Raw genomic sequence first — 72,089 nt, 5'->3', positions numbered from 1 at the left:
ATCTCTTCCGCATATGCCGCCTGTATCGATTATATAACCTTAGTTAGTACGTTGCGAGCATTAACCGAATATTGAGGACAACAGCTCACCAGACGCTCCCTTTGTGTCTGGCTGCACAAAGGGCTGGAAGGGTCGCTTCCCCTATGGCCAGCTTCCCACACCTCGATGGGAGTCGGCTCGCGACCTAATTGAGCTTCCTACAACACAGAGTTAGTACAATAAATGAATATATGACATCTCAACATATTTGTTAGTTTTCTTACCAGGCGTTTCGCCTTTCACGTGAAGTTGTCGCCACCGAAGGTGTGGTTCGGCATGGTGCCTCGATTGTCCCTGTGACTTTTTGACTTCTGTTGGAAGGCTTCAGAAGCCCATACCCCACACCAAGCTACGTAGGCCTCTGGCCGGTTAGACATCCACGGAACCACCACCTTCATAAAAACAAACATATATCAGTACCTATTCAAATGAAACAAACACAAAGGAAAGGATTGAAATATAACCTTACGATACTCTTCCTCGCGAAGGTATATACTCGAGGCTTGTGGGGGATAGATATCCCCTGGGTCCACTAAAGAAGTAAAAGGCCTCACGAAAGACCCAAGGGCCCAATAATTCGTAAGGTCATTCTTTCGTGGGCCTAGGGAAAGACAACCGACAAAGAAGAGAAGACGTGAGACTGGATTGGAGCAAACCCGGACGGCCCACAACGTCGAACGAATAAATCGCAACAGAGACCCGACTTTCCCGCGCTGAAGCCCCCATGCAGCGGAGCCATGCGAGGATAAGTCGGCGAGGGTTACGTAGGGATAAGCTCAAGAGGTTCACTATCTTTTAGCTACTTGACGTTATCATATCACATGTACTGCCCCACGGTCGAGTATATAAGGCCTAGGGGGCACCCCTTCAGATCGATCGACCCTACTTTACTTAGCCACCCACGTAAACTCTCTGTGCTTTCAACTCAGAGAGTCCTCCTGTAACCATACTCGAACACTCATCAGGACGTAGGGTGTTACACATCTCTAAGCGGCCCGAACCTGCAAATCTTGTCCATTGTCCCTCGTGCGATCGGCACGAACCATTTTGCTACAGTCGTCGACACCGTCCTACTCCTAAAAACACCTTGAGGGGCAACCCCGGGTGTGCGGTCGGACCCAAAACACCGACAGCTGGCGCGCCAGGTAGGGGGTGTGTCGACGATCCAAGCTAGCTTAATGGCCGTCACCTTCCACAGCAAGATCACCATGCGTCCCGGATCTGTATTCTGCTTCGGGACGATTTCATCTATAGCGGATGAAGAGGGAATTCTACACCGCATTGCGGATCTGCCGGAAAAGAAGTTTCCTCCAACAAACTCCGAGAATGCTGGAAAAATGCTACCTCCGGCTCTTCGGAAAAAGATCGTCTCCGGGGAGGCTGGAGCTAGAAGCTCGCTGACCCGGAAGACTCCGCTGTCTACTTCCCCGACGAAAGAGTGGACACGGGTCGCGAGAAAGAAGGAGACCAGGGAGAGGCAAGTCGTTCTTCCCGTTCCTCCGGCCTCAAAGGAGAACGGAAAGAAAGTCGCCACGATAGCAGTACCGTTCTACCCCGACGTCCTCTTCATCGGGAGAGTGGAGTCGCCCGCCGTCTCTGACGACGAACCGACCGCGCCTGGAGAAGAACCACCTCAACGAGAATCCCGCCGACGGAGGAACCGACGCAGGAACGTTCGACGACATCACGCGGCCGGAGAACGGGATCCGGAGCAGCCTGTCTCGCGAGACGAGGTCTCAGAGATAGGGGAAACTCCGGAAGAACGCGTCTTCAGGGAACGAAGGAACTCCCGACGACGTGATCGCCGACGGATTCAGGAGCAAGCCGAGCAAGATGCAAGGCAACGCCGGGAGAATCCGCTCTTCGGGCGCAACCTGAACCCCGACTTCGCCCGAGCTATGAACACGCCGAGCGAGGTCGGAGGCGTTCTAGCTCGGATAGCTGACGGACTTCCTCGGACTCCTGACGCCGAGGGATACCGACGCCTGTTCACTCAGGCAGCCAACCATCTTCTACCGCTCGCTCACCCGCCGAACGATTTGCGACACGCCATCAACAGTCGCCGAGACGCGCGAAGCTCTATCAATGCTTCGCGCGAACGGCGGCATGAGAACGAAATTCGCCGTCGAGAGGAGTATGACCGAGATCATGGCTTCCCGACTCAAAGCCAGGCCACCAGGACTGAGTCGGCGACAGCTTCAACTGGCGGTACCACCCGGGGACGGTCGAGGAACCACCACCACCACCACTCCCCTCCCCGGGACAGACGTCATCCCCGACGACAGGAGGACACGTGCGGAGTATCCGCTCTCACTCCGCGCCTTAGGGCCATCCAATGGCCTCCCAACTTCAAGGTATCCAATGTCGACAAATATGAACCTAAGCAGGATCCAGGGGGTTGGTTAGCCGTCTACACCACCGCTGCTCGGGCTGCCGGAGCATCCGAAGACGTCATGACTGTCGGTGTTTTGGGTCCGACCGCACACCCGGGGTTGCCCCTTAAGGTGTTTTTAGGAGTAGGACGGTGTCAACGACTGTAGCAAAATGGTTCGTGCTGGTCGCACGAGGGACAGTAGACAAGATTTGCAGGTTCGGGCCGCTTAGAAGTGCGTAACACCCTACGTCCTGGTGAGTATATGAGCGTGGTTACAAGAGGGTCCCCCGGATAGAGGACGTAGAGAGTTTATGTGTGTGGCTAAGTAGAACAGGGGCGATCGTTCTGAAGGGGTGCCCCCTAGGTCTTATATATTCGACCGTGGGGCAGTACGCGTGAGTATGATAACAACAAGTAGCTAAAAGATAGTGAACCTCTTGAGTTTATCCCTACGTAACCCTCGCCGACTTATCCTTGCATGGCTCTGTTGCATGGGGGCTTCAGCGCGGGAAAGTCGGGTCTGTTGCGATTCATTCGTTCGACGTTTGTGGGCCGTCTGGGTTTGCACTAATCAGTCTCACGTCTTCTTTTCTTTGTTGGCTGTCCTTCCCTAGGCCCACGAAAGAATGACCTTACGAATTATTGGGCCCCTGGGCCTTTCATGAGGCCTTTTACTTCTTTAGTGGACCCAGGGGATATCTATCCCCCACAATGACCGCGTATCTACCCATCGTCCTTGGGCAAGATGCGCTGCAGTGGCTACGACATCTACCCCGACACTGCATCGACGACTGGGGAGACTTCAGTCGACGTTTCACCGCCAACTTCCAGTCTCTCTCCGACAAGCCAGCGCAACCATGGGACCTCAAATCCATCAAGCGCCGGGGGGATGAGACTCTCCGGTCGTACCTCAAAAGGTTCCAGACCATGAGAAACCGCATCCCCGAGGTCACGGAAGCGGCCATGATCGAGGACTTCTATAGAGGATCCAATGACTCGGCTTTCGTCCGAGCCATACTACAAAAGGCGCCGACTACCTCCGAGGAGCAGTTCCGGGAAGCCGACCTCTACATCACCGCCGACGAGCGGGCCCAGGATCTCATTGGAGGAGCAAAGCCTGCACCGATAGCACCACGACGCGACGCGAACCAGCCACCCGACAAACGCTGGGAGAAGAGGCCTCGTGAAGAAGTACACGCCGCCGGACCACCCGCCTCTCGCGCCCGAGGAGGGCCTCGTGGAGGCGAGCGCACGCTGGACGACATCCTCGACGCCCAGTGCCCGTACCACAAGGACATGCGCCATACTCTCCGTAACTGCCGGGACTTCAAGCACTCCGTCGGGCACGGCCGACCCTTCCAACCTCTACCGCCTCCTCCGCCGAGGGGAGGACCAGATGAACCACGACAGCCCCATCAGCAGGAGGAGGGGGGAGGAGGAGCTTTCCCACGCGTTGACAGGGAGGTCAACGTCATCTTCGGTGGACATGGGTCGCAGGAGAACAAAAGACAACAAAAGCTCAACGACCGCCAGATACTGGTGGCGACCACCGGACCGCTCGCCCCATACCGGTGGTCGGAGCACCCGATCACTTTCACTCGGGAGGATCAATGGCTCAACTTCGACCATCCAGGCAAGTACCCACTCCTCGTCGATCCGGTGATCCGAGAGAGCCGGGTAAAGAAGGTGTTAGTGGACGGGGGGAGCAGCATCAACGTCACCTTCCCCCGTACGCTCCAAGGCTTGGGAGTTCATCTCAAAGAGCTCCACAAGTCAGACACTCCTTTCTTCGGCATCGTGCCGACGGAAGGGGAATACCCGCTGGGCCACATCTACATGCCGGTCACCTTCGGGACTCCGGAGAACTACAGAACCGAGTTCCTGAGGTTCGAGGTGGCGAACTTCGACTGCGGGTACAACGCCATCATCGGGAGGCCGGGGCTGGCCAAATTCATGGCCATTCCGCACTATACATACATGATACTGAAGATGCCAGGACCGCAAGGAATCATAACTGTGCGCGCCGACTTCCAAGGCGCCGCAGAATGTTTCCGAGTGGCCATCCAAGCAGCCCTCACCACCAAGCCGTCAACGGTTCCTTCTACGCCGGCGAACTCTAAGCCTGAGGAAGACCTCGCCGTACCGGCAAACGAAGCTCAGGCCGTGACCTCTATGCGGCCGACTGAAGAAACCAAGCGGATCAACCTGGGGTTTGCTGATGAGCGCAAGACAGCCATCATCAGCTCCAGTTTGAATGACAAATAGGAAAGCGCGCTCGTTCAGTTCCTGCAAGATAACCGAGACGTATTCGCATGGCAACCTGCGGATATGCCGGGAGTCCCAAGAGAACTGGCCGAGCACAAATTGAAGGTCTATCCTCAGGCGAGGCCGATTCGGCAAAAGCTGCGTCGTTTCACGCCCGACAAGAGAGAGGCCATTCGTGCCGAGTTAGCTCGCTTGGTCGCGGCTGGATTTATTAGAGAAGTATTACACCCCGAGTGGTTAGCCAACCCTGTTCTTGTACTCAAAAAGAATAAAGTGGATTGGCGCATGTGCGTCGACTACACTGATCTCAACAAACACTGTCCGAAGGATCCCTTCGGGCTCCCGAGGATAGATCAAGTGGTGGATTCCACCGCTGGATGTTCTGTGCTGTCTTTCTTAGATTGCTGTTCCGGGTATCATCAGATCAGTTTGGCAAAAGAAGACGAGGAAAAAACGGCGTTCATCACCCCGTTTGGTGCTTTCTGTTATACCTCCATGCCGGTCGGCCTCAAAAACGCTGGAGCGACTTATCAGAGAGCCATTCAAACATGCCTAGCCGATCACTGGGGCAAGCGTGTGGAGGCTTACGTTGATGACGTGGTGATCAAAACAGAGAATTCGGAAAACTTCATCGAAGATTTACAGCTGGTTTTCAACAGCTTGAGAAGATATAGATGGAAGCTCAATCCTGAAAAATGCGTTTTCGGGGTACCAGCAGGAAAGTTGCTCGGATTTATCGTCAGCCACCGGGGAATTGAGGCTAATCCAGAAAAGATTGAAGCTATCATGAAGATGGAAGCTCCTCGGTCACAAAAGAAGGTTCAGCGACTCACTGGATGTATGGCAGCTCTGAGCAGATTTATATCCAAACTGGGAGAGAAAGGTTTGCCATTTTACAAGCTACTCAAGAAGGTGGACAAGTTTCAGTGGACTTCAGAAGCACAAGAAGCTTTAGATGCACTGAAAAAATTCTTGACGACACCACCAGTATTGAAACCGCCCCGGCGAGCTACGCCGACTCAACCGGCTGAAGATTTGCTGCTGTATATCTCTGGCACAACTCACGTGGTAAGCACTGCGTTGGTAGTCGAGCGAGTGGAAGAAGGGCATGCCTATCCGGTACAACATACTGTTTACTTCATCAGTGAAGTTCTAGGTCCCTCGAAGAAAAAATATCCTCAGGTTCAGAAGCTATTATATGCAGTACTTCTAACTGCCCGCAAGCTGCGTCACTACTTTGACGACCACAAAGTCATAGTAGTTACTGGTTTTCCAATATGGGACATTCTTCACAACAAGGAAGCCATTGGCCGAATAGCCAAGTGGGCTTGCGAGTTGGGATCCCATGATATCGAGTTCCGACCTCGCACTGCCATCAAAACTCAAGCACTGGTCGATTTCATATCAGAGTGGACAGAACAGCAAGTTCCAGACAATCCAGAAACGACAGAAGTATGGCGAATGTATTTTGATGGCTCGCTGAAGCTGCAGGGAGCAGGAGCAGGGATTCTCTTCACCGCACCTGGAGGCGAACACCTCAAGTATGCTCTCCAGTTGCTATTCCCGGCCTCTAACAACGCAGCCGAGTATGAAGCTTTGATACATGGATTAAACATCGCCATATCACTGGGCGTCAAGAGACTGATGGTATATGGAGATTCTCTGGTAGTCATCAGCCAGATAAACAAGGAATGGGATTGTTCAAGTGCTTCAATGGGAAAATACAGCGCCGCCGTCCGAAAACTGGAAGATAAATTCGAGGGTCTGGAGTTTCATCATATAGAAAGAGATCGGAACACGGCGGCCGATGTACTGTCCAAGCTCGGATCCGGTCGAACTCAGGTCCCGCCCGGGGTCTTCGTGCAAGAAATTCTCCAGCCGAGTATCTCGACGGATCAAATAGAAGAGTGCAACATCATAGATCAACCCGAGTCAGACTCTGACGATTGGAGACAGCCGATTATTAAGTATATAAAGAATGAAGAAGAACCAGATGACAAGAACTCGGCAGAACGCATTGCCAGACAATCAGCTCACTATACACTCATTGGGGAGGTATTATACAGGAGGGGCGCGTCAGGCGTCCTCATGAAGTGCGTTCTCCCGTCCACCGGGAAGCAACTTCTGGAGGAAGTCCATGCAGGGCAGTGTGGAGTACATGCAGCATCCAGAACACTAGTCGGGAAGGTTTTCAGGTCAGGATTCTATTGGCCGACGGCGAAGAACGATGCAGTCGAGTTAGTTCAGAGATGCGAAGCTTGCCAATACCTGTCAAAGCAACAGCACATGCCAGCACAGCAGCTACAGACCATACCAGTAACTTGGCCCTTCGCATGCTGGGGATTGGATATGATTGGACCTTTCAAGAAAGCTCAAGGAGGATATACCCATGTATTGGTGGCAATTGACAAATTCACTAAATGGATAGAGTTCCAGCCCATTGCTTCTTTAACCTCTGCTAAAGCCGTGGAATTCATACAAAGCATAATATTCAGATTCGGGATACCAAACAGTATCATTACTGACTTGGGATCCAACTTCACCAGCTCAGAATTCTTTGACTTCTGCGAGCAAAAGAGCATTCAGATCAAGTACGCATCCGTAGCACATCCAAGAGCCAACGGGCAGGTTGAGCGAGCCAACGGAATGATATTGGAGGCACTCAGGAAAAGGGTCTTCGATAAGAATGAAAAATTCGCGGGAAAATGGATAAGAGAACTGCCTTATGTTGTTTGGAGCCTGAGAACCCAACCTAGCCGGGCCCTGCATGGAAACACTCCTTTCTTCATGGTCTATGGGTCGGAGGCAGTGCTACCTGCTGATCTCAAGTTTGGGGCGCCAAGATTGATCTTCGAAAGCATAGCAGAAGCCGAAGCCACCAGGCTGGAGGATATTGATGTACTTGAGGAAGAACGACTGAATGCAGTAATCCAATCGGCACGATACCAGCAGACTCTAAGGCGCTACCATGACAAAGCTGTGCGGCAACGTTTCTTTTCGATAGGAGACCTCGTCCTCCGCCGAATTCTAACGGGGGAGGGACGGCACAAGTTATCACCCTTATGGGAAGGGCCATTCATAGTAGCAGAGGTCACTCGGCCCGGATCATATCGCCTCACCCAGATGGATGGCACAGAAGTTGGGAACTCCTGGAACATAGAGCACCTCAGAAAGTTTTACCCCTAGCTGTATTTCAAAACAGCTGGAGCGACCATGTATTCTGTAAAATGGAAATACGTCATCAATAAAGAGAGATTTCAAAGAAATTCGGCTCGTTTACGGTTGACTTGCATTCTTACTTAATTCGGGGTGACCACTATGCCCTACAAACGGAGCAATCGACTTAAGTCGGCAACGACTTGAGGCGGTGCAACATGCTCACGCTTACTTAATTCGGGGTGACCACTATGCCCTACAAACGGAGCAATCGACTTAAGTCGGCAACGACTTGAGGCGGTGCAACATGCTCACGCTTACTTAATTCGGGGTGACCACTATGCCCTACAAACGGAGCAATCGACTTAAGTCGGCAACGACTTGAGGCGGTGCAACATGCTCACGCTTACTTAATTCGGGGTGACCACTATGCCCTACAAACGGAGCAATCGACTTAAGTCGGCAACGACTTGAGGCGGTGCAACATGCTCACGCTTACTTAATTCGGGGTGACCACTATGCCCTACAAACGGAGCAATCGACTTAAGTCGGCAACGACTTGAGGCGGTGCAACATGCTCACGCTTACTTAATTCGGGGTGACCACTATGCCCTATAAACGGAGCAATCGACTTAAGTCGGCAACGACTTAAGCCGGTGCAACATGCTCACGCTTACTTAATTCGGGGTGACCACTATGCCCTACAAACGGAGCAATCGACTTAAGTCGGCAACGACTTGAGGCGGTGCAACATGCTCACGCTTACTTAATTCGGGGTGACCACTATGCCCTATAAACGGAGCAATCGACTTAAGTCGGCAACGACTTAAGCCGGTGCAACATGCTCACGCCTACTCAAACCCAGGGCGACCACTATGCCCTACTAACGGAGTTATCGGCTTAAGTCATTGATGGCTTAAGCCGGTATAGCATACTCGCGCTTATGCAATTCAGGGGATGACTTCCATATCCCACAAACAAACTTCATAATTATCGTGCAGCATTACCACAAACTTGCGAACTAATAAATTCTGATACGATAAGAAAGTAATCATGACATTCGAACGATAAGCTGATATCCTCTAAATGAGTACTTGATCATACTAATCGCGCGCTCATGGCACGCAAAATGTTTCTCTATTTTCCAATATCTTTCTCAGGAACGACCGACGAAGAAGGGTGATTCGAAGAATCGGGGGCGGCATGCACGTCGGCCTTTATATCTTCAGGAACTACCACTCCGGGTCTCCTCATCAAGATTCGTCCTGCTCGAATAGCCTTGTCCATGGCTTTATCGCGCTGGGCTTTGAGAGTAGCATCAATCTCTTCGGCAACTTTAGCGGCCAGCTGAGCAGTTTCTAACTCTTGAGCAATGGATTTCTTAGAAGCTCGAAGTCCCTTGATGGTGGCATCCTTCGCTGATACCAATTGCTTGAGGCGGGTCACTTCGTCCGCAGATTCTTGCAGTCGGCGACGCTGATTGTCCAGTTCTTCCATCGTAAAACGGTGGCTCCTCTCCAAGATGGTCAGCGAATTGCTAGAATCTCGATACAATCTATCCAGATTGTCGCGAGAAGTAGCGAGGATACGTTTTTCTTCCTGCAAACAAAAATCCACTCCTTCAGAATCCAAGCAAGTAAAAAGAGCATGATAAGGCGAAGCACGGTTTTGTAAGTTACCTTTTCAGAGTCAAGCTGAGCATGAAGAGAAGAACTCAGAGCGTTGGCGTCATCCAAAGCCGCGGAGACCTGACTCAGTTCAGTCTGGCTCTGAGAATACCTCTCCTCGAAGTCAGCGCACCGTCGAGCCATTTCAGCTTGATCTTGGGAATGTTTTTCCTCAAGAACTGCAATCTGCCGAGTCATTCCTATCAAGAGGTAATCAAACGAAGTGAGGTCAGAAGGTAAAACAATCCACGAGCAAGGGCAAGGAAGAAGAAGAAAGGGCACTAACCAGCATTAGTTGCCTCCAACTCGGATACACGACGATGAAGCAACACCGGATTCCAACGCTCAAGAGATGAAGCCACTTCTGGGATGGAAGCACCCTGCGATTTCAGCTGGCTGGCCAATCCATCCACCAAAGCCTGATAAGAAGAGCGGATGAACATAATGACAACAATTCATGCAACATAAAGATCAAACTAAAGCACAACACAGCACCTGGAGGTTGGAAAAGAGCGAAGGGATCCCCAAGTCAGGAGAAATCAGCTGATAACCAGGTGCCAGACCACCACCCGAAGCAGCTTGCAGCAGACCAGCAGGAACGAGCTCAGTACATTCAACAGAGCCTAACGCCAGACCAGTGGGGATGCTGCCCTCTAAAGCGACCCCCTGATCCGGAGTTTGGGCCACCACCATACCGCCAGAGTGCGGAGGTGAACCCGCATGAACGTCCATGGAAGTGCAGGAAGGAGACCTCGCTCGGACACCCTCGGGGGCTGGGTCAAAATTGGCACTGCCCACTTGAGCCGGATCATCCCCGGCAACACCCTCGGGGGCTGGGCAGTGGCTTACACTCTTCACCCGAGCTAAGCCTTCCCCGGCGACATCCTCGGGGGCTGGGCGCGTGTCAGTACCATTCAAGGGGTCCAAGCTCTCTGCCGTAACCACCTCTAAGGTTGACGGGCCTTCAGCTACTTCCATGGGACCAGGACAATCCAAATCAGCATCCCGACCCTCGAGATCATGCTCTAAGGTCGACGAGGCACGGGATGACCTCAACCCAGGGCACGGCAGCACAAGTCTCTGTTGCATCAACATCCACAGGCTCTGACAACAAATTCTCCGGGACCATATCCTCTAGAGTTTGATCAAAGTTGGCCATGGACAGTTCTTGCAGACCAATAAGGGCAGACAAAGCAGGAGAAGGAACTCCACTACTTCCACCGCTGGCGACGAACTGCCGACCGTTTTTCCGAGTTAAAGGAGCTTCATCTTCTTCCTCTTCATCCTCCACATCGGCAACACAAGCAGCACTCCCACTGGGATCAGCAACAGTTTGGGCACACCCATTGGGATCAGCAACAGTTTGGGCACACCCATTGGGTTCAATGTCAGCAAGGCCAGTTGCAGTCATTTCTTCAGCAGCAGGAGCTAAAGTGCCGGCGTCCTCATCAAAACTGGATACTCGCCGGAGGCGTCTTCTCTTTTTCTTTTGCTCATCAGCAGAAGGCTCGGGCTGACTGGTTCGGCTAGGGCGCCTCGGACGAGTGCTGACAGGTTTCGGGACATCCAAAGTTGTATCAACCTCTGGAAGGGGCACCACTGCCAAGGTACCATCAGGAGCAGCATCGGACGAATCCTCAGCTAATAGATCAAGCATGTCATTTATGTCAGCATCACTGGGGTTCAGAGGCACTTCAAAATAAACCTGCCGTTCATCATCAGGAATCGCCCCGAGCGAAGCAACTAAAGTACTGACTTCCTCAGCAGAGGGTCGCACTCTAAGGCCCAAATTGCTATCAGTCACAGGCGGATTTGACACAAAAAGGGTGAAAGCTTTGGGAGGAGGAAGGTTCCAAGCCGAGTAGGCCACTGGAGCACCAACATTCGAAACTTTACCCCTGAGGATCATTTCAAGTCGGCTTACCAAGTCAACAGAAGGAATTCTCTTATTGGTAACCCGAGTTGAGTCGGCCAGCCCTCGATACAGATATGCTGGATAGGCCATGTCTTTCAGTGGCTGAATGTTCTTGAAAACAAAATCAGTGACCACAGCTTCGGCAGTCAGACCTCTTTCTTTCAGTAATCCGACTTCAGTAAGCAACACGCCTGCTTCGGCAACTTCTTGATCTGTAGGAGACTCAGTCCAACTCGGAGTACGAACGTCTGGCTGTCTTCCCGACCGGGAGGGGAGAGAATTTCCATAATTGTCAACTATAAACCACTCCAGACGCCACCCTTTAATGCTATCTTTGAGGGGAATCTCAAGATACTCGGTCTTCCGCCCACGGCGCATCTCCAAACTAGCACCTCCGACCAGCTGATGTTGCCCCCCGGCCATCCCAGGGCGACAATGATACAGATACTTCCATAAACCAAAATGCGGCAGCACACCGAGGTAGGCTTCGCATAGGTGGACGAAGATGGAGATTTGGAGAATGGAATTAGGGTTCAAATGGGTCAAGTTGATATGATAAAAGTCAAGAAGGCCACGAAAAAAAAGAGAGATTGGAAGGCCGAGGCCGCGGAGAAGAAAGGGAGCATAAACTACTGACTCGTGGGTATCTTCGGTTGGGACAGTAGTCCCATGGCAAATCCGCCAAGAACAGAGTTCCCGCGGAGGAAGAACCCCGATGGAGACAAGACGGAGAAGCTCAGCTTCGGAAATAACGGACATGTGGTTACCTGCGAAGGGTAACTGACTGTTGGGGTCGATTGCGGGGATCACCGCAGCAGACGAGTTCGCAGTTTTCCTCTTGGGCGCCATCTTGCTTCTCACTGGCGAACAGAGTAGGAGGCGAGTGGCAGAGAAGATTCAGATGCGGGAATGCAAGAACTAGGGCACGGAAAGCAAAGGCGGCTAAAAGCGCAACTCTTATGGGATATTCTTGAGCCAGATACCCTTTCAAAAAGTGCCCAGTCATCACCCGACAGTTACTTCCGAAATCCCAGCATGCCACGTGGGCATCTAAACAGTTATTTCCAAGAAAGCCGACGTGCCACTTCATCGCTCGGTTATTATCCTCAAAATAACTCGTGCGGCCGGCTATCACTCGGCGTTGCTTCTAAAACGCCGACCTCGTATTCTATCGCTCGGCATTACTTCTAAAATGCCGACGCCGACCTTCAATCACTCGGCGTTGCTTCTAAAACGCCGACCTCGTGTCCAAATCGCTTGGCATTACTTCTAAAATGCCGACGCCGACCTTCTATCACTCGGCGCTGCCTCTAAAACGCCGACCTCGTGTCCAAATCGCTTGGCATTACTTCTAAAATGCCGACGCCGACCTTCTATCACTCGGCGCTGCCTCTAAAACGCCGACCTCGTGTTCAAATCGCTTGGCATTACTTCTAAAATGCCGATGTCGACCATTAAACACTCGGCGTTGCCTCTAAAACGCCGAACTCGTACTCTATCGCTCGGCATTACTTCTAAAATGCCGACGCCGACCTTCAATCACCCGGCGTTGCTTCTAAAACGCCGACCTCGTGTCCAAATCGCTTGGCATTACTTCTAAAATGCCGACGTCGACCTTTAAACACTCGGCGTTGCCTCTAAAACGCCGAACTCGTATTCTATCGCTCGGCATTACTTCTAAAATGCCGACGCCGACCTTCTATCACTCGGCGTTGCCTCCAAAACGCTGAACTCGTATTCTATCGCTCGGCATTACTTCTAAAATGCCGATGTTGATCTTCGCTGACTCGGCGTCGCCTCTAAAACATCGGTTTCGTGTTCGATTGCTCGGTGTTACTTCTAAAACGCTGATGTCAACCTTCACATCGCTCAGCGTTGTTTCTACTGTATCAAAAGAATCAGTTCAGCATTCAGAAAAAGCAACGCCGAGTCATCGAAAAGGGGGGTCAACGACGGTTCTTCATTAAGGGGAAGTTAGTAAGTTTACAAACCAACTCTTCGCGAGTTGGTGCTTCCCTACTTCTACTCTACATTACTACTACTACTAAACTACACTATACTACTCTACATTACTACTACATTATTTTAACTACACTATACTAATATCTAAAGACCAGTGGCGTTTAGCCACTGGCCTTGCCGCCGCTGCCCTTGCCGCCGCCGCCCTTGGTGCTGCCCTTGGTGCTGCCGCCTCTGGTGCTGCCCTTGCCGCCGCTGCCTCCGCCGCCGTTGCCGCCATCACCGTCTCCGTCGCCACCGTTGTCGTCGTCGCCGTCGTCGTCGTCATCATCTTCGTCCTCGCCGCCGTCCGAGTCCTCCTCATCCGAGGAGAACTCAGACTCATCCGAGCCCTCGAGCCCGGAGCGCTCGACGGCCCGGATGTACGTCCAGACCTCCGCCGCAAGCCCCTGGGAGTCGTCTGAGTCATCAGACGACTCTCGCAGGGGGATGGGAGCCGGAGATCCCTCGGACTCAGAGGAGAACTCCTCCTCTGAGTATTCCGAGTCACCAAACTCCTCCGATGGAGGAGTCGGCTCACGCTTGCGCTTGTTGTTCTTGCCCATGGTGGAAGCTTTGGGAGAGAAGAAAGGGAAGAAGCAGAGAACAGCAAAGGATGCGAAAAAACCAGAGGAGCAAGGGCGTTATTTATAGAAAGGAAAGGCAACTGCTCACTTCCAACCGCGGTCACTGAACAGTCGCAAAGCATTCAATAAGCACTCCCACCCATCTGAAGACACGTCAGACGGCGGACGCCGTTTCATGCAACACTACACCCATTGGGACTCCAGTCAACAGCGCAAAGGATATGATTACACTAGCCGTCCCATCACATTACTACTCAGAAGTAGCCGGCTAAAACACTCAGCGTACCAAGCCGTCCCTTGCCCACACCCATTGGGGGGGGACGCCCAGGAATTATCAGTATATTTTTCAAAACGGTCACATCCGTGCAAGGCATGCAGTAAATACCTCAAGACAAAAATGAGATATCAGTAAGGATCAGAGGAAAGCCAAATATAGCCAGCAAAGTACAAGATATGACCGACAGAAGCGATGTGAGGACTAGACACAGAACGTCCATCAAACGTCCAATCAAGTTGCAGAAGCAAATAAATTGCATTACCTAGCAAGATATGGACGGATTGCAAACTCGGCTGCTAAAGACAAAATATATGCTGACCTCTGCAGCAAAATTTTGATGACATAATGCTGACCTCCAAAGCATAATGCGAATAGCTTCATGCCAATTTTTTTAAAAGGAAGACCTTCGAATGGATTATCCTTAAAAAATCCATTTGAAGGTCGGGGGCTACACCCATTGGGTGCACCTCCGGTGCACCCCATGGAGTATCATTCTAAACCGATATAGCGCCGACTTCTAAGGCGCGGGACAAGATTGAAAAGATCAATCCTCAACCGAGATGCAGGAGCGCGAATGGAGATAATCTTTGGAGAAGACCTTCGAGTAGATTATCTTCTAAAATCTACTCAAAGGTCGGGGGCTACGGTGCACCCAATGAAGTCCAGAATCTTACAATCCAAAATGCCGACCTCTAAGGCACAGGCACAAAACTAAACTTTGGTCGAACGAGTGATCAGAGCAAGAGAAGACAGCAGGGAGTCATTTTTGGACCTTGGATCTTTGAGTTGATTACCTCTAAATCAACCCAAAGATCGGGGGCTTGTGGGGGATAGATATCCCCTGGGTCCACTAAAGAAGTAAAAGGCCTCACGAAAGGCCCAAGGGCCCAATAATTCGTAAGGTCATTCTTTCGTGGGCCTAGGGAAAGACAACCGACAAAGAAGAGAAGATGTGAGACTGGATTGGAGCAAACCCGGACGGCCCACAACGTCGAACGAATAAATCGCAACAGAGACCCGACTTTCCCGCGCTGAAGCCCCCATGCAGCGGAGCCATGCGAGGATAAGTCGGCGAGGGTTACGTAGGGATAAGCTCAAGAGGTTCACTATCTTTTAGCTACTTGACGTTATCATATCACATGTACTGCCCCACGGTCGAGTATATAAGGCCTAGGGGGCACCCCTTCAGATCGATCGACCCTACTTTACTTAGCCACCCACGTAAACTCTCTGTGCTTTCAACTCAGAGAGTCCTCCTGTAACCATACTCGAACACTCATCAGGACGTAGGGTGTTACGCATCTCTAAGCGGCCCGAACCTACAAATCTTGTCCATTGTCCCTCGTGCGATCGGCACGAACCATTTTGCTACAGTCGTCGACACCGTCCTACTCCTAAAAACACCTTGAGGGGCAACCCCGGGTGTGCGGTCGGACCCAAAACACCGACAAGGCCCCTGTCTTCTTGTTCATCTTTTGCCCTAAAATTTGTTGATAATACATGCACGTGGCCTGAATCCTTGCCTCGTACAGGGCCTCCTTCACCAACCGATAGGCATTTACTTGAAACACCTTCTCGGCGTGGTTCGTGTCATCCCCGTCGGCCAACCGAAAACGTGCCTACAAAAAGAATGCAATGTTATCTAACTTTTTAATGATTGCTTCCATATAACACACACAAGATTACATACCCAGAAGTCAGCGCGAACAAGCCCCTGGGCATCGCCATAAGTGACATCGACCTTCAGCTTGTAATCGTCCCAACATGAGACGAGGACCGGCGCAGCATCTGCATCGTCGGACGTCTTCACCAGTCCAGGGTAGTGAAACTTCAGGAGCGAACTCAACACAGAGTTCACCTGCTTTTGACGACCCTGCCCGGTGAAAGAGTAGTCCAACCACTCCCTGCAAAAAGACGGGCAAGCATCAAACATGCTTACATTTGATGAATACAGCTGATTCAAATCAAAAGATACAACACCTACCTATCTCCGACGGGGGAGATCACCGTCTTCCCCGTCTCGGAGCTCGGAACAGGTGGAGGTTGTACGGCATGGGGCCTTCTAAACTTACGTGGACGCCTTGCTGGAGCTGCCTCAGCCTCATCTCCACCCTCAGCCGCACCTCCTGCCTCAGCCTCAGTCTCATCTCCACCTCCACCCTCTCCCTGCTCACCTCCTGCCTCAGCCTCCTCACCTCCACCCTCAACCTCATCCTCATCCTCATCCTCATCCTGATCCTCATCCTCATCCTGCAAATAAGTAACTCAAGTGTCACATTCACGCGTTAAAGTCTTACACAAATTAAAAGCAACAATACAATGATTCTTACATCGCCTCTCTGAAACCCCAAGGGCTGGCCCTGTAACTCTGGGTGTAGGCTTCTGTAGAGCTGCTCCTTACTAGCGCTCAAGGAACTCCCTCGGAAAAGGGAGTCCCTGAACCCCTTCACCACCGGCTTAAACTTTTTAGGCATCCTGCAGCAATTGAAAGTTTTTATTAGTACTGAGTAATGTAAATAAATAAACAAACGGTGCAAAATAAACCAACATTAAACAAATAAACATTCATATGGAAATAAACTTAACTTGTTACTTATCGTTTCGTTTCCTTTTCTGTGGCAATGATATATCATTGAGGTCTCCAACTAAGCAATCCAATGTAGGAGCAGGGTCTATATCAAATGAGGATGGCAACTCAGCTTCTTGGAATACCCCGTCAGCTTGTTGAGCCTCACGATTGTAATCATCGGGAACAGGAGTGGACAACCGATCACGGGGGTAGGTTTTGTATACGACCCACCAAGCGCTCAACTTAGGGCATGGATATGACGAGTAATATACCTGCTCCACCTGATGAGCAAGGACATATCTATCGGCCCCTTGAAGTATTTGCTTGTGTTTAACCTGCGCCATTCCAAATTCGGTTCTATAATGCTTCGGGTCAAACCATGTACAGTCAAAAAACACCACCCTCAGATCCTTGTTCCCTACAAATTGGCACTCGAGTATATTGTTTATGATTCCGTAATACTCGGATTCGTGCCTTTCCATATCTTCAGCCCGGATTACGACTCCGTTATTTTTCATAGCTGCTAAAGGACGGGAAGCTTCAAATTTGGTTGTACGGAAGCGAAACCCGTTTACGTCGTAACGGCCATAACTCTTCACTATCACACTACCAATAGAAAGCTGACGCAGGTCTGAATGGACACTACGCCGACGTGCGGGAGAATCAATGCCCTCATGTGAAGGAGATCCCACAGGACACATTTGTGAGTCATCCGGTACATTCCCGAACTGACAGTCAATAAATGAAAAAGTGTTACAATTGTCATACCTATACACGATGTATGAGGACAAAGTATACAAGGCTTACATGGTCTCGGATCCAGGAGATAAAATTAGGTCCCCCGTGCAATCCATTTAGACGCAAGTTGTCTAGCTGTTTCGCCGTTGGTTGACGGTTACGAGAAGACCTCTAGTTTTCTTTATCGAACTCGCTAAAAAAGAACGAGAGTAAGAAAACATTGTGTTTCCTAAACATTGAATATACAATTCCTTTAAGCCTAGTAAACTATTACCTGAAGAATTTCTCAGCCTCTTCTATATTTGACCACATGTAGAGCAAAGCAGATTTCCGTTCGTTCTCACTGAATTCATATGCCACTGGTGGACCAACAGCCTTGCCGTTCCATTGAAATATGCTAATGTGACTGCACGGATGCACCGTTTCATCTTCATGGTACCTCTTCGTATGGGCAAATACATTGTGGTCTTCAGTCAAGTAACCACTTGTGAGGAAAGCTATCTCCTTAAATTTGAACTCCTCTGCTATACAACCTTCAACCTTTGCCTTGTTACCCACCATTGATTTCAGTTTTTTCAACATTCTTTCTATGGGATACATCCACCTATAACACACTAGCCCACCTACCTTTGCTTCATATGGGAGATGGATAAGAAGATGCTGCATAGGATTGAAGAACGCAGGCGGGAATATTTTCTCCAGCTTGCAAAGAAGCACCGGTGCCGATTCCTCTAGTTTCTGCATCATCTCCTTTAAAATTTCTTTAGCACAAAGCTGCCTGTAGAAATAGCTAAGTTCAGCTATCGCTTTCCACACTTCCTCGTTAATGTAACCACGCAACATTACTGGGATCAGCCTTTCCATCATTATATGGTAATCATGACTCTTCAACCCATTGATCTTCATTGTTTTCAAGTTCACAGATCTTCTGAACCCCGCACCATAACCATCGGGAAATTTTAAATCTTTCATCCACTTCATCACTTCTTTTCGTTCATTGGGTCTCAAGGCAAATTCAGCACGAGGCTTGCCTCCATTTTCTCTGAGCATGAGAGTTGGGCGGTTACATATGTTACCTAAGTCCACTCGGGCCTTGAAATTGTCTTTTGTTTTATCTGGGAAATCCATGACGGTGTTAAATAGTGCTTCACACATGTTACGCTCTTGGTGCATTACATCGATGTTGTGCGGGAGCTGCAATGCCCTCATGTAAGGGAGCTCCCAAAGGCCACATTTGTGAGTCCAGTTATGGGTCTTCCCGAAACCTGCAAACCCATCCCCATCCTCATTTCTCACTAGATTACTCAGCTCCTCAGCGATTTCCCACCCGGTGCGACGCTTCGGGGGTTCCTTCGTGACAATGGTGTCCTTCCTGAACTCGTGTGCCTGGAGCCTGAAGGGGTGGTTCAAAGGAAGAAAAGACCTATGACAATCGAAGTAACAGAACTTCCCACCCTTATCGAGCCAGAAACAATCTGTTTCTTTTCCACAAATAGGACAGCCTAGCCTTCCACTGACTCTCCACCCAGCAAAGATCCCATACGCTAGATAATCATGTATGGACCACAAATATGCTGCCCGAAGTTTGAATTTTTGCTTCATGAAGCTGTCATACGCCTCCACTCCTTCCCAAAGCTCTTTCAACTCCTCAATCAATGGCTCAAGCATAACATTGAGGTTTACGCCGGGATGATCCTTCCCAGGTATGATGAGAGTTAAGAACATAAACTCATCTTTCATGCAATCTTCAGGTGGAAGGTTGTACGGTATGGCAAAGACAGGCCAACATGAGTAAGACGCTGCGGTCATACTGAAAGGCGTGAATCCATCTGTCGCCAGCCCAATACGAACATTCCTCTCTTCACTAGCAAATTCTATATCGAAGCTGTCCAGGGCCTTCCATGCGTCGCTATCACACGGATGCTGCATTACCCCATCCTTCGGGGGCTTACGATTCTTGCGCCACCTCATGCGGCTCGCAATTCTACTAGCCAAGAACAGACGTTTCAGTCTTGGAGTGAGACGCATCCAGCGAAGCTGCTTATGTGCCCTCTTTGTTGTCACCTTCTCCCCTTCTTCGTTTACCACCTCTATGTACCTCGACAGGCCACATTTCAAGCATTTCTCTAGTTTCGCACGATCGCGCCAATATATCATGCAGTTAGGGCTGGGCATTTTAAACCCGTTAACCGAACCCGAACCGAACCCGAACCCGAATAGACCGAATTGGTCGGTTTTTCGGGTTTTGGTTTTCGGGTTCGGTCCACAGATCGCATCTATTCGGTTGTCGGGTTCGGATTCGGTTTTTATAGCGTGTAACCCGAATAGACAAAAAAAACCGAAATACAGCCGACCCTCCTCTGTCCATCCACAGCAGTCAGCCCAACCACCCCGCGAGGCCATGCAGGCCGTTAGGCGATAGCCAGCCACGGCCCAGCCCAATGTCTGGCGATTCCTCCATGTCAGCGTAGCGAGCAAAGTGCCGAGGCCACTTGCCAATCCTAGAGCTACTCGCAAGTGCCGCCGCCCATGCTCGCCACGCCCGCAGGAACGTCGCCCACGGCCCCACGCCGCTACCCGCCGCCAGCAGGAAGGCCAATCCACCCGCAGGCTCCTGGTGTCCGGCGTTCCACTCCACTGCCCCCGACGTCCGATGTTCCGCTCCTGCGCGAGCGCGGCTCCGCTGCAGCTCCAACTCCGGCGTCCGCTTCGCTGCTCCAGCTCCCAACTCCCCTTCCCCTGTGCGTGAGTGTGTGACCGTGTGTTTGCAGTTTGCTTATTGGATTGGATGCAGGGCTGCTGGCAGCATGTAGACGTGTAGGAACGCCGGGGTTTGCTTGTTGGATTAGATGCAGGTTTGCAGTTTGCTTGTTGGATTGAACGAAGGTGCAGTGGCAGTGCCTAGACCCCAGTGCAGTTTGCTCCAAGAGTCAAGTTATTCGGGTTCTGGAGGAACCGAATAGACCGAACCGAATTTTTCGGTCTATTTGGGTTCGGTTCCTGTAAATTTAGGTTCGGGTTCGGTTCCTATAATTCAGAACCCGAATTTTATAGAACCCGAATAGACCGAACCGAATAGACCGTATTACCCGAATGCCCAGCCCTACATGCAGTTGGACGGGCATATATCGATCTTCTCATATGGCATTCCCAAAGCCTTTAGCAGCTTCTTTGACCGGTAAATGTCTTTAGGCACCTTATGATCGGCAGGAAGGACATCACTAAACAAGTCCAAAATCGCCTTATAACATTTGGCTGAGCAACCAAACTTTGACTTTATGCTCATTAGACGGGTCACGAACTGGAGGATGGTAACCGTTGTGTGTCCATGCAGAGGCATTTCTAAGTCTTGGAGGAGTTTGAACAACTCTTCAACCTCTTTTGTAGGCGGATCTTCAGGATTGTTGACAAACTCTGCCTGCATATCTTCTAACATATGATCCAATCGATCAACGTTTTCACCGTCATCCACCTCCATCTGTGCTGATACTATACTCCGTGACTCGCCGTGGTTATCCCAAACCTTATAACCTTGAACATACCCATGACTGCAAAGGTGTAGTGCCACAGTTCTCTTGTCATGTGACTGGATGTTCCCACATTTGGTGCATGGGCACCTAATCACAGCGTGGGTTGACTCTCCACGAGCGTTCTCTAAAAACTTTTCTGTCTTCTGAAACCATTCCTTTGTGTGACATCCGCCCTTCTTCCAACCAGCATACATCCACTCACGGTCATCTTCCATGTTTGTGGACTAGGATGGCTCAGTTTTGCTGTTGTGTAAACCACCAACCAAAAATTCAGCATATAAGAGCGATGCACGTGGCTTAGGTGATAACCCTACTATAGGAAAGGACATAAACCCACCCGAGAATGGAGGTGGCCGCATGCGACTCGTGACGTGCCCGATGGTCCGAACGAAATTTCGGCAGTATAACCCCGCTGTTCTCCGAACACACGCCTATCATGGTGCGACGGAGAACAACTGGGTTATGCTGCTGAAATCTCGTTCGGACCAACGGACACGTGAACGAATCACATGCGGCCACACCCATTCTCCGGCTGTCCAAATACGTGGACAATCCCGGAACCACGCACATCACAAGTAATCTTGTGTTTGGACCGAATGAAACTATACAATCTATGAATCCATAGATTGTCTAGGTGCATTAGGCCCAAACATATGAATAAATGTGATGCATGTGCATGCTTCCGGAACGGGTGACGCCTAGGGTTAACTACTGGTCTGCGCACTTAACCCTAAAACTCTAGGAAAATAAACAGTGTATCATACTAATCAAACTACCACAACGTAGTTAACTCAATACAATCAACCAACCGACGGGAATAAGCATATTTTCGATATAAATATAAATATATGTCGCAATGATATAATTTTAAATGATTTCAATCTTACTGTCTCAGATTTTGGAGGTTGCAGCGGCGTCGGGGGAGGGGACGGGCGGGGGCAGCGGCGTCGGCAAGCCGCGGCGGAGGACGGGACGGGCGCGGCGGGGTCGGCGGCGGGGCGTAGGCGCGGGCGGCGCTCGGGCGCGGGGCGGGGTCGGCGGTCGGCGGCGGCAGGCGCTGCGCGGGAACGCGATGGAGAAAGGCCTGGGCGAGTGGCCGGCGCGCGCGTTTAGCCTGGCCCGCCCTAAACCCCGTCGGCCATAACGAAGCCGACGGGAGATAATGTAGCTCCCGTCGGCCTCCGGACTAACCGACGGGAGTTGTAGCTCCCGTCGGCCTCCGGACTAACCGACGGGAGTTAACTCCCGTCGGTTAGTCCGGAGGCCGACGGGAGCTACATTATCTCCCTTTTAACTCCCGTCGGTTAGTCCGGAGGCCGACGGGAGCTACATTATCTCCCGTCGGCTTCGTTATGGCCGACGGTAGTTAATTAACTCCCGTCGGCAACCCTAAAAACCGACGGGAATTATTATGGCCGACGGGAGTATTCAGTTTTGCTGTTGTGAGTCGGAATCATCGTTATTTCTGTAGTTTGGTTTAGTATGGTGAGCTCTTTCGCCATTCTTATTAGTAGCGTGTAAGGTGGATGTATATGCATAATGCGATTACATTAATTCTTTGATTGTAAGATGTGTGATCGACTTTGAATTTGTTGCTATTACTTGTGTGAAGTTTAGGTCTGAAATTATGAGTTTATGCGAAATGATTTTGTGCACGATTGTGAGGTGGACTAGTCCATATATGTGATTCAGTGAGTGGTTTTAGCTCTACTTTAATATAAGGTATTAGCATATTTGAAGTATCAAGCACATGAAAATGGTAGAAGTTAAATAGGAACTAAATTAGGATTCTTGCTGTTTAGGGCTGCAGGTACAGTTTTAATTGCGCAACTAGTTTAGTACAATAAACCATATTTTCTGTAGAAATGTTATATAGGAAAGTTGTAGATCACTTCCTTATCTTGCTTGTGTAAAAATTTCATGACCATAAGCTTAACAGTTTAGAAGTTATATTTCTCTGAAGTTCAGTATCAGAATCTGTCCAGATTCTGTACTGATTTCGAAAATTGCGTTGTTTGACTAAGTTAAGCTTAGAATCAGTTCTTATAATTTATAAAGAAGTTGTAGTACTTTTCTTAAGATTTTCAACAAATTTTGGATCACCCTTTTGGGTGATCTATAAATTAAGTTACAGCTGTTTGATTTAGTATCTCTGAATCTGTTCAAATCTGGACAGCAATGTGTGTTTGAATTAACTGACTTTGATACACATTGAATCACCTTGAGATGATTATAAATGAATTGTAGACAATTCTATTAGCTTTCTAAAAAGTCTAGGATCACCTGATTTGGATGCCTGAAGCTCCAGTTATGAATTTTTGAAGTAAGTAGTCGAATTCTGTCCAAATCTGGACATAATTTACGTTTAGTATTGTTTGACAATTCTAAGTGTCAAGTCTCACTATGATGATAATACAAAAGTAGTAGAGGACTTTATAAGCTTTCCAAAAATTCTTAGTTTACTATTTTTGGATGAATATTGTGTAAGTTATGAATAAAACAAATGGTTGCTGTTCTGCTGTCCAAATTCAGCTAGTATTAAAATGACTATATGGAGTTTCTTTTGTGTGAATACCTAGATTTGGTTAGTTCTTGTCTTAATTAATGTAGTCTTATAACTGCATATGGATGTTTCTTAATGTTCGGATTAGGTTCGAGTAAGTTGGAGAACATGATCGTTGTGTTGGGGGTATATAAACCTATCTAGTGCTTAATTAAAACTGTTTGAGACATCTTGCCATTAAGTATTAGTGTTATTTGTGTGAATTTCTATTGTTTGGTTGCCTGCATACCTTGTCTTAAAAAGTTTCATCTTCTATGTTAATTGCTTAAGTTAATAAATCACGGAGGATGGAGATTTATTTATGGTTCATTACTGGTTTGTCATATTGATTCTATCAGGTCATGTCGTTTAAGTGTTCTCCATTACTAATAGAAAGTTAGTAAGGGATAGTATTTTGGATTTGTATATCTCTAGGCCTTTTCATGCTGTTACTTGAGTTTTTGTTTGGGGAGTAAAGTATCCAGGTAGTAATGATCATCCAGCTTAATTAACTGGTAATTCATTGATTACAATACGGGTGACTTGGAATTAGCTTTATCTAAGTCCTTATGCTTACGTAGTTGCAAATAAATGCTTGATCAAATGCCTTGTTGTCTAAATATGATGTATTGCTTTCTTGATATTTGGTTAGGTCCATTTGACTAGAAAGTCATGACTGATATAGAATTGAGTGTATCTAGTAGTTACCCCCAAGGATTGTAATGTTTGTTTTAAGTGTTATCCTCTTTAGTATAGCTTATCTATATTGTGCTTTTTATGCCCATGCTCATGTGCATTATGCATATCATTTAGGTACGTTAAGTGATCATGTGATGCGGAGGATTGGAACTGAGTCGACCACAAGATGGTGTTAAGCGTGGGTTTCTTTGCAAGGTGATGCTGATGAACGAACTTAAGGATGGACAGACTGAACCCGTGCCAACACACAAGGCTGGTTGCCAAGCGGACATCATCTAACAACACTGACTTAGTGTTATCCCAGGCAAGCCCCGATGCATTTGCCACCTCCTTGTTGTTATAAAACTTTTATCACTTATATGCTGCATTAGGTGATAGGAGTTGAGTGATGAAACAATTGATGCATTGCCATTCCTTGGAATTTGATTATCTTCCTTGATTCCTGTTTTATAAAGAGAACTAATGAGGCTTAGCCCTGCTTAGAAAAACTAAAAGTTGTTTCTTTTAAAAAGAATGTTGTGCAACACTGGATATGGGTTTTATGAAAAAGGAACTTGCAATAATGAAGGCATCACTCGCGATGATGAATTCATTATTCGAGTATTGTACCTCTGTCAGGTACATGGGTTGGGTGTTAAATAATAAGATGAGACCAGACGTTGAGCAGGAAAGGTCGCCCGTCTGTGTCGATTAAGGACCGTTCCGATTGTTGGCCTGCTGATCTAGGACCCTTTAACTGGCCACATGCCTCATCATGGGTAAGCTTAGCCTCGGTCGGACCAATACCAGAACAGCTCGCACGCACTAGGAGTGGAGAGATGGCGAGAGTAGCTTGTACCCTCCGTGGCAAGAGACTGGAAGGTGGGGTGCTGTACTCTCGAAAACATGGCAGGCACCATGGCGAGAGTAACGTGTACCAACCAGGCCAACGGCTGGACGGTGGAGTGCTATGCTCTCGGGTCGCGTGAACCCGTTCTGGTCTTGAGAAACCCGATGGCGAGTTGACATATGCAAGGGTTAAGTGCTACATATGTCGTGTGGATGGAGATCCTCAGCTGGGTATTAATCGATTCGGATCACCGAACTTCTCGGATATGAAGACTGGATCTTCGACCTTCAGCGTAGATAACAAGTGAAACTAAAGCTGCTAAAATAAAGCTAGTGTAGGACAAGTGAATGCTCTAGATTAGGCAAATCTAGATTAAGGAAAAGTACTTAACTTGTAAAGTAAAATTTTGGCATAAGGATCCACTACTAGTAAGCTTTTCTGCAAAAACAAGTCTTTGAAATTTGATGAGCTTTACCTTGATTCCCAACAAACCAGCATACCCTTGAGAGTCTTTTCTTTAGTCGGGTAAGTCTTGCTGAGTAATTGCGTACTCAGGGTTTTATTCCTTGTTGTTTTTCAAGTTATAATTTTGTTCTGTGTTGGATGGTGCTAAGTGCCGGTGGGCTCGGCCTTCTTGTATAAGTATATCCCTTCTATAGTTTCCTTATTGAGGATTGTCACTTAAGCTAGCTTGTATTTTAAAACCTATAAATATTTTATACATTTTAAATTGTAATTCTTTTGAATCACTTTCTTTTGTAATCACTCCGATAATTGTATAATGTAAACTTATTGTAACATGTAATCATTTTGCAATAAAGAATTTATTTCCGCTGCAAATGTTGGTGTGTGATTTGTGTTTACTTAATCCTGCGATCTTGGCGGTAAGTCGTTTATCCGGGGTCCTTGGGGCACTCGGACAGATCCTGTTAAGTTATTTGGTGCACATGCATAGTCGTCTGAGGTCCTTGGAACGAGGACAGGTGCATGTGGGCCCGATAACTTGGGAGGTTCTGCGACAGGGTAGCTCCCCCCAGAGTCATCTGCGGGCCTTGGGCGACCATGTGCATAGCAGACTCCACGGGGCGCTGCACCACGGCGTTAGGCGGGCCTTCGCCGTGCCCGCTTCCCACTACGATGTGGATCTGGTGCGGGTCAGCGAGGGGTACTGCTTACCCGATGAAGAGGAGGCTGCCTTAGCCGAGGTCCAGAGGCTTGACACGGCCGTCGAGGGCCCAAGCGCGGCGCTGGCTTCCTCCTTCGAGGTGGAGGTCCTTCTGCCCGTGTCGCCGTCTGAGGCCGGGCCAGATTCTGCCGAGGGTGGAAACGACGCCGAGGGTGCTGCTCCTCCCCCTGCCGATGTCTGAGCCTGCAGGAACAGTTTGTTTTAAGTATGCGTATGTTTCTTGCGGCCGCTGAGGCCTAAACATTTTTATTGTCGGATTATAAAGCTGCGTTTTCTTTCCTCTTGTTTCGTGCGTTAGGACTTGTTCGGTAGCAGAATCGCTTATCCGAGCGTGAGTTACTTTTCGTGGAAGGTGATGAGTGAGGTATCTGTATCCTAGAGGCGTAGGAGTCCCTCGGCTCGGTCGGCCTTGCCGCTTACGTGTTCTCTCGTCGTTTTTAGGATTCCGTTATCGATATAGTCAAAAAGCACGAAATGTCGTTTTGGTAGAAAAGTTTTCGAGCGTTAGGACTTGTTCGGTAGCAGAATCGCTTAATCCGAGCGTGAGCTACCTTTCGCGGAAGGTGATGAGTGAGGTATCTGTATCCCGGAGGCGTAGGAGTCCCTTGGCTTGGTCGGCCTTGCCGCTCAAGGTCTCTCTTGCTCGTCTTTAGGATTCTGTTATCGACGCAGTCGAAAAGCGCGAAAGTCATTCTGGTAAAAGACTTTTCCGAGGAAAATTTTGATGCAGAGGGGTTCCCCCCTTCTAGCCCCCGAGGGAGGGTCGGGCTTTGCCGAGGCAAGGCTGATCCTTCCTTGATGGTTAGACTTTATTTATGCATGTAAAGAAAGCGAGATACATGAATGACTTGAAACATTTTAAGGATAAAAGTGACGTAGTTGTTCGATGTTCCAAGCGTTGCTGTAGACCTCGCCTTGATCGTTGGCCAGCTTGTATGTCCCAGGCTTCAAAATCTTGGCGATGATGAACGACCCTTCCCAGGGAGGAGTAAGCTTGTGGCACCCTCGGGCGTCTTGTCGCAGCCGAAGTACCAAGTCTCCCACTTGGAAGTCTCGGGGCCGAACCCTTCGGGCGTGGTAGCGTCGCAGAGACTGCTGATACCGCGCCGAGTGTAGTAAGGCCACGTCCCGAGCCTCTTCCAACTGGTCCAATGTATCCTCTCGGCTGGTCTGGTTGCTTTGGTCGTCGTAAGCCTTTGTCCTCGGGGAACCGTATTCCAAGTCCGTGGGTAAGATGGCCTCAGCCCCATAGACTAGGAAAAACAACGAGAAACTCGTGGCCCGGCTCGACGTCGTCCTCAGACTCCAAACCACCAAGGGTAGTTCTTTTATCCATCGCTTGCCAAACTTGTTGAGGTCGTTGTAGATCCTCGATTTTAGTCCCTGCAAAATCATACCGTTGGCGCGTTCCACCTGCCCATTTGTCATTGGGTGCGCAACGGCGGCCCAGTCCACACGGATGTGGTGGTCTTCGCAGAAGTCCATGAACTTTTTCCCAGTGAACTGTGTGCCATTGTCGGTGATGATGGAGTTTGGGACCCTAAAGTGATGGATGATATTTGTGAAGAATGCCACCGCCTGCTCTGACCCGATGCTGGTTATGGGTCGGACTTTGATCCACTTGGAGAATTTGTCGATGGCGACCAGCAGGTGCGTGAAGCCCCCGGGTGCCTTCTGCAAGGGACCGACGAGGTCCAGACCCCACACGGCAAACGACCAAGTGATGGGTATTGTCTGCAGGGCCTGAGCGGGCAGGTGCGTCTGTCTCGCGTAGAATTGACACCCTCGGCAGGAGCGTACAATCCTAGTGGCGTCTACCACCGCGGTCGGCCAGTAGAACCCTTGTCGGAAAGCGTTTCCCACGAGGGCCCGAGGTGCTGCATGGTGACCGCAAGCCCCCGAGTGTATTTCTTGTAAGAGCTCTTGTCCTTGGGCAATGGATATGCATCGTTGGAGAATGCCTGAGGGGCTGCGATGGTACAACTCTTTTTCATTACCTAGTAAAAAGAACGACTTAGCGCGCCGAGCCAGTCGCCGAGCTTCGGCCTTGTCGAGGGGCAGCTCTCCTCGGAGGAGATATTCCAGGTACGGGGTATGCTAGTTTTGGTTTGGCGCAACCCCGTTCTGTTCTCCCTCAACACACAGAGCCTCACCCTCAGCGGCCGAGGGTACCTCGAGCTGGGCCGAGGTCTCCTCAGGTTCGGGCGCGTCGTCGAGTTTGACAGATGGTTGATATATGTCCCTGGAGAAGACGTCCGGGGGAACCGTTGTTCGCCCCGAGGCTATTTTCGCCAGCTCATCCGTGGTCTCGTTGTACCGTCGAGCAACATGGTTGAGTTCCAGCCCATAGGACTTGTCTTCAGTGGTGGCCCTTAGGGTGGGGCAGAGGGGCGGTCGCCCCGGGCCCCCGAATTCATAGGGCCCATTCTAGTCATGTGATCCAATAGCCTATCAACAAAATAATGAATATCTAAACATGTTAGAAGAAAATTTCAAGGCGATACTATAATATATATCCTTCTATTTATTTATTATTTGATATAAATATTTTTAGATGTATTTTAAGTGTTTAACTAGTAACATTTATATATTAAAAATAATTTGAAGGACCTCTATTTGAAACATTGTCCCGGGCCCCTAAAATGTTAGGGCCGCCACTGCTTGTCTTCCAAGCGCCGAACTTCGTCGCAGTAGGCCTCCATTTTTCGATCGCGGCAGTGGGAGTTCTTCATGACCTGGTCAATAACGAGCTGCGAGTCGCCACGAACGTCGAGGCGCCGAACCCCTAGCTCGACGGTGATGCGTAGTCCATTAACCAAGGCCTCGTACTCGGCCATGTTGTTTGACGCCAGAAAATGGAGGCGCAGTACGTAGCGTACATGTTTCCCGAGGGTGAAATGAAGAGCAAGCCAGTACCTGCTCCTGTTTTCATAAGCGACCCATCAAAGTACATGGTCCAAAGTTCAGGCTGTATTGGAGCTGTCGGTAATTGGGTGTCAACCCATTCAGCCAGGAAGTCTGCCAAGACTTGAGATTTTATGGCCTTCCGAGGAGCGAATGAAAGTGTTTCGCCCATGAGTTCCACTGCCCATTTTGCTATCCTACCCGAGGCCTCTTGGCACTGGATGATCTCTCCCAGGAGGAAGGATGACACCATAGTCACTGGATGAGACTCGAAGTAGTGTCGCAACTTTCATCGTGTCAGAATTACTGCGTACAGTAGCTTCTGGATTTGTGGGTAGCGGATCTTGGTCTCGGATAGCACCTCGCTGATGAAGTAGACCGGCCTCTGGATGAGCAGTGCATGCCCCTCGTCTCTCGACTACGATCGCGGCGCTGACCACCTGAGTGGTTGCGGCTACGTAGATCAAGAGGGCTTCTCCCGCAGCGGGGGGCACCAAGATGGGCGCATTAGTAAGGAGTGCCTTTAAGTTTCCGAGGGCTTCTTCGGCGTGGGGGGTCCAAGTGAAGCGCTCGGCCTTCCTTAAGAGGCGGTATAAGGGCAATCCTTTCTCGCCGAGGCACGAGATGAAGCGGCTCAGAGCCGCAAGGCATCCCATGACCCTTTGTACTCCTTTCAAATCTTTGATGGGTCCCATGTTGGTGATGACCGCGATTTTCTCCGGGTTGGCCTCGTTCGGAGACGATGAACCCTAAGAGCATGCCTCGGGGGACTCCAAAGACACACTTCTCGGGGTTGAGTTTTACGCCTTTTGCACGCAGGCACTCGAAAGTTGCTTCGAGGTCGGAGAGGAGGTCGGAGGCTTTCCTTGTCTTGACAACGATGTCATCGACGTAAGCCTCGACCGTTCTGCCGATGTGTTCTCCGAACACATGGTTCATGCACCTTTGGTAGGTTGCACCTGCATACCTCAAGCCAAATGGCATAGTAGTATAACAATACATGCCAAAGGGTGTGATGAAAGAAGTCGCGAGCTGGTCGGATTCTTTCATCTTGATTTGGTGATAGCCTGAATAGGCATCGAGGAAAGACAGGGTTTCACACCCAGCAGTGGAGTCCACAATTTGATCGATGTGAGGCAGAGGGTAGGGAACCTTTGGACATGCTTTGTTTAAACCGGTGTAGTCCACGCACATCCTCCATTTCCCACCTTTTTTCTTTACAAGCATAGGGTTAGCTAACCATTCTGGATGGAATACCTCTTTGATGAACCCTGCAGCCATCAGCATGTTGACCTCCTCGCCTATGGCCCTGCGCTTTTCTTCATCAAAACGGCGCAGGGACTGCTTCACGGGTCGGGCACCGGCTCGAATGTCCAGTGAGTGCTCGGCGACGTCCCTCGGTATGCCGGGCATGTCTGAGGGACTCCATGCAAAACTTTCGACGTTTGCGCGGAGAAAGTCGACGAGCATTGCTTCCTATTTGGGGTCGAGCTCGGAGCCGATCCTGACTTTCTTGTCGGCGTCGTTGCTAGGGTCGAGGTAGACGGACTTAACCGCCTCGGCTGGTTCGAAGTTGCCGGCGCGCCGCTTTGCGTCGGGTGCCTCCTTGGAGAGGCAATCCATATCGGCGATGAGAGCTTCGGACTCGGCGAGGGCCTTGGCGTACCCCACGCATTCCACATCTCACTCGTAAGCGTGGCGGTATGAGGATCCAACGGTGATGGTTCCGTTGGGGCCCAACATCTTGAGCTTGAGGTACGTGTAGTTGGGGACGGCCATGAACTTGGCGTAGCACGGTCTTCCCAACACGGCGTGGTAGGTCCCTCGGAACCCAACCACCTCGAAAGTGAGGGTTTCCTTTCGGAAATTGGAGGGAGTTCCGAAGCAGACGGGCAAGTCGAGTTGCCCAATGGGCAGGACATGCTTACCGGGGACGATCCCTTGAAAAGGTGCTGCACCGGCCCGGATCATGGACAGATCGACCCCCAAGAGCCCTAGGGTCTTGGCGTAGATGATGTTGAGGCTGCTGCCTTCGTCCATGAGGACCTTGGTGAGCCTAGCGTTGCCGATGACAGGGTCGACGACAAGCGGGTACCTTCCTGGGCTCGGTACGCAGTCGAGGTGGTCGCCTTGGTCGAAGGTGATGGGCTTGTCGGAGCAGTCTAGGTAGACTGGCGCCGCTACCTTCACCGAGCAGACCTCCCGACGCTCCTGCTTGCGGTGCCGAGCCGAGGCATTCGCCACCTGCCCGCCGTAGATCATAAAGCAGTTGTGGACCTCCGGGAACTCCTCTTCCTTGTCGCCCTCCTTCTTGTTGTTGCCTTGGTCTTTGCCACCTTCTGCTAAGGGTCCAGCCTTGTTGAAGTAACGCCGGAGCATGTCGCACTCCTCAAGGGTGTGCTTGACGGGACCCCTGTGATAGGGGCACGACTCCTTGAGCATCTTGTCGAACGCGTTGGCCCCTCTGGGAGGCTTCCGAGGGTTCCTGTGCTCGGCAGCAGCGACGAGATTCGCGTCAACGACGTCATGTTTTGCTTGCGCCTTCTTCTTGGCCTTCTTCTTTGTGCTACACTGGACGGGCGCCTCGGGGGCGTCTTTCTTCTGCCCTCTCTGAGACTGCTTATCCTTCCGGAAGATGGCTTTGACCGCCTCCTGACCAGAGGCGAACTTGGTGGCGATGTCCATCAATTCGCTCGCCTTGGTGGGAGTCTTGCGTCCTAGTTTGCTCACCAGGTCTCGGCAAGTGGTGCCGGCGAGGAATGCCCCGATGACGTCCGAGTCGGTGATGTTGGGCAGCTCGGTGCGCTGCTTTGAAAACCGCCGGATGTACTCTCGTAGGGATTCCCCTGGCTGCTGGCGGCAGCTTTGGAGATCCCATGAGTTCTCAGGGCGTACGTACGTACCCTAGAAATTTCCAGCGAAAGCCTTGACCAGGTCGTCCCAGTCGGAGATCTGCGCAGGAGGCAGATGCTCCAGCCAAGCCCGGGCAGCGTCGAAGAGGAAAAGGGGAAGGTTGCGGATGATGAGGTTGTCGTCGTCCGTCCCTCCCAACTGGCATGCCAGCCGGTAATCCGCAAGCCACAACTCCAGCCTTGTCTCCCCTGAGTACTTGGTGATGGTGGTCGGGGCTCGGTACCAGGCCGGGAACGGCGCTCGTCGTATGGCCCAGCTGAAGACTCGCGGACCTGGTGGCACGGGCGAGGGACTCCGATCCTCCTCACTGTCATAGCTGTCGAGGGCCATAATTAGGGGTACCCTCAAGGCTCCTAATTCACAGCTGGTAACCCCCATCAGCACAAAGCTGCAAAGGCCTGATGGGTGCGATTAAGTCAGGGATCGGTCCATACGAGGGACTCGATCACGCCTCGCCCGAGCCTAGCCTCGGACAAGGGCAGCCGACCCCGGAGGATCTCCGTCTCGCCCGAGGCCCCCCTTCAGCAGCGAACATATTCCCGGCTCGCCCGAGGCCCTGCCTTCGCTAAGAAGCAACCCTGACCAAATCGCCGCACCGACCGACCAAGTCGTAGGAGCATTTAATGCAAAGGTGGCCTGACACCTTTATCCTAACGCGCGCCCCCCAGCCGGCAGAGCCGAAGTGACCGCCGTCACTTCGCCGCTCCACTGACCGGCCTGACAGAAGGACAGCGCCGCCTGCGCCACTCCGACTGCGGTGCCACTTGACAGAGTGAGACTGACAGGCAGTCAGGCCCTGCCGAAGGCACCATAGGAAGCTCCGCTTTGCCCGACCCCAGGGCTCGGACTCGGGCTAAGTCCCGGAAGACGGCGAACTCCGCCTGACCCAGGGCTCGGACTCGGGCTAAGTCCCAGAAGACAACGAACTCCGCTTCGCCCGACCCTAGGGCCTGGACTCGGGCTAAGTCCCGGAAGACGACGAACTCCGCCCGACCCAGGGCTCGGACTCGGGCTAAGTCCCGGAAGACGGCGAACTCCGCCCGACCCAGGGCTCGGACACGGGCTAAGTCCCAGAAGATGGCGAACTCCGCTCCGCCCGACCCAGGGCTCGGACACGGGCTAAGTCCCAGAAGACGACGATCTCCACCTCGCCCGACCCAGGGCTCGGACTTGGGCTCGGCCCCAGAAGACGACGAACTCCGCTTCGCCCGGCCCCAGGGCTCGGACTCCGCCCCGGCACCAGCCGGTAATCTCCGCCTCGCCCGAACCTAGGGCTCGGACCCGACCTCGGCTACGAAAGACAGACTCGACCTCGGCTTCGGAGGAGCTTCCACGTCGCCCAACCTAGGGCGCAGGCCAGCCACGTCAACAGGAGGTGCCATCATCACCCTACCCCGAGCTGACTCGGGCCGCAGGGAACAAGACCGGCGTCCCATCTGGCTCGCTCCGCCAGATAGGCAATGATGGCGCCCTGCATACTCTGTGACTACGGCGGCTCTCAGCCCCCTTACGGAAGCAAGAGGACGTCAGCAAGGATTCAACCGCTCTGACAGTTGTCCCTCCGCCAGGCTCCATCGCTCCTCCGACGGCCACGACATCACACCAGCTGGGTGCCAAGATCTCTCCGGCTGCCATGATGGCATGTACTTAGGGCACTAGCTCTCCTCCGCTAGACACGTAGCACTCTGCTATACCCCCCCCCCATTGTACACCTGGATCCTCTCCTTACGCCTATAAAAGGAAGGACCAGGGCCCTCTTAGAGAGGGTGAGAGCACCTAGAGGGGGGGTGAATAGGTGATCCTGTGAAACTTGAAAACTTAAGCCACAAAACTTGGTTAATCGTTAGCACAATAATTGCCAAGTGGCTAAAGAGGAATCCTCAACAAAACACAATAACCAACAAGGATCAATCACAGAGATGGCACGGTGGTTATCCCGTGGTTCGGCCAATACCAACGCTTGCCTACTCCACATTGTGGCGTCCCAATGGACGAGGGTTGCAATCAACCCCTCTCAAGCGGTCCAAAGACCCACTTGAATACCACGGTGTTTTGTTTGCTTTACTCAATCCCGTTTGCAAGGAATCTCCACAAATTTGGAGCCTCTCGCCCTTACACTTGAAATTCACAAAGAACACGGAGCAAGGGAGGGATTAGCAACGCACTCAAGACAAGAAATCACAGCGACACCACGCACACAAGTCGCAACGAGAGCTCACAACACAACTCAATGAGTTCACCACTCAACTAGAGCTCTAATTGCTATCGCAAAGAATCAAAGGCGTGGAATCGATGTCTTGGTGCTTAGGAATGCTTAGGAGATGCTTGTTGTACTCCTCCATGCGCCTAGGGGTCCCTTTTATAGCCCCAAGGCAGCTAGGAGCCGTTGAGAGCAATCTAGGAAGGCTGATCTTGCCTTCTGTCGACTGGCGCACCGGACAGTCCGGTGCACACCGGACACTGTCCGGTGCCCGATTTCCTTCCATAAATGGCACAGTCGACCGTTGGCAGCCAGAGAGCCGTTGGCGCACCGGACATGTCCGGTGCACACCGGACAGACCGGTGCCCCCTTCTAGCCGTTGGCTCGGCCACGTGTCCCGCGCAGATCGCGCAGCCGACCGTTGGCCCTGCCGACCGTTGGCTCACCGGACAGTCCGGTGAATTTTAGCCGTACACCGCCGTCGAAGTCCCGAGAGCAGCCACTTTGCCCAAGCCAGCCTGGCACACCGGACACTGTCCGGTGCACCATCGGACAGTCCGGTGCACCCAGACTGAGCAGATTCTTGGCTGCTCGAGCCAAGACATTTCTAATTAGATTTTTCCTGTTTCCAGCACTTAGACACAATACATTAGTCTCTAAAACAATGTACTAAGTCTGAGAAACATACCTTTATCCTTGATTTGCACTTTGTCCACCATTTTACAATTAGGCACTTGTGTTGGACACTAAATCACCAAAATACTTAGAAATGGCCCAAGGGCACATTTCCCTTTCAATCTCCCCCTTTTTGGTGATTTATGCCAACACAACATAAAGCAAGTAGAACAAGTACAAAATCACTTCAAATAAGAACTCAAATTGTTTTGATTCAAATTTGACATATATGGATCACTCTTTGCCACCACTTGGTTTGTTTTTTTTTGCAAATCAAACTCAAATTTCTATCTCTAAGTCAAACACACATGTTAAGACATAAAGAGAGTCATTCCAAGAGAAATTGATTCAAGATTTCAAAAACTCCCCTTTTTCCCATAATCAACACTTCTCCCCACAAGAAGCCAACTTTTGACAAGAGAGGCAACAAAAGAGTTTTGTCAAACCAAAAAGCTCTATTATACTATTTTCAAAATCTCTCAAGTGGTAGCTGATCCATTTATCGCTTTGGCCTTTATTTTCTCCCCCTTTGGCATCAAGCACCAAAACGAGATCAATCTTGGCCCTTAAACCCCATTGCCTCACCAAAATCTTCAAATGAGAACACAAAGGCAATAAGAGTAAAAAGATGAACTTGGAAAAGTTACTCTTTTCATCGGAGTGCAGTGGAAGTCTTGCATGGTCCAAGTCCACCTTTTCCCTTTCAATCCTCCTTGGAGACTAAAACAACCAAACTCAAGTACATGGTTAGTCTCAAAGGGTCAAGTTGTAGCACAGCTCCCCCTAAATATGTGCATCACTTGCAAACATGACTTGTGAGGTCCAGGGAGTGTTTGTACAACTTGAGCACCACAATAAGCAACAACATGCAGAATGAACCTGATCAAAGGCATAAACACATGTATGCTACATTTCAATCCAAGTTCCGTGAATCTAAGATATTGAGCTCACTATGCAGCCTGCAAAAGGTCTTCTCATCTAGAGGCTTGGTAAAGATATCGGCTAGCTGGTTCTCGGTGCTAACATGAAACACTTCGATATCTCCCTTTTGTTGGTGATCTCTCAAAAAGTGATGCCGGATGTCAATGTGCTTTGTGCGGCTGTGCTCAACAGGATTTTCCGCTATTCGGATAACACTCTCATTATCACATAGGAGTGGGACTTTGCTCAGATTGTAGCCAAAGTCCCTGAGGGTTTGCCTCATCCAAAGTAGTTGCGCACAACACTGTCCTGCGGCAACGTACTCGGCCTCAGCGGTGGATAGGGCAACGGAGGTTTGTTTCTTAGAGTTCCATGACACCAGGGACCTTCCTAAGAATTGGCACGTCCCCGATGTACTCTTCCTATCGACCTTACATCCAGCATAGTCGGAATCCGAGTACCCAATTAAGTCAAAGTTAGACCCCTTTGGATACCAGATCCCGAAGCAAGGCGTAGCGACTAAATATCTAAGAATTCGCTTCACAGCCACTAAGTGACACTCATTAGGATCGGATTGAAATCTAGCACACATGCATATGCTAAGCATAATATCCGGTCTACTAGAACATAAATAAAGCAAAGAACCTATCATGGACCGGTATGCTTTTTGATCAACGGACTTACCACCTTTGTTGAGGTCGGTGTGTCCGTCGGTTCCCATCGGCATCTTTGTGGGCTTGGCGTCCTTCATCCCAAACCTCTTTAGCAAATCTTGCGTGTACTTCGTTTGGGAGATAAAGGTAACGTCCTTGAGTTGCTTCACTTGGAACCCAAGGAAGTAGTTCAACTCGCCCATCATCGACATCTCGAATTTCTGCGTCATCACCCTGCTAAACTCTTCACACGACTTTTGATTAGTAGAACCAAATATTATGTCATCGACATAAATTTGGCACACAAAAAGATCACCATCGCAAGTCTTAGTAAAAAGAGTTGGATCGGCTTTCCCAACCTTGAAAGCATTAGCAATTAAAAAGTCTCTAAGGCATTCATACCATGCTCTTGGGGCTTGCTTAAGTCCATAGAGCGCCTTAGAGAGCTTACACACGTGGTCGGGGTACCGTTCATCCTCGAAGCCAGGGGGTTGCTCTACGTATACCTCCTCCTTGATCGGCCCGTTGAGGAAAGCGCTCTTCACATCCATTTGGTACAACCTGAAAGAATGGTGAGCGGCATATGCTAGCAAGATACGAATTGATTCTAGCCTAGCCACAGGAGCAAAAGTCTCCTCAAAGTCCAAACCTGCGACTTGGGCAGAACCTTTTGCCACAAGCCGAGCCTTGTTCCTTGTCACCACCCCGTGCTCGTCCTGTTTGTTGTGGAACACCCACTTGGTTCCCACAACATTTTGCTTGGGGCGAGGCACCAGTGTCCAAACTTCATTGCGCTTGAAATTGTTGAGTTCCTCCTGCATGGCCAACACCCAGTCCGGATCTAGCAAGGCCTCTTCTACCCTGAAAGGCTCAATAGAAGAGACAAAAGAGTAATGCTCACAAAAATTAACTAATCTTGAACGAGTAGTTACTCCCTTGCTAATATCGCCCAATATTTGGTCGACGGGATGATCCCTTTGGATCGTCGCTCGAACTTGGGTAGGAGGTGCCTGAGGTGCTTCTCCCTCTTCAACTTGAACATCTTGTGCTCCCCCTTGATCATGCGCCTCCACTTGAGGTACTTGTTCGTCATCTTGGGTTGGGGGATGCACCATAGTTGAGGAAGACGGTTGATCTTGCTCCAAATGTTCCTGAGGCCGTACATCTCCAATCGCCATGGTGCGTATCACGGCCGTTGGAACGTCTTCTTCATCTACATCATCAAGATCAACAACTTGCTCTCTTGGAGAGCCATTAGTCTCATCAAATACAACGTCGCTAGGGACTTCAACCAAACCTGATGATTTGTTGAAGACCCTATACGCCTTTGTATTTGAATCATAACCTAATAGAAACCCTTCTACAGCTTTGGGAGCAAATTTGGAATTCCTACCCTTCTTCACTAGAATGTAGCATTTACTCCCAAATACACGAAAGTACGATACATTGGGTTTGTTACCAGTCAGCGGCTCATATGAAGTCTTCTTGAGGAGGCGGTGAAGGTAGACCCTGTTGATGGCGTGGCAAGCCGTGTTCACGGCTTCCGACCAAAAGCACTCGGGGGTCTTGAACTCTCCAAGCATAGTCCTTGCCATATCTATGAGCGTCCTGTTCTTCCTCTCTACCACACCATTTTGCTGAGGTGTGTAGGGAGCGGAGAACTCGTGCTTGATCCCCTCCTCCTCAAGGAACTCCTCCACTTGAAGATTCTTGAATTCGGACTCGTTGTCGCTCCTTATCTTCTTTACCTTGAGCTCAAACTCATTTTGAGCTCTCCTGAGGAAGCGCTTGAGGGTCCCTTGGGTTTCAGACTTATCCTGCAAAAAGAACACCCAAGTGAAGCGGGAAAAGTCATCAACAATAACTAGACCATACTTACTTCCTCCTATGCTCAGATAGGCGACGGGTCCGAAGAGGTCCATATGCAGCAGCTCCAGAGGTCTTGACGTGGTCATCACATTCTTGCTATGATGTGCTCCTCCCACTTGTTTACCTGCTTGACAAGCTGCACAAGGTCTATCTTTTTCGAAATGAACATTGGTTAGACCTATCACGTGTTCTCCCTTTAGAAGCTTGTGGAGGTTCTTCATCCCCACATGTGCTAAGCGGCGATGCCACAACCAGCCCATGCAAGTCTTAGCCATTAAGCATGCATCTAGACCGGCCTCTTCTTTTGCAAAATCAACTAAGTAAAGTTTGCCGTCTAGTACACCCTTAAAAGCTAGTGAACCATCACATCTTCTAAAGACAGACACATCTACATTTGTAAATAAACAGTTATATCCCATATTACATAATTGACTAACAGATAGTAAATTATATCCAAGACTCTCCACTAAAAACACATTAGAGATAGAATGCTCATTTGATATTGCAATCTTGCCTAAACCTTTCACCTTGCCTTGGTTCCCATCACCAATTATGATTGAATCTTGGGAATCCTTATTCTTGACGTAGGAGGTGAACATCTTCTTCTCCCCTGTCATATGGTTTGTGCATCCGCTGTCGATAATCCAGCTTGAACCCCCGGATGCATAAACCTGCAAGGCAAATTTAGGCTTGGGTCTTAGGTACCCAACTTTTGTTGGGTCCTACAAGGTTAGTCACAATTTCCTTAGGGACCCAAATGCAAGTTTTATCACCCTTGCATTTTGCCCCTAATTTCCTAGCAACTATCTTCCTATCCTTTCTACAAATAGCAAAGGAAGCATTTAAAGCATGATAAATTGTAGAGGGACCATTCATAACTTTTCTAGGAACATGATGAATATTTTTCCTCGGCACATGATGAATATTTTTCCTAGGCATATTTCTACCATGCATATAGGAAGAGTTGGGGGCAAACATAGCATAAGAGTCATAGGCATGCGAGTCAAAAGCATTACAATTCCTATGAGACTGTCTTCTATCATTGTACATAAAAGCATGGTTCTTTTTAGTACTACTTGCCGTAGGGGCCTTCCCTTTCTCCTTGGCGGAGATGGGAGCCTTATGGCTTGTTAAGTCCTTGGCTTCCCTCTTGAAGCCAAGTCCATCCTTAATTGAGGGGTGTCTACCAATCGTGTAGGCATCCCTTGCAAATTTTAGCTTATCGAAATCACTTTTGCTAGTCTTAAGTTGGGCATTAAGACTAGCTACTTCATCATTTAATCTCGAAATTGAAACTAGGTGTCCATTACAGGCATCAATATCAAAATCCTTACACCTAGTGCAAATCATAACATGTTCTATACAAGAATTAGATTTATTTGCTACTTCTAATTTAGCATTTAAATCATTGTTAACACTTTGTAAAGTAGAAATGGTTTCATGACACGTAGATAGTTCATAAGAGAGCATTTCATTTCTTTTAACTTCTAAAGCATAGGATTTTTGTGCCTCTACAAATTTGTCATGTTCATCATACAACAAATCCTCTTGCTTTTCTAAAAGCCTATACTTTTCATTCAAGGCATCAATCAATTCATTGATTTTATCAATTTTATTTCTATCCAATCCCTTGAACAAGCTAGAGTAATCTATTTCCTCATCACTAGATTCGTCTTCACTTGAAGAAGCATAAGTAGAGTCTCGAGTACATACCTTCTTCTCCCTTGCCATGAGGCATGTGTGACGCTCGTTGGGGAAGAGGGATGACTTGTTGAAGGCGGTGGCGGCGAGTCCTTCATTGTCGGAGTCGGACGAGGAGCAGTCCGAATCCCACTCCTTGCCAAGATGAGCCTCGCCCTTTGCCTTCTTATAATTCTTCTTCTTCTCCCTCTTGTTCCCTTGGTCCTGATCACTATCATTGTCGGGACAGTTAGCAATAAAATGACCAAGCTTACCGCATTTGAAGCATGAGCGCTTCCCCTTGGCTTTGGTCTTGCTTGGCTGTCCCTTGTGACCTTTAAGTGTCGTCTTGAATCTTTTGATGATGAGGGCCATCTCTTCATCATTAAGTCTGGCTACCTCAATTTGTGCCACCTTACTAGGTAGCGCCTCCTTGCTTCTTGTTGCCTTGAGAGCAAGGGGTTGCGGCTCGTTGATCGGACCATTCAAGGCGTCGTCCACGTACCTCGCCTCCTTGATCATCATTCGCCCGCTGACGAATTTTCCTAGGACTTCTTCGGGCGACATTTTGGTGTACCTGGGATTCTCACGAATATTATTCACCAAATGAGGATCAAGAACAGTAAAGGACCTTAGCATCAGTCGGACGACGTCGTGGTCCGTCCATCGCGTGCTTCCGTAGCTCCTTATTTTGTTGATAAGAGTCTTGAGCCGGTTGTATGTTTGAGTTGGCTCCTCGTCCCTTATCATCGCGAGCCGTCCAAGCTCGCCCTCCACCAACTCCATTTTGGTGAGCAAGGTGACGTCGTTCCCCTCATGAGAAATCTTGAGGGTGTCCCAGATCTGCTTGGCGTTATCCAAGCCGCTCACTTTGTGATATTCATCCCTGCACAGTGAAGCTAGAAGAACAGTAGTAGCTTGTGCATTCTTATGGATTTGCTCATTAATGAACATGGGACTATCCGAACTATCAAAGTGCATTCCACTCTCTACAATCTCCCATATACTAGGATGGAGAGAGAATAGGTGACTACGCATTTTGTGGCTCCAAAATCCGTAGTCCTCCCCATCAAAGTGTGGGGGCTTGCCGAGTGGAATGGAGAGCAAATGTGAATTTGAACTTTGCGGAATACGAGAGTAGTCAAAAGAAAAGTTCGAATTAACCGGTTTCCTTCTCTCGTAGTCGTTGTGGTCGTCGTCCTTTTGGGAAGAAGTAGACTCATCGCTGTCGTCGTAATAGACGATCTCCTTGATGCGCCTCGTCTTCTTCTTCTTCCCTTCCTTCCGTCTATGGCCCGAGCCGGAGTCGGTAGGCTTGTCATCCTTCGGCTCGTTGACGAAGGATTCCTTCTCTTTATCGTTGATCACGATTCCCTTCCCCTTAGGATCCATCTCTTCGGGCGGTTAGTCCCTTTGTGAAGAGAACGGCTCCGATACCAATTGAGAGCACCTAGAGGGGGGGTGAATAGGTGATCCTGTGAAACTTGAAAACTTAAGCCACAAAACTTGGTTAATCGTTAGCACAATAATTGCCAAGTGGCTAAAGAGGAATCCTCAACAAAACACAATAACCAACAAGGATCAATCACAGAGATGGCACGTTGGTTATCCCGTGGTTCGGCCAAGACCAACGCTTGCCTACTCCATGTTGTGGCGTCCCAACGGACGAGGGTTGCAATCAACCCCTCTCAAGCGGTCCAAAGACCCACTTGAATACCACGGTGTTTTGTTTGCTTTACTCAATCCCGTTTGCGAGGAATCTCCACAAATTTGGAGCCTCTCGCCCTTACAGTTGAAATTCACAAAGAACACGGAGCAAGGGAGGGATTAGCAACGCACTCAAGACAAGAAATCACAGCGACACCACGCACACAAGTCGCAACGAGAGCTCACAACACAACTCAATGAGTTCACCACTCAACTAGAGCTCTAATTGCTATCGCAAAGAATCAAAGGCGCAGAATCGATGTCTTGGTGCTTAGGAATGCTTAGGAGATGCTTGTTGTACTCCTCCATGCGCCTAGGGGTCCCTTTTATAGCCCCAAGGCAGCTAGGAGCCGTTGAGAGCAATCTAGGAAGGCTGATCTTGCCTTCTGTCGACTGGCGCACCGGACAGTCCGGTACACACCGGACACTGTCCGGTGCCCGATTTCCTTCCATAAATGGCACAGTCGACCGTTGGCAGCCAGAGAGCCGTTGGCGCACCGGACATGTCCGGTGCACACCGGACAGACCGATGCCCCCTTCTAGCCGTTGGCTCGGCCACGTGTCCCGCGCAGATCGCGCAGCCGACCGTTGGCCCTGCCGACCGTTGGCTCACCAGACAGTCCGGTGAATTTTAGCCGTACACCGCCGTCGAAGTCCCGAGAGCAGCCACTTTGCCCAAGCCAGCCTGGCGCACCGGACACTGTCCGGTGCACCACCGGACAGTCCGGTGCACCCAGACTGAGCAGATTCTTGGCTGCTCGAGCCAAGACATTTCCAATTGGATTTTTCCTGTTTCCAGCACTTAGACACAATACATTAGTCTCTAAAACAATGTACTAAGTCTGAGAAACATACCTTTATCCTTGATTTGCACTTTGTCTACCATTTTACAATTAGGCACTTGTGTTGGACACTAAATCACCAAAATACTTAGAAATGGCCCAAGGGCACATTTCCCTTTCGGAGGGTCGGCCGCGCGGGGACGAGGACGAGACACGCGCTCGCTCGAAGCCGCTCGCTCCCTCTCCCGCGTGGACGCTTGTAACCCCCTACTGCAAGCGCACCCGACCTGGGCGCAGGACGAACACGAAGGCCGCGGGATTCCCACCTCTCTCACGCCGGTCTCCGGCCGCCTCGCTCTCCCCCCTTCGCGCTCGCCCTCGCGCTCGACCCATCTGGGCTGGGGCACGCGGCGACATTCACTCGTCGGCTCAGGGACCCCTCGGTCTCGGAACGTCGACAGTTGGCGCGCCAGGTAGGGGCCTGCTGCGTGTTGACGAATAGCTTCCCGTCAAGCTCCAGATGGGCAGTCTCCAGCAACCTCTCCAACCCGGGACGGTGCTCCGTTTCGGGAGTCTTGAGTTCATGTCCCTCGACGGCAGCTACGACATGATACTCCTTCCACCGCCGCGCGACAATGACAGTGGCGGCCGACAGCCCGCCCGCCGGCGACGGAATCGGCGACGTCTTCCCCGCATGGTGGAAGAACAACCTTCGAGCTCACCCCGTCCTCTCCCCCGCCGACGGAGGAGGAGGCGGGGCAACCAAGGCCAAGCAGGAGACAGCGCCTCGTCGGCTGTCGAGCGAGTCGACGACCCCAGCGCCCCAACGGGGGGCGCACCGGGCGTCGACCTCGCGTTTGAGACGAAGGCGAGCGCCGTCTCCCCGCGACACACCAAACCCGAGCAAGCGGATGACGCCAGCACGCTCGCGAAAAGCTTGCTGGACGTCACCCTCGTACCTAAGACGACGGTCCAGTCAGCCCCCGACATGACATTATCGCCGCTCGTCGACCAAAAGGTACCGACCGATTCCCATCCCACGTCTTTCGGATTCAGCCTCGACCTGCCTAGCGGCTTCGCTTTGGCGGGTGCTCTTGTAGAGGCAAGTCCAAACCCTCTAAGGTTTCGTATGCGGTCACCTTGGGACCGGCTGACGGACGTCTCGACCTACGGGCCCTCTGGGTCCGAGGAAGACGACGAGCCCAGCATCTGTTGGGATTTCTCTGGACTTGGCAACCCTAGAGCCACGCGGGACTTTATGACCGCATGCGACTACTGCCTTTCCAACTGTTCCGACGGTAGCCATAGCCTCGGCGACGAGGACTGCGGCCCAAGTCGCGAATGCTTCCACGTCGATCTAGGGGGTCCCTCCGAAGGCAACCATCTCAGCATGCCGGAGGACGGTGACCTCCCTAGGCCGGTGCCTCGCGTTGACATCCCACGGGAGCTAGCTGTGGTCCCCGTTTAGGCGGGGGGCCATGACCCACAGCTCGAGCAAATCCGCGGGGTGCAGGCCAGGCTCGATGAGGGAGCAGGAGCGCTTGAGCCGATCCGCCGGGACGTCGGGCAGGCATGGGCGGGCCAACCCCCGGCCGGAGCAATACGTCATCTACCCTAGGGCTTCCAGCACCGCGTCGCCGACGACGTCAGGGTTAGGCCACCACCCGCATCTAGTGGGGTCGGCCAGAACCTGGCTGCAGCAGCGATGCTTCTCCGCGCGATGCCGGAGCCATCAACCACCGAGGGGCGGCGAATCCAGGGAGAGCTCAAGAATCTCCTGGAGGGCGCCGCGGTCCGACGGGCCGAGAGCTCTGCCTCCCGAAGGCAGGGGTACCCCTCGGAACCTCATGCTGCGGCTTCCCGATTCATGCGGGAAGCCTCGGTCTACACCGGGCGCACGCGCAACACAGCGCCTGCGGCCCCGGGTCGCCTCGGCAACGAGCACCATCACCGCGACCGTCGGGCCCACCTCGACGAGAGGGTGCGCCGAGGCTACCACCCCAGGCGTGGGGGACGCTACGACAGCGGGGAGGATCGGAGTCCCACGCCCGAACCACCCGGTCCGCAGGCCTTCAGCCGGGCCATACGACGGGCACCGTTCCCGACCCGGTTCCGACCCCCAACTACTATCACAAAGTACTCGGGGGAGACGAGACCGGAACTGTGGCTCGCGGACTACCGTCTGGCCTGCCAACTGGGTGGAACGGACGATGACAACCTCATCATCCGCAACCTCCCCCTGTTCCTCTCCGACACTGCTCGCGCCTAGTTGGAGCACCTGCCTCCGAGGCAGATCTCCAATTGGGACGACCTAGTCCAAGCTTTCGCCGGCAATTTCCAGGGCACTTACGTGCGCCCCGGGAATTCCTGGGACCTCCGAAGCTGCCGGCAGCAGCCGGGAGAGTCTTTCCGGGACTACATCCGGTGATTCTCGAAGCAGCGCACCGAGCTGCCCAACATCACCGACTCGGATGTCATCGGCGCGTTCCTCGCTGGCACCACCTGCTGTGACCTGGTGAGCAAGCTGGGTCGCAAGACCCCCACCAGGGCGAGCGAGCTGATGGACATTGCCGCCAAGTTCGCCTCCGGCTAGGAGGCGGTTGAGGCTATCTTCCGAAAGGACAAGCAGCCCCAGGGCCGCCCATCGGAAGATACTCCCGAGGCGTCAACTCAGCGCGGCGCCAAGAGGAAGGGCAAGAAGAAGTCGCAAGCGAAACGCGATGTCGCCGACGCGGACCTTGTCGCCGTGGCCGAGTACAAGAACCCTCGGAAGCCCCCCGGAGGTGCCAACCTCTTCGACAAGATGATCAAGGAGTCGTGCCCCTATCACCAGGGGCCCGTCAAGCACACCCTTGAGGAGTGCGTCATGCTTCGGCGCCACTTCCACAGGGCCGGGCCACCCGCGGAGGGTGGCAAGGCCCGCGACGACGACAAGAAGGAAGATCACCAGGCAGGAGAGTTCCCCGAGGTCCGCGACTGCTTCATGATCTATGGTGGGCAAGCGGCGAACGCCTCGGCTCGGCACTGCAAGCAAGAGCGCCGGGAGGTCTGCTCGGTGAAGGTGGCGGCGCCAGTCTATCTAGACTGGTCCGACAAGCCCATCACCTTCGACCGAGACGATCACCCCGACCATGTGCCGAGCCCGGGGAAATACCCGCTCGTCGTCGACCCCATCATCGGCGACGTCAGGCTCACCAAGGTCCTCATGGACGAAGGAAGCAGCCTCAACATCATCTACGCCGACACCCTCGGGCTCCTGCGTGTCGATCTGTCCTCCATCCGGGCAGGCGCTGCGCCCTTCCATGGGATCATTCTCGGGAAGCGCGTCCAGCCCCTCGGACGGCTCAACCTTCCCGTCTGCTTCGGAACACCCTCCAACTTCCGAAGGGAGACCCTGACGTTCGAGGTGGTTGGGTTCCGAGGAACCTACCACGCGGTACTGGGGAGGCCATGCTACGCGAAGTTCATGGTCGTCCCCAACTACACCTACCTGAAGCTCAAGATGCCGGGCCCCAACGGGGTCATCACCATCGGCCCCACGTACAAACACGCGTTTGAATGCGACGTGGAGTGCGTGGAGTACGCCGAGGCCCTCGCCGAGTCCGAGGCCCTCATCGCCGACCTGGAAAGCCTCTCTAAGGAGGTGCCAGACGTGAAGCGTCACGCCGGCAACTTTGAGCCAGCGGAGACGGTTAAGTCCGTCCCCCTCGACCCCAGCAGTGACGCCTCCAAGCAAGTCCGGATCGGCTCCGAGCTCAGTCCCAAATAGGAAGCAGTGCTTGTCGACTTTCTCCGCGCGAACGCCGACGTGTTCGCGTGGAGTCCCTCGGACATGTCCGGCATACCGAGGGATGTCGCCGAGCACTCGCTGGACATCCGAGCCGGAGCCCGACCCGTCAAGCAGCCTCTGCGCCGATTCGACGAGGAGAAGCGCAGAGCCATAGGCGAGGAGATCCACAAGCTAATGGCGGCAGGGTTCATCAAAGAGGTATTCCATCCCGAATGGCTTGCCAACCCTGTGCTTGTGAGAAAGAAAGGGGGGAAATGGCGGATGTGTGTAGACTACACTGGTCTCAACAAAGCATGTCCGAAGGTTCCCTACCCTCTGCCTCGCATCGACCAAATCGTGGATTCCACTGCTGGGTGCGAAACCCTGTCTTTCCTCGATGCCTACTCAGGGTATCATCAAATCAGGATGAAAGAGTCCGACCAGCTCGCGACTTCTTTCATCACACCCTTCGGCATGTACTGCTATGTCACCATGCCGTTCGGCTTGAGGAATGCGGGCGCGACATACCAGCGGTGCATGAACCATGTGTTCGGCGAACACATTGGCCGCACGGTCGAGGCCTACGTCGATGACATCGTAGTCAAGATGGGGAAAGCCTCCGACCTCCTTTCCGACCTTGAAGCGACATTCCGATGTCTCAAGGCGAAAGGCGTCAAGCTAAATCCCGAGAAGTGTGTCTTCGGGGTGCCCCAAGGCATGCTCTTGGGGTTCATCATCTCCGAGCGGGGCATCGAAGCCAACCCGGAGAAGATCGCAGCCATCACCAGCATGGGGCCCATCAAGGACTTAAAAGGCGTACAGAGAGTCATGGGATGTCTCGCGGCTCTGAGCCGCTTCATCTCACGCCTTGGCGAAAGAGGTCTACCTCTGTACCGCCTCTTGAGGAAGGCCGAGTGCTTCACTTGGACCCCTGAGGCCGAGGAAGCCCTTGGGAACCTGAAGGCGCTCCTCATGAAGGCGCCTATCTTGGTGCCCCCAGCTGCCGGAGAAGCCCTCTTGGTCTATGTCGCCGCGACCACTCAGGTGGTTAGCGCCGCGATTGTGGTCGAGAGGCAAGAAGAGGGGCATGCATTGCCCGTTCAGAGGCCAGTCTACTTCATCAGCGAGGTACTGTCCGAAACCAAGATCCGCTACCCACAAGTTCAGAAGCTGCTGTACGCGGTGATCCTAACGTGGCAGAAGCTACGACACTACTTCGAGTCTCATCCGGTAACTGTGGTGTCATCCTTCTCCCTGGGGGAGATCATCCAGTGCCGAGAGGCCTCGGGTAGGATTGCAAAGTGGGCGGTGGAAATCATGGGCGAAACAATCTCGTTCACTCCTCGGAAGGCCATCAAGTCCCAGGTCTTGGTGGACTTCGTAGCTGAATGGGTCGACACCCAGCTACCGACGGCTCCGATCCAACCGGAGCTCTGGACCATGTTCTTCGACGGGTCGCTGATGAAGACAGGAGCCGGCGTAGGCCTACTCTTCATCTCGCCCCTCGGGAAGCACCTACGCTACGTGCTACGCCTCCATTTCCCGGCATCCAACAATGTGGCTGAGTACGAAGCTCTGGTCAACGGGTTGCGGATCGCCATCGAGCTAGGGGTCCGACGCCTCGACGCTCGCGGTGACTCGCAGCTCGTCATCGACCAAGTCATGAAGAACTCCCACTGCCGCGACCCGAAGATGGAGGCCTACTGCGATGAGGTTCGGCGCCTGGAAGACAAGTTCTACAGGCTCGAGCTCAACCACATCGCCCGGCGCTACAACGAGACTGCGGACGAGCTGGCTAAAATAGCCTCGGGGCGAACAACGGTTCCCCCGGACGTCTTCTCCCGAGACCTGCATCAACCCTCCGTCAAGATCGACGACACGTCCGAGCCCGAGGTACCCTCGGCTCAGTCCGAGGTACCCTCGGCTCAGTCTGAGGCACCCTCGGCTCAACCCGAGGCACCCTCGGCTCAGTCCGAGGCACCCTTGGCTCAACCCGAGGTGCCCTCGGCTCATCCCGAGGCACCCTCAGCTTGGCCCGAGGCGCCCTCGGTTCAGTCCGAGGTACCCTCGGCCCCCGAGGGTGAGGCACTGCGCGTCGAGGAGGAGCGAAGCGGGGTCACGCCTAATCGAAGCTGGCAGACCCCGTACCTACAATATCTCCACCGAGGAGAGCTACCCTTCGACCGAGCCGAGGCTCGGCGGGTGGCGCGGCACGCCAAGTCGTTCGTCTTGCTGGGTGATGAGAAGGAGCTCTACCACCGCAGCCCCTCCGGCATCCTCCAGCAATGCATCTCCATCGTCGAAGGTCAGGAACTCCTACGAGAGATACACTCGGGGGCTTGCGGCCATCACGCAGCGCCTCGAGCCCTTGTCGGGAATGCTTTCCGGCAAGGCTTCTACTGGCCGACGGCGGTGGCCGACGCCACTAGAATTGTCCGCACCTGCAAAGGGTGTCAGTTCTACGCGAGGCAGACCCACCTGCCCGCTCAGGCTCTGCAGACGATACCCATCACCTGGCCTTTTGCTGTGTGGGGTCTGGATCTCGTCGGGCCCTTGCAGAAGGCACCCGGGGGCTACACGCACCTACTGGTCGCCATCGACAAATTCTCCAAGTGGATCGAGGTCCGACCCCTGAACAGCATCAGGTCCGAGCAGGCGGTGGTGTTCTTCACCAACATCATCCATCGCTTCGGGGTCCCGAACTCCATCATCACCGACAATGACACCCAGTTCACCAGCAGAAAGTTCCTGGACTTCTGCGAGGATCACCACATCCGGGTGGACTGGGCCGCCGTGGCTCATCCCATGACGAATGGGCAGGTGGAGCGTGCCAACGGCATGATTCTACAAGGGCTCAAGCCTCGGATCTACAACGACCTCAACAAGTTCGGCAAGCGGTGGATGAAGGAACGCCCCTCGGTGGTCTGGAGTCTGAGGACAACGCCGAGCCGAGCCACGGGCTTCACGCCGTTCTTTCTAGTCTATGGGGCCGAAGCCATCTTGCCCACAGACTTAGAATACGGTTCCCCGAGGACGAGGGCCTACACCGACCAAAGCAACCAAGTTAGCCGAGAAGACTCGCTGGACCAGCTGGAGGAGGCTCGGGACAAGGCCTTGCTACACTCGGCGCGGTACCAGCAGTCCCTACGACGCTACCACGCCCGAGGGGTCCAGTCCCGAGACCTCTAGGTGGGCGACCTGGTGCTTCGGCTGCGACAAGACGCCCGTGGGCGGCACAAGCTCACACCCCCCTGGGAGGGGCCATTCGTTATCGCCAAGGTTCTGAAGCCCGGAACGTACAAGCTGGCCAACAGTCAAGGCGAGGTCTACGGCAACGCCTGGAACATCCAACAGCTACGTCGCTTCTACCCTTAAGATGTTTTCAAGTTGATCATATACCTCGCACCCACGCAAAGTTTAGTCATCAAGGAAGGGTCGGCCTCGCCTCGGCAAAGCCCGACCCTCCCTCGGGGGCTAAAAGGGGGGGAACCCCCTCTGCGTCGAAATTTTCCTCGAAAAAAGATCTTTTCTGCCAGAATGTCTTTCGCGCTTTTTGGCTACTTCGAAAGTGGATCCTGAAAACGACAGAGTACGCGTAAGCGGCAAGGCCGACCGAGCCGAGGGACTCCTACGCCTCCAGGATACGGATACCTCACTCATCACCTTCCGCGAGAAGCAACTCTCGCTCGCACAAACATTTCTGTTACCAACAAAAAAGTCCAGATACTCGAAACAAGAGGAAAAGAGACGCAGCTTTACAACACGGCGAGGGTGTGTTTTCGGCCTCGGCGGCCGCAGGAAACACACGCTACAAGACAATCTGATCCTGCAGGCTCGGATCTTGACGGCTGAAGGGAGCAGCAGCACCCTCGACATCGACGACACCTTCGGCGAGGTCCGACCTAGCCTCGGACGGCGATGCGGTCCGAAGATCTCCACTTTGAAGGACGACGTCATCGCCACGCCCGGGCCATCGCTACCAGGGTCTTCTCGGGAATCCGGCCCGAGCAGGCGGCTCGGCCGGTCACCCCGGGGCCTCAGCCAGCTGCCCTCCAAGGACGTCAGCCCGACCCGAGGCCTCGGCTGGTCAGTTCCGGCGTCGATCCCGCTAACGATCGACCCGGCCAGGCTCAGGCCAACCAGGTTTTCTTTTCGAGCCAACTCTGCCTCTGTTCATGTTGACGCCGCTACCCCTGGCCTCGGCTCATCGGAGAGCGGCCGAGGGGTTCCTTTAACTAAGCTAGAAAAGCCTCGGACAACAAGGCCGACCGAGCCGAGGGACTCCTACGCCTCTGGGATACGGATACCTCACTCGTCACCTTTACACGGGGCGACTCATGCTTGGTGAAGCGGTCCGGACAACCAACAGGCGAGTCTTAGCGCTCGAAAATGAGGAAAAAACACGGCTCCGTGCCGAAAATACATACATGTTCAGGCCTCGACAGCCACAATGAACACTGGCATTCGAAGTGCCATTACAAACGGAACTCCGGTTCCGTCTCCGCGGGTACGAACAACCCCACAAGATTGGGGAACCTGCGGAGCAATCGAGGGCCGACGGGTGGCTCGCCACCGCCCGATCCGGCAACAGCGACAACAACCCCCGTCCCGGGCGACGAAGCAGCTTCAGCGGCGGCTTCGGGGCGTGTGCTACGGCAGAAGGAGCGGGCCACCGCCCACGCGGGGGCCGACCCCAACTTGGCACACTCCCCTCCCTAGCCTTGGTGATGAAAATCCTTGAGGCTGAGGGAGGGGCAGAGGCCGCGGCCTGGTTCGCTCTCCCCCGCCATCGAACTGGAGGTCACCGACTTGGGTGACCGCCGGCGGAGGGGTGCAACCGGGCTGCGTGATGAAAATCCTTGAAGCCGAACGATGGCTGAAAGGTACCAACTCCCGCATAGTTGCGTTCCTCCAACGACGAGGCGGAAAGACGGCGGATATCCCCCATCCGGGGGCTTGGAAGGCGGAAAGACGCGATGCATAAGGGAGCGCGAAGACATGGTCGCCTTCCAAGGGGGTCACCCTCCTTTTAAAGGCGGCTCTCCCTACTTGCGTCCCCAGCCGTCATGGGCTGAGTCTTCTCCAACACACTCCAAGGTCCTCCCCTATGGCGCGGGGGCTGGGTCCCACTCGTCATGCAAGCCGACTCAGAGCAGAAGAAGCCAAACCGCCGCGCGTGGTGCGTACAACCGCCCGGCGGTTACAAGCGACCCTCCACTTTTGCCCAGACCAGCGGGCGAAAGGGTGGGCAGCCATGCAGGCGGCATGCAACCGCGCCAAGTAGGCGCACTTCTCCGACTCCCAACACGCCCAGCATGGGGGCCCAGGCCCACGCGTCATGCAACCGGCGCGCCGGATGCTTCGTGCATGCAACTGCACCACCACTTGCACCACTACCGCGCCTCCTCGACTGCGGAACCAATACCGCGACTCGAGGCGGCCCAGTGCACGACCCAGCGGCGCCAGCCTGACGCGACGGTCAATGCGGCCAAAAATGGACCGGCAGTAATGGCGGTGGCAGGCGGGCAGGAGCAGCGGCCACATCATCAACCAAGCTCACGTCCCGTCCGGGGGCAGCGAGAGAACCCTCTCTCACGGCGTGAAGACAATGCGCCTGTGATCCGTTCCTCAAACGGCTCGCGCACGCGCAACGGCTGCCCCACGAACCACTCGCCCCGTCGCATTAACTCCGCAGCGGGACAAGCGGCGCCTCTGGCAGGAGAAGCGGGCGACGCTTCGCCTTCGCCATAATGACCGCGTCAAAAAAGGTACGCCGCGTCGTTCGATTTCGTATCCTTTCCCTTTTTTCCTCTTTCTCTCTCTTGCAACAGGGACCGGGAAAGGGGGATACCCCGAAAAGGATCCTTCCCCGTGAAGGAACCAGGCCCCGAGCCTCCCTACTGATCAGAGGTTCGAAGGCTGGCCCCTCGGAAGGGTTCGACAGCCGCCTCAGATCACGTGGGCCCTACACCCACTACTGGTCAGAGGTTTGAAGGCCGGCCCCTCGGAAGGGTTCAACGACCGCCTCAGGCTACTCGGGCTCCGCGCCCACTACTGATCAGGGGTTTGAAGGCTGGCCCCCGAAGGGTTCACAGCCGCCTCAGACGCCGAGCGAGGGATGACCATGGGTACGTTCGATACATAACCAAGGCTCGGGCTGCGCTCCCGAGGTACCCTAGGACATTTCCGAGACCGGCGGGAACGATCTTGTAACGGAATCCCATCAGAGGGAGGCATCGAGCCCTCGGACCCCATCGCCAGGGGACCGGGTCCGGCAGATCACCCGCAGGTACTTTTGGGCGTGCCTCTGGGCCCCTAGTCGACCCCTAACGAACGGGGCACGGACGTCCACTCGGATCACCCGCTTGCAGCTCACCGGAGACACCATGTTCGGCGCCCATCGAGGGCAACATGGCGCTTTCCCCCCTCCTCCTTGCGGAAAGGCGACGCAGGGGCGTATGTAAAAAAGCCGAGTCTGTCCCTGATCGCCCTCTCGCCCTGTGCAGAGGCTCGGGGGCTGCTCTCGCAAACCCGGCTCCGGCCGAACCGTTGACAGCGTCAACATAACAGCCCGAGAACTTGGGACCCGACCGTACACCTGGGCTACGGCCAGCTCGCATGAGGGAACAACCAGACCAGCCGAAGCATTACGCGAGGCATTAAGACCTCGAAGGAGTGAAACCACTCCTCCGAGGCCTCGGGGGCTACACCCGGCGGGTGCGCTCGCGCTCACCCATCGGAACAAAACGCAACCGAGAAAGGCTAGTCCCCTTGCAAAAAAGTGCGACGAAAGCCTCCAAGCGAGTGCAAACACTCCCTTCGAGGCTCGGGGGCTACTGTTGGGGACCATAATTAGGGGTACCCTCAAGGCTCCTAATTCTCAGCTGGTAACCCCCATCAGCACAAAGCTGCAAAGGCCTGATGGGTGCGATTAAGTCAGGGATCGGTCCATACGAGGGACTCGATCATGCCTCACCCGAGCCTAGCCTCGGACAAGGGCAGCCGACCCCGAAGGATCTCCATCTCGCCCGAGGCCCCCCTTCAGCGGCGAACATATTCCCGGCTCGCCCGAGGCCCTGCCTTTGCTAAGAAGCAACCCTGACCAAATCGCTGCACCGACTGACCAAGTCGCAGGAGCATTTAATGCAAAGGTGGCCTGACACCTTTATCCTGACGCACGCCCCCCAGCCGGCAGAGCCGAAGTGACCGCCGTCACTTCGCCGCTCCACTGACCGGCCTGACAGAAGGACAGCGCCGCCTGCGCCACTCCGACTGCGGTGCCACTTGACAGAGTGAGACTGACAGGCAGTCAGGCCCTGCCGAAGGCACCATAGGAAGCTCCGCTTCGCCCGACCCCAGGGCTCGGACTCGGGCTAAGTCCCGGAAGACGGCGAACTCCGCCTGACCCAGGGCTCGGACTCGAGCTAAGTCCCGGAAGACGACGAACTCCGCTTCGCCCGACCCCAGGGCCCGGACTCGGGCTAAGTCCCGGAAGACGACGAACTCCACCCGACCCAGGGCTCGGACTCGGGCTAAGTCCCGGAAGACGGCGAACTCCGCCCGACCCAGGGCTCGGACACGGGCTAAGTCCCAGAAGACGGCGAACTCCGCTCCGCCCGACCCAGGGCTCGGACACGGGCTAAGTCCCAGAAGACGACGATCTCCACCTCGCCCGACCCAGGGCTCGGACTTGGGCTCGGCCCCAAAAGACGACGAACTCCGCTTCGCCCGACCCTAGGGCTCGGACTCCGCCCCGGCACCAGCCGGCAATCTCCGCCTCGCCCGAACCTGGGGCTCGGACCCGACCTCGGCTACGGAAGACAAACTCGACCTCGGCTTCGGAGGAGCTTCCACGTCGCCCAACCTAGGGCACAGGCCAGCCACGTCAACAGGAGGCGCCATCATCACCCTACCCCGAGCTGACTCGGGTCGCAGGGAACAAGACCGGCGTCCCATCTGGCTCGCTCCGCCAGATAGGCAATGATGGCGCCCTGCATACTCTGTGACGACGGCGGCTCTCAGCCCCCTTACGGAAGCAAGAGGACGTCAGCAAGGATTCAACCGCTCCGACAGCTGTCCCTCCGCCAGGCTCCATCGCTCCTCCGACGGCCACGACATCACACCAGCTGGGTGCCAAGATCTCTCCGGCTGCCACGACGGCATGTACTTAGGGCACTAGCTCTCCTCCGCTAGACACGTAGCACTCTGCTATACCCCCCATTGTACACCTGGATCCTCTCCTTACGCCTATAAAAGGAAGGACCAGGGCCCTCTTAGAGAGGGTCGGCCGCGCGGGGACGAGGACGAGACACGCGCTCGCTCGAAGCCGCTCGCTCCCTCTCCCGCGTGGACGCTTGTAACCCCCTACTGCAAGCGCACCCGACCTGGTGAAAGGGAAATGTGCCCTTGGGCCATTTCTATGTATTTTGGTGATTGAGTGCCAACACATGTGCTTAATTGGGAATTTATGTACATGGATGAACAAGGTGAAAATCATGAAGTAAAGGTATGTTTCTAAGCCTTAGTACATTGGTTTTAAGTACTAATATATCTGTCTAAGTGTTAGAAACAGAAAGAAGAAGAATAGAGAAAAGGAGAAGGGACTTGGCTGTGTGCTGCCAAGACCCAGCTCGGTCTGGAGCACCGGACTGTCCGGTGTGCACCGGACAGTGTCCGGTGTGCCAGGCTGGCGCGACTTGAACTGGCCGCTCTCGGGAAATTGGCCGGCGGCGTACGGCTAAAATTCACCGGACTGTCCGGTGTGCACCGGACTGTCCGGTGAGCCAATGGTCGGCCAGGGCCAACGGTCGGCCGCGCAATCCGCGCGGGACACGTGGCCGAGCCAACGGTCGGAAGACGGCACCGGACTGTCCGGTGTGCACCGGACATGTCCGGTGCGCCAACAGCGCCAGATCTGCCAACGGTCTGCAACGGTCGTCTTCGCCGTTTAAGGAAACAAATCGGGCACCGGACAGTGTCCGGTGTGCACCGGACTGTCCGGTGCCCCCGACGACAGAAGGCAAGGATGGCCTTCCGGATTTGCTCTCAACGGCTCCTAGCTGCCTTGGGGCTATAAAAGGAGCCCCTAGGCGCATGGAGGAGACACACAAGCAACCTTTGAGCATTCTTGATCATCCACACTAAGTCTCTGCGCATTCGTTTGTGTTTCTAAGTGATTCGAGCTCTGTTCTAAGTGAGAACTCTGAGATAGTCTTGTGAGCTCGATTCTTGGCCGTGTGTGTGCGCTTTTGCTGTGGATTTGTGTGTGTTGTTTCCCTCCCTTACTCTGTGTTTCATTTGTGATCATATACTTGTAAGGGCAAGAGACTCCAATTTGTGGAGATTCCTTGCAAACGGGATAGTGAAAGGAAAACAAAACACCGTGGTATTCAAGTGGGTCTTTGGACCGCTTGAGAGGGGTTGATTGCAACCCTCGTCCGTTGGGACGCCACAACGTGGAGTAGGCAAGCGTTGGTCTTGGCCGAACCACGGGATAAAACCACTGTGTCACTCTGTGCTTGATTCTCTTGTGGTACTGTGTTTTGTTGAGACTGTTGAGACTTCACCTTAGCCACTTGGCAATAATCGTGCTAACACTTAACAAGTTTTTGTGGCTTAAGTTTGAAGTTTTTACAGGATCACCTATTCACCCCCCCCCTCTAGGTGCTCTCAATTGGTATCAGAACCGTTCTCTTCACAAAGGGACTAACCGCCCGAAGAGATGGATCCTAAGGGGAAGGGTATAGTGATCAACGACAAAGAGAAGGAATCCTTCGTCAACGAGCCGAAGGACGATAAGCCTACCGACTCCGGCTCGGGCCAAAGACGGAAGGAAGGGAAGAAGAAGAAGACCAGGCGCATCAAGAAGATCGTCTACTACGACAGCGACGAGTCTACTTCTTCCCAAAAGGACGAGGACCACAACGACTACGAGAGAAGAAAACCGGTTAATTCGAACTTTTCTTTTGATTACTCTCGTATTCCGCAAAGTTCACATTCTCATTTGCTCTCCATTCCACTCGGCAAGCCCCCACACTTTGATGGAGAGGACTACGGATTTTGGAGCCACAAAATGCGTAGTCACCTATTCTCTCTCCATCCTAGTATATGGGAGATTGTAGAGAGTGGAATGCATTTTGATAGTTCGGATAGTCCCATGTTCATTAATGAACAAATTCATAAGAATGCACAAGCTACTACTGTTCTTCTAGCTTCCTTGTGCAGGAATGAATACCATAAGGTGAGCGGCTTGGATAACGCCAAGCAAATCTGGGACACCCTCAAAATTTCTCATGAGGGGAACAACGTCACCTTACTCACCAAGATGGAGTTGGTGGAGGGCGAGCTTGGACGGTTCGCAATGATAAGGGGCGAGGAGCCAACGCAAACATACAATCGGCTCAAGACTCTTATCAACAAGATAAGAAGCTACGGGAGCACGCGATGGACGGACCACGACGTCGTCCGCCTAATGCTAAGGTCATTTACCGTTCTTGATCCTCACTTGGTGAACAATATACGTGAAAATCCCAGGTACACCAAGATGTCGCCCGAAGAAGTTCTTGGGAAATTTGTTAGCGGGCGAATGATGATCAAGGAGGCGAGATATGTGGACGACGCCTTGAATGGTCCGATCAACGAGCCGCAACCTCTCGCTCTCAAGGCAACACGAAGCAAGGAGGCGCTACCTAGCAAGGTGGCACAAATTGAGGCGGCCGGACTCAACGATGAAGAGATGGCTCTCATCATCAAGAGATTCAAGACGGCGCTAAATGGTCGCAAGGGGCAGCCAAGCAAGACCAAGACCAAGGGGAAGCGCTCATGCTTCAAATGCGGTAAGCTTGGTCATTTTATTGCTAACTGTCCCGATAATGATAGTGACCAGGAAAAGGGAAACAAGAGGGAAAAGAAGAAGCATTACAAGAAGGCAAAGGGCGAGGCGCATCTAGGCAAGGAGTGGGACTCGGATTGCTCCTCGTCCGACTCCGACAATGAAGGACTCGCCGCCACCGCCTTCAACAAATCAACCCTCTTCCCCAACGAGCGTCACACATGCCTTATGGCAAGGGAGAAGAAGGTATGTACTCGCAACTCTACCTATGTTTCTTCAAGTGAGGACGAATCTAGTGATGAGGATGAAGTAGATTATTCATGTTTGTTCAAGGGCTTAGATAGATCTAAGATAGACAAAATTAATGAATTAATTGATGCCTTGAATGAAAAGAATATACTTTTAGAAAAGCAAGAGGATTTGTTGTATGAAGAGCATGATAAATTTGTTGAGGCACAAAAATCCTATGCTTTAGAAGTTAAGAGAAATGAAATGCTTTCTTTTGAACTATCTACTTGTCATGAAACCATTTCTACTTTGAAAGGTGTCAACAATGATTTAAATGCTAAATTAGAAGTAGCAAACAAATCCAATTTTTGTGTAGAACATGTTGAAATTTGTACTAGGTGTAAAGACTTTGACATTAATGCTTGTAGTGAACACCTAGTTTCAATTTCCAAGCTTAATGATGAACTGGCTAGTCTTAATGCTCAACTTAAGACTAGCAAGAATGATTTCGATAAGCTAAAATTTGCAAGGGATGCCTACACAATTGGTAGACACCCCTCAATTAAGGATGGACTTGGCTTCAAGAGAGAAGCTAAGAACTTAACAAGCCATAAGGCCCCCATTCCCGCCAAGGAGAAAGGGAAGGCCCCTATGGCTACTAGTGCTAAAAGGAACCATGCATTTTTGTATCATGATAGAAGACAAACTAGAAATGTAAGTCATGATGCTTATGATTCATATGTTTATGATTCTCATACCATGTTTGCTCCTAGTTCCTCTTATGTGTATGATAGAAATGTTACTAGGAGAAATGTTGTTCCTAAAAGAAATGCTATTCATCATGTGCCTAGAAGGAATGTTATTCATGCTCCTAGGAAAATAGCAAATGAACCTTCCACAATTTATTATGCTTTAAATGCTTCCTTTGCTATTTGTAGAAAGGATAAGAAAATTGTTGCTAGGAAGTTAGGGGCAAAATGCAAGGGAGACAAAACTTGCATTTGGGTCCCTAAGGATATTTGCACTAACCTTGTAGGACCCAACATGAGTTGGGTACCTAAGACCCAAGCCTAAATTTGCCTTGCAGGTTTATGCATCCGGGGGTTCAAGCTGGATTATTGATAGCGGATGCACAAACCATATGACGGGGGAGAAGAAGATGTTCACCTCCTACGTCAAGAATAAGGATTCCCAAGATTCAATCATATTCGGTGATGGGAATCAAGGCAAGGTAAAAGGGTTAGGTAAAATTGCAATTTCTAATGAGCACTCTATCTCTAATGTGTTTTTAGTAGAGTCACTAGGATATAATTTACTATCTGTTAGTCAATTGTGCAATATGGGATATAACTGTCTGTTTACAAATATAGATGTGTCTGTCTTTAGAAGGAGTGATGGTTCACTAGCTTTTAAGGGTGTATTAGACGGCAAACTTTATTTAGTTGATTTTGCAAAAGAAGAGGCCGGTCTAGATGCATGCTTAATGGCTAAGACTTGCATGGGCTGGCTGTGGCATCGCCGCTTAGCACATGTGGGGATGAAGAACCTTCACAAGCTTCTAAAGGGAGAACACGTGATAGGTCTAACCAATGTTCAATTCGAAAAAGATAGACCTTGTGCAGCTTGTCAAGCAGGGAAACAGGTGGGAGGAGCGCATCACAGCAAGAATGTGATGACCACTTCAAGACCCCTGGAGCTACTGCATATGGACCTCTTCGGACCCGTCGCCTATCTAAGCATAGGGGGAAGTAAGTATGGTTTAGTTATTGTTGATGATTTTTCCCGCTTCACTTGGGTGTTCTTTTTGCAGGATAAGTCTGAAACCCAAGGGACCCTCAAACGCTTCCTCAGGAGAGCTCAAAATGAGTTTGAGCTCAAAGTGAAAAAGATAAGAAGCGACAACGGGTCCGAGTTCAAGAACCTTCAAGTGGAGGAGTTCCTTGAAGAGGAAGGGATCAAGCATGAGTTCTCCGCTCCCTACACACCACAGCAAAATGGTGTGGTAGAGAGGAAGAACAGGACGCTCATCGACATGGCGAGGACGATGCTAGGAGAGTTCAAGACCCCCGAGTGCTTTTGGACGGAAGCCGTGAACACGGCGTGCCACGCCATCAACAGGGTCTACCTTCATCGCCTCCTCAAGAAGACGTCGTATGAGCTACTAACCGGTAACAAACCCAATGTATCGTACTTTCGTGTATTTGGGAGTAAATGCTACATTCTAGTGAAGAAGGGTAGAAATTCTAAGTTTGCTCCCAAAGCTGTAGAAGGGTTTTTGTTAGGTTATGACTCAAATACAAAGGCGTATAGAGTCTTCAACAAATCATCGGGTTTGGTTGAAGTCTCTAGCGACGTTGTATTTGATGAGACTAATGGCTCTCCAAGAGAGCAAGTTGTTGATTGTGATGATGTAGATGAAGAAGATGTTCCGACGGCCGCTATACGGACCATGGCGATTGGAGAAGTACGGCCACAGGAACAAGATGAACGAGATCAACCTTCTTCCTCAACTATGGTGCAACCCCCAACCAAAGATGACGAACAGGTACCTCAAGTGGAGGCGCTTGATCAAGGGGGAGCACAAGATGATCTAGTGATAGAGGAAGAAGCGCAACCGGCACCTCCAACTCAAGTTCGAGCGATGATTCAAAGGGATCATCCCGTCGACCAAATTCTGGGTGACATTAGCAAGGGAGTAACTACTCGATCTCGATTAGTTAATTTTTGTGAGCATTACTCCTTTGTCTCTTCTATTGAGCCTTTCAGGGTAGAAGAGGCCTTGCTAGATCCGGACTGGGTGTTGGCCATGCAAGAGGAGTTAAACAACTTCAAGCGCAATGAAGTTTGGTCACTGGTGCCTCGTCCGAAGCAAAATGTTGTGGGAACCAAGTGGGTGTTCCGCAACAAACAGGACGAGCACGGGGTGGTGACGAGGAACAAGGCTCGACTTGTGGCAAAAGGTTATGCCCAAGTCGCAGGTTTGGACTTTGAGGAGACCTTTGCTCCTGTGGCTAGGCTAGAGTCCATTCGTATCTTGCTAGCATATGCCGCTCACCATTCTTTCAGGTTGTTTCAAATGGATGTGAAGAGCGCCTTCCTCAACGGGCCAATCAAGGAGGAGGTGTACGTGGAGCAACCCCCTGGCTTCGAGGATGAACGGTACCCCGACCATGTGTGTAAGCTCTCTAAGGCGCTCTATGGACTTAAGCAAGCCCCAAGAGCATGGTATGAATGCCTTAGAGATTTCTTAATTGCTAATGCTTTCAAGGTTGGGAAAGCCGATCCAACTCTTTTTACTAAGACTTGTAATGGTGATTTGTTTGTGTGCCAAATTTATGTCGATGACATAATATTTGGTTCTACTAACCAAAAGTCTTGTGAAGAGTTTAGCAGGGTGATGACGCAGAAATTCGAGATGTCGATGATGGGCGAGTTGAACTACTTCCTTGGGTTCCAAGTGAAGCAACTCAAGGACGGCACCTTCATCTCCCAAACGAAGTACACGCAAGATCTGCTAAAGCGGTTTGGGATGAAGGACGCCAAGCCCGCAAAGACTCCGATGGGGACCGACGGACACACCGACCTCAACAAAGGAGGTAAGTCCGTTGATCAAAAAGCATACCGGTCAATGATAGGTTCTTTGCTTTACTTATGTGCTAGTAGACCGGATATTATGCTTAGCGTATGCATGTGTGCTAGATTTCAATCCGATCCTAAGGAGTGTCACTTAGTGGCGGTGAAGCGAATTCTTAGATATTTGGTTGCTACGCCTTGCTTCGGGCTCTGGTATCCAAAGGGGTCTACCTTTGACTTAGTTGGATACTCAGACTCTGACTATGCTGGATGTAAGGTCGATAGGAAGAGTACATCGGGGACGTGCCAATTCTTAGGAAGGTCCCTGGTGTCATGGAATTCTAAGAAACAAACATCCGTTGCCCTATCCACCGCTGAGGCCGAGTACGTTGCCGCAGGTCAGTGTTGCGCGCAACTACTTTGGATGAGGCAAACCCTCCGGGACTTTGGCTACAATCTGAGCAAAGTCCCACTCCTATGTGACAATGAGAGTGCTATCCGCATGGCGGAGAATCCTGTTGCACACAGCCGCACAAAGCACATAGACATCCGGCATCACTTTTTGAGAGACCACCAGCAAAAGGGAGATATCGAAGTGTTTCATGTTAGCACCGAGAACCAGCTAGCCGATATCTTTACCAAGCCTCTAGATGAGAAGACCTTTTGCAGGCTGCGTAGTGAGCTAAATGTCTTAGATTCGCGGAACTTGGATTGAATTGTAGCATACATGTGTTTATGCATTTGATCAGGTTCATTCTGCATTTTGTTGCTTATTGTGGTGCTCAAGTTGTACAAACCCTCCCTGGACCTCACAAGTCCGTTGCAAAGTGATGCACATGTTTAGGGGGAGATGTGTTACAACTTGACCCTTTGAGACTAACCTTGTGCTTGAGTTTGATAATTTAGTCTCGAAGGAGGATTGAAAAGGAAAAGGTGGACTTGGACCATGAAAGACTTCCACTGCACTCCGATGAGAGGGTAACTAATTCCAAGTTCATCTCATGAAATCTTATTGCCATTTGCTCTTAATTGAAGACTTTGGTGAGGCAATGGGGTTAACGGGCCAAGATTGATCCCGTTTTGGTGCTTGATGCCAAAGGGGGAGAAAATAAAGGCCAAAGTGATAAATGGATCAGCTACCACTTGAGAGATTTTGAAAATAGTAGAATAGAGTTTTTGTTTTGTCAAAAGCTTTTATTGTCTCTTATTGTCTCTATTTTCAAAAGTTGGCTTCTTGTGGGGAGAAGTGTTGATTATGGGAAAAAGGGGGAGTTTTTGAAATCTTTGATCAATCTCTTTTGGAATGACTCTCTTTATACTTCAACATGTGTGTTTGACTTAGAGATAGAGATTTGAGTTTGATTTGCAAAAACAAACCAAGTGGTGGCAAAGGATGATCCATATATGCCAAAATTGAATAAAACTTAAATTTATTTTATTTGAAGTGAGTTTGCACTTGTTCTAGTTGCTTTATGTTGTGTTGGCATAAATCACCAAAAAGGGGGAGATTGAAAGGGAAATGTGCCCTTGGGCCATTTCTATGTATTTTGGTGATTGAGTGCCAACACATGTGCTTAATTGGGAATTTATGTACATGGATGAACAAGGTGAAAATCATGAAGTAAAGGTATGTTTCTAAGCCTTAGTACATTGGTTTTAAGTACTAATATATCTGTCTAAGTGTTAGAAACAGAAAGAAGAAGAATAGAGAAAAGGAGAAGGGACTTGGCTGTGTGCTGCCAAGACCCAGCTCGGTCTGGAGCACCGGACTGTCCGGTGTGCACCGGACAGTGTCCGGTGTGCCAGGCTGGCGCGACTCGAACTGGCCGCTCTCGGGAAATTGGCCGGCGGCGTACGGCTAAAATTCACCGGACTGTCCGGTGTGCACCGGACTGTCCGGTGAGCCAACGGTCGGCCAGGGCCAACGGTCGGCCGCGCAATCCGCGCGGGACACGTGGCCGAGCCAACGGTCGGAAGACGGCACCGGACTGTCCGGTGTGCACCGGACATGTCCGGTGCGCCAACAGCGCCAGATCTGCCAACGGTCTGCAACGGTCGTCTTCGCCGTTTAAGGAAACAAATCGGGCACCGGACAGTGTCCGGTGTGCACCGGACTGTCCGGTGCCCCCGACGACAGAAGGCAAGGATGGCCTTCCGGATTTGCTCTCAACGGCTCCTAGCTGCCTTGGGGCTATAAAAGGAGCCCCTAGGCGCATGGAGGAGACACACAAGCAACCTTTGAGCATTCTTGATCATCCACACTAAGTCTCTGCGCATTCGTTTGTGTTTCTAAGTGATTCGAGCTCTGTTCTAAGTGAGAACTCTGAGATAGTCTTGTGAGCTCGATTCTTGGCCGTGTGTGTGCGCTTTTGCTGTGGATTTGTGTGTGTTGTTTCCCTCCCTTACTCTGTGTTTCATTTGTGATCATATACTTGTAAGGGCAAGAGACTCCAATTTGTGGAGATTCCTTGCAAACGGGATAGTGAAAGGAAAACAAAACACCGTGGTATTCAAGTGGGTCTTTGGACCGCTTGAGAGGGGTTGATTGCAACCCTCGTCCGTTGGGACGCCACAACGTGGAGTAGGCAAGCGTTGGTCTTGGCCGAACCACGGGATAAAACCACTGTGTCACTCTGTGCTTGATTCTCTTGTGGTACTGTGTTTTGTTGAGACTGTTGAGACTTCACCTTAGCCACTTGGCAATAATCGTGCTAACACTTAACAAGTTTTTGTGGCTTAAGTTTGAAGTTTTTACAGGATCACCTATTCACCCCCCCCCCTCTAGGTGCTCTCACCTGGGCGCGGGACGAACACGAAGGCCGCGGGATTCCCACCTCTCTCACGCCGGTCTTCGGCCGCCTCGCTCTCCCCCCTTCGCGCTCGCCCTCACGCTCGACCCATCTGGGCTGGGGCACGCGGCGACATTCACTCGTCAGCTCAGGGACCCCCCGGTCTCAGAACGCCGACAATAGTGTTCCCCGTGCCTGGGGTGGTAGCCTCGGCGCACCCTTTCCTCGAGTCGGGCTCGACGGTCGCGGCGGTGTTGCTCGGTGCCGAGGCGATCCAGGGCTGCAGGCGTCCCGTCCTGTGTGCGCTCGGTGTGGACCGAGGCCTCCCGCATGCGTCTAGAGGGCGTTGCGCGATGCTCCGAGGGGTCTCCTCGCCTCCGGGAGGCAGAGCTCTCGGCTTGTCGGACAGCGGCGTCTTCTAGGAGGCCCTTGAGCTCGCCCTGGATACGTCGCGCCCTCGGTGGTGGATGGCTCCGGCATTGTTCGAAGTAGCATCGCCACTGCAGCTAGGTTCTGGCCGGCCCCGTTGAAGGCCGGAGGCAGTAATGCCCTGGCATCATCAACGATACGACGCTGGACGTCCCGGGCCCGATGACGCGCTCCTTCGGCGAGCGCCCGGCCTGCCCACTCCTGCTCGATGTTTTGTCGGAGCTGCACAAGTCGCCCCGCTTCTTCGTCGAGCTTGGCCTGCATCTCGCAGAGTTGCTCAAGTTGTGTGTCCTGACCCCCCGCAGGGACTTGGACCACAGCTAGCTCCCGCGGGATCTCAACGCGAGACGCAGGTGCAAGGGCGCCGTCACTTCCTGGCATACCAAGGTGGTTTTCTCCGCCGTGATCCTCCTGATCGATGTGGAAGCACTCGCGAGTTGGGTCGCAACCCTCGTCGTCAAGGCTATGACCATCATCAGAGCAGTCGGAGAGGCAGTGGTCACATGCAGACATGAAGTCACGCATGGCACCGGGATCACGGAGTCTGGAGAAATCCCAACTGACGTTGAGGTCGTCCTCTTCCTTAGAACCCGCGGGTCCAGAGGTTGAGACGGCTGTCAGTCAGTCCCAAGTTGACCACATATAGTACCCCGGAAGGTCAGGATATGCCCTCATGAACGCGCTCACCGAAGCGAGGTCGCTCGGTGGGTCGAAGCTGAATCTAAAGGGAACAGGGTGGAAAACGGATGGTACCTCTTGGTTGATGGACGGTGGCGAAGTCGCATCGGGGACGGACTGCACCATTATCTCAGGTACGAGGCTAACGTCCAACAAGTCCTTCGTGAGGGTGCTGGCGTCATCAGTTCGCTTGGGGTTGGCACGTTGCGGGGAAGAGACATCCGTCGTTGTCTCAGGTGTGAGGACGACTCCCGACATGTCCCCCGCAGGGGTGCCGGCGTCATCGACTCGCTCTGATCCGACAGCCGACGAGGTGCCGCCTCCTGCCTGGCCACAGTTGCCCCGTCTCCTCCTCCTTCGGCGAGGAGGGTGGCGGGGCAAACCCGGGCGTTCCTCTTCTGCCGCGGAGAGATGCCATCGTCGAGTTCGCCTCCGCCAGGCAAGCCGACGACCGTCGTGGTTGTCGTACTGCGAGGGGAGGAGTACCATGTCGTAGCCACCGTCGAGGGACATGAACTCGAGACTTCCGAAGCGGAGCACCGTCTCAGGCTGAAGAGGCTGCTGAAGATTGTCCATCTGGAACTCAACGGGAAAGTATTGTCAACACGCAGAAGGCCCCTACCTGGCGCGCCAACTGTCGGTGTTTCGGACCCGCGAGGACCGTCAACCGACCAGTGAATTTGTCGTTGCGTATCCCTGCCCAGATGGGTTGATGCAAGATGGAACACAAGAGGGAAATGAGGCTTATGTTATCTTGCACCGGGGTGCTCGTAGTAGGGGTTACAAGCGTTGCAAGAGAGCGAGAGCGAGAGAGAGAGAAAGAGAGGGTTCGGCCTTGAGGTGAGCTATCTGAGTCTGCCTCTACCGCGTCTCTCCTACTCTACCTGCCTCTGCTCGCCTGCCTTCGCACGTTCTGTAGCATCCCAAAAATTCAAATCTTGAAATTTTCTCAAACTTGCTCTAAATTCAAAATGAATTTCAAATTTCATTTCAAAATGTTTGTTTGTGAGTTGATATCAACAAATAAAATTATAGTGGTCTATTTTCTCTCTAAAATCTCCTGAAAATATCCTACAAATATTTCCCCAGTGATCACCCTCAAACTCTTTCAGAAATACTGCCCAAATATTCCACCGATATATCTCCAAGTATTTTCTTCCTAAGAAATACCTTCAGAATCATTTTTCAAGTCCCTACAAACATTTTCTTCAAAACTTTTCTCATGCTCATACGTATACGTATGCCTCCGGTGTCATACGGTGAGCTCTACAAGCTAATTACACTCATATAAGACAAATCCATGCTAATCTCCCACCAATCCTCTCATCCTCCCACTAATCCCCTCATCCCTCCCCCTAATCCCCCCACCATGGCTATAAATAGAGGGGCAAGGGCCTCCCCTCATCCCACCCCAAGCCATTTCATGGCAACTCCCTCCCCCCCCCACACCCACATGCCCACTCCCACTCCTACTCCACCTCCCACACAAGCACACACTAGCACAAGGATCGTTTGATCGTTCTTCGATCGTTCGTCCCCTTGTTCTTAGTTTGTTCGTTCGTTCGTCCGATCGTTCGATCGTTTGTCCGATCATTCATGGTTCGTTCGTCCGATCGTTCGATCGTTCGTCCGTTCGTTTGTCCAAATAATCTTTTTCCTGTCGTTAGGCTGCCGAAATTCCGATCGTTCGTTCGTCCGATCGTTTGATCGTTCGTCCGATCGTTCATGGTTCGTTCGTCCGTTCGTCCGATCGTTCGATCGTTCGTCCGTTCGTTTGTCCAAATAATCCTTTTCCTGCCGTTATGCTGCCAAAATTCTGATCGTTCGTTCGTTCGATCATTCGATCGTTCATCGTTCGTTCATAGTTCCTATTCATCGTTCATCGTTCGTTCATCGTCACTATTTACCATCACTATTTACCGTCACTATTTACCGTTACTTTTTACCGTTTACCATTACTTTTTACCGTTACTTTTTACCGTTTACCGTTACTTTTTACCGTTACTATTTACCGTTACTTTTTACCGTTATTTTTTACCGTTACTATTTACCGTTACTTTTTACCGTTACTTTTTACCGTTACTATTTACCGTTACTTTTTACCGTTACTTTTTACCATTACTATTTACTGTTACTTTTTACCGTTACTTTTTACCGTTACTATTCACCGTTACTATTCATCGATCATCCGATTACCCCAAATTTCAACTACTCATCCATCATGCTGTCCAGTCCACCTAAGACCAGCCCGACCCATATTCCAGTTATACAAACTCCGGTGACTGTGATTTTCATTCCAGTAGGGAACTTCCAATCTGGTCACCCATCCTAGGTTTCTCCAAGTTGAGCACGCTTAACTTGACATTCCTTCGAACCAGGCTTCCAAACTCAGATTCCAATAATTCTCATTTCTAAATTCTTATTAAACTATTCCCTATCCAACCATGTCATCCCTTAAGCATGGTTCATGTTCCAGAAAAATCCCAAAATACTCTCGTCCCATATTCTGCCTATAACTCTCCTGTTCATATTAAGTCAGACGATTCATTCGTCGCTATTCTCACCAACAGTGAACTTCGTTGTGCTACACCACATACACCCAGCTATAAATACACCTAGCTACCCTCTCCCTCTCCACACACACGCAACACCCTCAGCCAAGGCAAACACCCCACTCACTCAGTTACTCCGCTCTGCCAACTACACGCATAGTGTCGCTTCGTCTCCAGTCCACCCTCCTGGTAAGCACCTTCGCTCCACCACCAGCAGTATCTCAACACCACATGACACATATTCTACTCAAGACTCTACCCATCCATATATCACTATTCTGACCACTATACTAAATATTTGTTGGTATACTTGCTTGTTTGTATGTTTGCTTGTTCATGTTGCATAGTTATCGGAGCGTTCGTGCCGTTTCGTGGAGGCCAAATCTACAAGTCTACGCCAGGAGCCAGAAGCCAGTTCCACGAGCTCTCTTTCCCCTTCGCCGGATAAGCACGGCAAGCTCACTGGATCCCTTTGATGCATAATTACCTATGATTTTTCAACCACAACCCTCAGCCTATTATTTTATGCATGATATGATTTTGAGACAAGTTATTATGGCCACCCAGCCGCTTGCCGCAATCAATCCCTGATATATTTGTTACAAATGATTTGAGGAAAGGTGTGAGTTTTCAAAAGAAAATGCTTTTCAAAATGTGTATGATGAAGGGTTTTCACTCTTATCACCTTGTGAGTGGGATAATCAGGGACTCCCTGGTTTAGGGGAGGGCCTAAGGTGATGGCTCAGCTGGTTTAGGCGTGAGCAGAAGGATTGTCCCCTCGTATAAGGACCGGTTTGTCATCTTTCACTACCTGTACTCATGACAAGTACAACCACTCGAGACTGTGTGGGCAGTCACTCAATCTGAACTCGTACGGTCCAACCCCAGGGTTATGAAGGCTGGGGAGCACCGGGAGGATAAGGAGGGGGAAAGTTTTGTCCGGTTTGGACATGGTGGTGGCCTGACTCCTTCCGGATAACCGTTAAGGTTAGGACGTGCGGGGAAAGAAAGAGATTCGGATTTGGATCTCACTGATCATGAGATCGCAGAGCCGGACTAGTGGGTAAAGTGTACACCTCTGCGCAGAGTTTGAAAACCTATTCGAATAGTCTGTGTCCACAGGAATGGACGAGTCTGGTATGGTATGGCAATTAATGTTTTGTTTTCAAAAAAAGGGGTGCGATTGAGAAAATTGGTTTTTAAAAGGTTCGGCGGTTGAGCCGTGAGCTATGGTGGACGGGAAGTCCAGTAGCTGTTTTTGGAAATGAAAACCAGTGGGAAACTGCTGAGATACCTAGATGGTTTAGTCCAGGGGATTTTGTTCTAATATTGAAAAACTTCCTGCTCCTTTGGGAGAGGATGCGCTTTGAAAAAAAATACAAAATGTTTTACAAAACAACCCAGCATAAAATATTGTTGTTTCTGCAAATATCCTGAGCTCCACATATTCCATGCATTATATCTGATTTCCCCATTCCGCGGGTGAAGGTGGGCTGCTGAGTACGTTTGTACTCACCCTTGCTTATTTATTTTTTTTCTGAAAAAGGAGATCGGGTAAGAGTTACGACTGTTCCCAACCTTGCCTGTGGCTGTTGGACCGCTGATTTGCTTCGCTGCGTATATCGGGCTGCTTCAGCCCCACTCTGATGATATGTCCCGAGTTGTGGACCAACTCTTAAAGTTGTTCGCCACCTTTATAGGTTTGTCGTTTAAGCAGATCTGTAATCATCTGATGTATAAATGTGTTTACTAGCCTCCTGGGACTAGTAATTGTATCACATTTGAGTCCTAGAGGATTGGGGCGCTTCACGTTTGTACGTTCCGTCCCCCCCCTCCTGGGAAGGCCCTGGACATCCCCTTTTATAGATGCAAGGAGATAGTCCAGCTGTACAATGGGGGTGTAGCTACGTGCTAATGTGGCTGGCGGAGAAGTGACTTGAGCCCTGTACATGTACCAACATGGCCGTCGAGGAAGTGCCTTGAGTCCTGTAGAAGCATAGCTGGCGGTGCGGCATGGATCCTGCTGACGTTTCCTTGCTTCCGTAGGGGGTTGAGCAACAGACGTCATGGGCGCACGCGGGGAACCATCATTACCTGTTACCGGAGAAACTTATATGGGACACCGGTCTTGTTCCTTCGTAGCCTAAAGCGGCTAGCTAGGGGTAGGGTAATGATGGATCCCCAGTAGCGTAGCTGATCCGAGGCCGAGGTCGAGCGAGGCGGAGACTTCTCCTGAGGTCAAGGCTGAGGTCGGGCGAGGTTGTGACTCCTCCCGAGGCCGAGGTTGAGGCCGAGGCCCAGGGTCGGGTGAGGCGGAGACCTTCTCCCGAGGCCGAGGCTGAGGCCGAGGCCTGGGGTCAGGCGAGGCGGAGCTCCTTGTCGCGCCCGAGGCTGAACTCGGGAGAGGTCATGACTTACTGTTGCTAGTCTTACCCTGGTGGTTGGCACAGTAGCCGGAGCGGGGCAAACAGTGTTGTTTTCCTCTCAGAATGGTCAGTAAAGGGGCGAAGTGACTGCGGTCACTTCGACCTTGCCGAGTGACGACTGAGGCGCGCGTGTCAGGATAAGGTGTCAGGCGATCCCCGCAATAAATGCGCATGCGATATGGTCGGTTGGTAAGGCGATTCTGTCGAGGTCGCTGCACGACCAAGTTCGCTCGAGCTTAGCCTTGGGTGAGACGGGGGTGCGTCTGTTGACTGAGGGGACCCTCGGGCGAGGCGTGAATTCGTTCGGGACTATTGTCTTCGCTCGAGGCTGGGCTCGGACGAGGCAAGGTCATGTCCCTTGGGAAACGAGGCCCTGACTTGAACCGTGCTTATCAGTCGTTGATGGTTTGTTCTGAAGATGTTTTCCAGCCGGGTTAAGGAGCATTGGGGGTACCCCTAATTACGGTCCCCGACAGGTGATTAAATATTTTAATTAGAAGTTATAACAAAAAAAAGAACGTCAAAATACTGCACATGCATGTCCATGTATATGCAGGCAACCAAACAACTGGTGCTTTTTGTATCTGTGGGTGCAATTGCATGAGCCGAGAAGCCAACCAAACAGCTCCTAGGTGTCAATGGAGACTCGATATCTGATAACCCATGGGAAATTCCTCTATTAGAACTAATTTAGGAACTCCATTTTTCAAGGGGTTTCTATTTTTCCAAGGAAAAAGAACTAATTTCTCTTGAAAAAAGTGGAGATCCTTTGGGAAAATGGGATTTCCAAATTAATCCTTAGGGTTATGGTCTCGGAAGATTTTAACTTCTATGGGTATAGATTAGGAGAAATTCTTCCTCCATTGAATATGTGGGTATGGGTATGGGAAAGCAGAACCAGAACCCCATTATCCATGGGTAATATTCACCTAGTAAAATTATGTGTGCACCATAATAGGCAATAAGTCTAACAACTAACCTTAACTCCCATGACCCTTTTAAGCACCCCATCCACCCAACCCAGGAGGATAGCCACCGGCTTCGCCGCCCACCCGTCCACATGTGATTTTATTTTTGTTGTTTTGTATGGTTAAACAATGTTTTCTTGTTAGATGTCAGATTTATTTGTAATGTATTGTTGTTGGGTGTCGTGTAGATGTTAATGTCATATAAAATATAATATGATCATGCTTTTTATCAACGATGGAGACCCATTGGGGACCCAATACCCGAATGGGGATGGGAATGTGATGAATCCTATACCCATGATGGGTATGGGATGAGGATGGAGATACGTATAGCTTTACGGCTTGTTCAGTTATTTGTATCCCATGTGGATTGGATGAGATTGAAAAAATTATAAAATATTTTGACTTGTTTGCGATTGAAATCTACTAAATCTCACCCAATACACATGGATTGAGAGCAAAACGAAAAGGCCCTCATAGGGATGGGTATGGGATGTATAAACCTGGTGGAGAATTTTCCATTGACATCCCTACTACTAAAGAGTGGTACTTGTTCCCCATGAACCAAATTTTATTGGTACCACTTCTCCAAAAGAAATGTTGGTACCAAAAGAACCTCCAAATTCAAGACACATCGAATTTGGAACCGCCCATGATCATTCGTTCATTTAGGGTGTGTTTGGTTGGGGAGCCAATCGGAATGGAGCGGCTCTATTTCAGTTTCTGAGAATAAAGTCAATTTATTCTGTGTTTGGCAATTAGAACGAAACCATTTCATTTTTTGTTTGGTTAAAGAGTATAATAGAGCGAAGTCGTTCCGTTCATTGATTGGTTGGATAGCCATATAAGTGTGGATGGGAGAAGATGAAGGAAAGTGCTCGCGTCCGGTGGTTTTGGTGCAGCGGGAGCATTGCAAATATTTGCCATATATAGACTCCAAAGCCGCTCCACTCCTCTTTTGTTGGAAACCAAACATCTATAAAATAACAATGGTGTTGTTCCATTCTCTCCCGCTCCTCAACCAAACACACCCTTATATAATGAAAGAGAACCTTTTTGGCTTCAGCCTCCAGGGGACGTTGGTACTAGTCCATTCTCATCATTAAGTTGCACAATAGTACACACAAAATAGTAGATGAAACAAGAAAAAAAAGCTCCATATCAATTTGTA

Source organism: Zea mays, chromosome 7 (genome assembly GCF_902167145.1).
Source record: "Zea mays cultivar B73 chromosome 7, Zm-B73-REFERENCE-NAM-5.0, whole genome shotgun sequence".
NCBI classification, from domain to species: domain Eukaryota; kingdom Viridiplantae; phylum Streptophyta; class Magnoliopsida; order Poales; family Poaceae; genus Zea; species Zea mays.
The sequence above is the reverse complement of the archived record's forward strand: the minus strand, read 5'-3'. Positions refer to the sequence as shown.